A 71,685-nucleotide genomic window follows, 5' to 3' on the forward strand; every position below is an offset into this window, starting at 1 on the left:
GTTTTTACTGCTCTACTTTTCCCACAGCAGCCACTTCTAATGTTTCAACACTTCCATATTTTATGGTGACATCCACCGTGGATGCCTGGTTCTCTTTCACAAAAACCAGGTCCATTTTGTAAAAATATTTTATACAAATATAATAATTCATTGTTTTGATCTTCTGTGTTTGGTTCCTGGAACACTATCCAGTCTTTCTTTGTGGCATCATTTGGCCATATTGAACACAATCGGTTCTGCGTTTTGATTCTTGTGCCTTGCACAGCAGAACACCACCCGGATGATAAGGGGATTATTTATTTAAATAAAAAGTGTTATGTGTAGTAGATATAATTCGTGCCGTTTCTAGTATGATATATGTGATATTTAATATTTGGAGTATACGCGTTTGTATTAGAAGTCCCCCTCCCACCCTCGCAGGCAAAACTTGGTGTATGTTGAAACCCGATTTTTAAATAAAAGGATGTGGCTCGGCCAAGAGATGGGCCATGTCTGGAGGGATACGGGGACATCATCGCGTGAACGACCCGAGATGGATATCACGGAAATCCTCGGGCAGATATGTGTGAATGCAGTGTTCAGTAAATTTCATCAAGGGATTCAACATCTCCGGACACTGAATTGTTCTTTCTCGTAACCAAAAAAGAAAATCTTATTAACCTATGGACTCTGAATGGAAGAAAAGACTGAATGCTGAAATCTTGGCCTCAGGCGGAATTTTCCCTATAAAAACTGCTTGTGCCAGGATGGAGGTGTGTGGGCATAGAGAAAAACCTCTGCTGAGGCTGATCTCTTTGTTGCACACCCAGGGCCGACCCCGGGCTCGGTGCTGCTCTAGACAGAATTTGATTGCAAAATAAATATTTTATTTTTTCATTTTAATTCGGCTGGACAAATTTTCATTTATAACAAACGCGCGGTTAAACTGCGACGGCAGGCGCACGGCAGGGAGCTGCAGGCAAAGCCGGCCCGGCAGCATCCCCCCGCCGCGGCCCGGGCCCGGTGCCGCCGCCGCGTCCGCCCGGTGCCGCGGCTCGCTGCCGCCGGTCCCGAGCCCGCCCGCCATCCCCGGCGTGAGGCGGGCCCGTGCGGCGAGGAGGCGGCGCCGCGGGCCCGGCAGACGAGGAGGAAGCGAGCGCGGAGGCGGCGGGGGGTGGCCGGGGCTGCCTCGCCGGAAAGCTCCGGAGCAGCTCGGGAGCCGCGGGCAGGGGGCACGGAGTGAGCCCGTCCCGGGAGCATGCGGCGGCAGGAGGAGGAGTGAGGAGCCGCGGCAGCGCCTCCGCGGAGAGCTGCGGGAGGAAGATGGAGCCCTTTCCCAGCGGTGAGTGCCAGCGGTGCGGGACGGGGCCGCGGGGCCTCGCGGCGGAGGAGCTGCGTGCCCACAGGAAAGCGAGAGCCTTCGTCGTCTTGCTGCCCCCGCAGTCCGCGGCTTGAAAATTGTCTGAGGTTAATTAGGGCTAGCTGGCTGGCAGGCAGAGGTGAGAGGAGCTCCCTCGCTTTCTCGGCGCTGTTGCGCTTCTCGCTGCCCGGCTCGCCGAGGCCCGTGTACGCCAGGTGTAAAGTCGCCCTGCGTGGCCCCGCTGCAGGAGCCTTGTAGGTGTCTGCAGTTCCAAAGCCGTCATAATTCTGATGGGAAGTAGGAACCAGACCCGCTGCTCGTGGCGTTTTCCTGACCGGGGCATTATACCCCCCGCCTCCCCACCCCACCCCGAGCGAAAGGAGAAATAAAATACAGAAGTGTCAGCGGTGTACGAAATAAGTGTTTTCAGGGTGTTCATGAAAGCCAGAAAGCTTTCAGAGCTGCCCGTGCATTGACAGAAGTGCTTGAAATACCGAGGTGGTTGCATATGCTTAGAGATAAGCTGGCATCGTGATACAGCCGTGTGTGTGTGTGCATCCTTGGCTTGTGCCTGAAATAAGCCATGAAAAGTCTGTGTTGCTTCTGCCTCTACTAATAGAATTCTGCAGAGAAGGAAATGAAGTTCTCAGATCAAAGTGAAACTGAAGCGTGTTTGGTTAGATTCACGACCATGGCCAAATATGGAATTAGACAGTGGGTAAAACAACAGCCTTCCGGCTGAAAACGCAGCACTTTTGTTACAGGTGGGATTTGGTCTGTTGAATGACAAGCATGTTGGATAGCCATTGCTAAAATACCAGGTAGAGTTTGCTGTGTCGTATTTTGACTACACACAGTGACCTGCCAAGTCAGAGGCAGGTTTTTTTCTGTATTTAGGTCTTTTCTGTATTTATGTCAATTTTTTAAAATGTCAAATCCATTAAAAAAACCCCCCATACACTAAAAAATAAATTTTCTGTCTCATGGCAAGGGGATTGCCACTGGATGATCTTTAAGGTTCCATCTAATCCATTCTATAGTTCTATAAACCATGTTATGAATCTATAAATATATCCTCATTGCCATGCATTTCCCTGTTCTCAAGCACATGAAATATCTCCTATGATTTGATGCTGCTGTTTAGAATCTTAAAGAAACTTAAGGTCATGAGCTCTGGGCATATTTTGGTGGCATAGCTAGCAGGAGAGACTTTTTCCCTCTTTTTTTTTTCCCCCTCTTTGTATTGTCATGCTAAAATTACAGTTTGTACAAGCAGTTGATGTTTTGGCTCTCTAGATAATCCTGGCCTGAGTAAAAGGTCTTTCAGCTACAGCCTATTTCAGTCACAGGGTTGTATTCTGCATTCGTGTATGCATTGTAAAAAGAGCTTGTGTTTAAGAGTAATGCAGTTTGGGGGAGAATTTTATTTTGAAGTCATCTTGCTAAGGCCATTCCTTTTGAAAGAGATGAAATGTTTTAAAGGCCTGTTTGACATAATGCTATTGCTGCACTGCGTAACAAAACATTTCAAAAATGCTGCTCCATGCAACTGGAAGAAATGGACCTGTGTGCCTTAGCGTGTAGCTTAAGGTACCAAGAAGCAATATTCATGCACTAAGCTTCCTGATTTTGTTTCCTGAAATGAAAACCCTGCAGATGGTGGTAAGACTGGAAGAAAATTTGGAGCTGAAATTGGTAAGTTTCCTCCTGAAAGCTGGCTCTGCTGGAATGGACACCACAGAGAATCTGCGAATATTAGAGCAAAAATGTTGCTCCTTAATTCTGATGCTCTCGAGGCATGTTTGGTGCTCAATGGCAGCTGCAAAAATCTGAAGTGAAGAGGGTGCTTACATTATTGGCTTTTTGAATAGAATTTTCATTTTCATGCCTGGTGGTCTGGAACCTGTGGGCATAATATTTTTTCAGATAAACTGTGTTTTTGTTTTGTCTTACACAATACTTATGAGTTCTGTTTGTGAGTCTATGTTGACTTCCTGTGCAAAGTGCTGTTTAAATTCAGAAGAAAGCATGCCTATCACAGGAAGTGTACAATATTTTACTTGTAGATCACTCAGTTCTTTGGGGTTTTTACCCTTGTAAAACATGGGGAGGAGGGAGCAGACTGGATCTGAAGATTTTGCAAAAAAGCATTTTAGTTGGATTCAATACTCTGATGCCCACTGGGCAAACTATCAGTGAGGCAATTTCTTTTTTTTCTTTATGGAAGTTGAGCTGTGTCAGAATGGGTGTGTATCTTAAAATAGACTTTAAGGCAGCAAATGCACTAAAGTGGATATAAATTCCAGCATTTCTTGTTCAGTATTTGGTTGGAATTTTTTTTCTTAAATAAAGGGAAAAAACACAGCCCTAATGCATTTGAAAAGTGAAAGAAATCCTTATTATCCTTTCTTTAAAATCCTAGTGGGTATGCTGAACTCATTACTGTTTGAAGAGCTTCTCCAGTGAAAATGCTCTAATAAATTTAATTTTTTTTAAATTTCTTCTCTCATCCCTGTACTGTAAATTTAGTTTTGAAGCTCTTTGACAAGATCTAGGCTGTGTCTTCCTCCTTGCCTAGGAATTTAGGTGGAGATGATGTATGAGGTCTGTAGCTCTGGAAGAACAGTTAATTGCATATTTATTTTTAGCGCCTGGAATAGTTGAGTTAATCATAGAATATCTCAAGTTGAAAGGGAACTATAAGGATTGTTAAGTCCAACTCCCTGATGCTCTCAGGACTACCTAAAACTAAACCATATAACTAAGAGGGGCATATAGAAATTCTGTGATCTCTGGCAGGCTTGATGCCATAACCACATCTCTGTTTCAGTGACCAACCACCTTCTCATTGAAGAATATTTTCCTGATGTCCCATCTGCAGTTCTTGAAAGTTATGAGTGCTACAAAGTAGTAAATGTTCTAGAAATGGTTATTGGTAGGATTTTTTTTTTTTAGATTGATTCCTCTATTTTGCTTGACTGTTCTTAATTTGAGATTTTTCCCTGAGAATGAATAATCAAAGTTTGATTAAAAGTTCATGGAAGTCTTCCTTATAATTGTTGCACATAATCTTTTCCCCCTAAATTGTATGGTCTCCCATTCCTTTGAATTCTGCTCTGAATCAATGGGCAGAATTTATTTATTTTGACTAGTCATTTGTTACCTAAACAGTTTCAATAAAATTGAAAGAAAGAAAACAAACAAACAAAAAAACCCCAAAGAACAACAACAAACAAACAACAAAAAAAAACAACAACCAAAAAACCTGAAAGAAGTGAAATACAGATTAAAGGGAATACGTAATGTAATGTTGGACATCAGTACAAATTATTTTGCTAGTATTTAGCTTATTTTTAGATTGTATGTGTTTCTGAAAGGTCATTTAATAATTTCCTATTTAATACATTAAATATGTCACTTCTCTACTTGACACAGAAAAAAGAGGTAGAAGTGAGCTATTACAGAGATTTTCATTTAAGACAGGTGACATGCATGAACTTGAAACTGTAGATGGGATAACTTGAAAGGATCTGAAGTGCAAATAACACTCACTTTCACTAACATTCCTGAGTTATTTTTATCCTTTTCATACACAACACATATAATCTTTGATATTAATTACATGACTAAATTGATGAACAAAATAAAGACTGTCATGGATAGAAGTGAGGGGTTTTTGGAAAGTACAAATAAACCAAGTTAGGTAATGTTCTTGACAAAATTAAAATGTCATTTGCAAAGTATAGTTATTTCAGGTAGTTCCTGTCAATTCTAAAATGTTTTTGTTCTTCGTGTTAATTTTGTTCAGTACAGAAGTATATTGGAGATTGCAGGAGCATGTTCTTGTGTGCATAGCTTTAATTCTATTTGGGACAGCAGGCAATGCCTTGACTGCCAATGTTTTACAATGTTGTGCTATGGAGCAGAAGGGTTCCTTAAACTGTTACTCAGTCCTAAACAACAGACTGAGTGGTTTTTCTTTTTTTTTTTTCTTTTTTTTTTTTTTTGTATAGTGGTAGATGGAAAACATCAAAGAGGTCTGTTTTTAATGTCTTTTTTTTCTGCCCTGTGTTTTGCCTCTTCCATCAGTTATTACTGGAAAAAAATACTTACTTGATCTGTTCCCGAGTGTGAGTTCTATGTTGTCCAAGCACATTGTGCTGGGTCATAGTTTTCAACAAGGCCATGTTGTAGTATCTGTGCTTGTGTTCCTGTGTCAGCTCAGCTGAACAGGAACCTTTTTTTCAATGTATTGGGTATGTGTTTGATTTTACTGCTTTGCTGTGAACTCCCTGCCATGCAATGGATGTTCAGAAGGGGAATTCAGTAACTTAAAGAATGTCTGAAGATGAGAGTGTAGGTGCTCACTATTGATCATTTGTTAGTGTTTTTCCACTAAGCAGTTGGTCTTCACTTGCAGAATGAAACTGTGGAGTATCTGCGTGTTTACTTCATAAGTAAAAAATGATGAAAGCTAACCTCAGTATCTGCCTGTAAAAGTGTTCCATGATTGTCTTCTCATCTTTTTTGGGAAGATGATGTAAAGTTGAGCAAACATGTTTCACATTGCCAGGGCTGTGTGAATGTGTGCTACACAAAGCCCTGGAACGACTGCCATAGAAAAATAGTAGAAACAAATAAAAGCAAGGATAAAACCACCTCTGTTTGTTTCACTAGTCAGAATACTTTTTTCATATTAGACAGGCATTGGTGTAACAATTACATACAAAGAAGCTGAATTTATCTTTATTTAATGCATCCTCTGATTAAAGCAGTGCTGAAACTCAAGTTTCTCATATTTTACTCAGTGATGTAAGAAAGTTCAGTGAATTTACAGTTCTCCTGCACAATTTTTTTTTCATTAAGGATGAAAGGAAGGATTGTGTAGCAGAGCAGAAACATTAAGTTTTCTTTATGATTGGGAGCAGTGTTATTCTTTTGTCTGCCAGAGAAATATATGCATGGCAACTGCTGCTTAGACTTCTGTCCAGGAGTATCTTAAAATAAGATCATATTAACTTCTAAAATAAACCAGAATCTTGTGTGGTCTGGGTTTTAATTGCCTCAAAGTATTTTAAAGAGTACATATAATACCTTCTGAAGTTGTGTTTTGATTACTTGTGATACTGCTTGAAATAGTGGAAGTACATTAACCTTTAATAATCACAAAAAGATTGTGTGCCTTCTTGCCCATAGAAAGGTGGATACTCCTGAAGGATATTTGGAGTAAGGAGGGGAGGGAAGATGCCTGGAAAACTCATCTGGCTGATCATAGAGACGGGAATTTCAGGGTAATACGGCGTGTTGGGTTCTGCGCAGTTTGTGTCCCTAGGGCACAGCTGACACTTCAGTGCTTCATGAGTGTTGTCTTAAAATAGATGTTCAAGGAAGACCTCAGAGCCCAGCTCTTCTCCTGGATTATTCAGGGCGTGCAGTAGTCTATTGAAGCAGAGGTCTTCTTTACTACATCAGGTGGAGAGTGAAGAAGTGGAATCCTGATTCCACTGAACCACGAGATGCTTTTAATCAGCTGTTTGTTCATGTGGAAATAAGGTGAGTTTTGATTTTGGGATTTGTTTTTTTATTGCAATCAAAACTCTCACTAAGATGTTTGGAGGAGTGTTTCGTAACTAAGCATAACTGTGTGCAGAGAGCTTCCCCTTGGTTGTAATTGCTCTGACATTGAAGGAATATATTTTGTTAAGTGGAGTTCTTGTGTAAAAATACTTCTACCACAGTGCCATTGGCTTTTATGGAGAATTGATTGTGTTCAAAACTAAGAATGTGCCTAATTCACCCTAATTCACCTACTATTTTAGGGCCTAATAGTGATTTTTATTTAAGCCTTTCTTTTGTATAGAAACTGACATTAGTAGAACCACATTTACTGGTTTTCATGCATGAAAAACAAAAGTTCTGGACTTCAGCAAGACTTGTGTTAGTGGGAGACCAAAATGCTTTGGTATGCTTTAGAGGCCTCATACTTCTGACTTGTAAACCATTATAAGAGAACAACAAGCAGTAGGTTTTTAGAAAGTGGGCCTGTGAAAACAACATGTATAAACTGTCAGTTGCTGTCAAAACCTGTGCTTTTTATCATTGATGGAGATATTAATGATGCTTTAGTGTCTCTTTTGGAACAAATGAATAATCAAAAATGTCTTGTTATATTATGAGACTGAAAAAAATGCAGATAGATGTATTTTTGCTCTGTTAAGATGATATAAAACTTACCCTGTCAGGAGTCATAGGCAGTAACCTCTAGACATTGTTGTGCCTTGCTTTCTGTGAACTGAGCTACCAGTTAGGGAGCAGTGAACACGTAATGTGTGCTTGCGACCTGTTTGGTATGGTTTGAGTTGTCATGTGGGTATTCAGTAACTGTAGTAAGCCAGAAGGCATATTGGGTTGCCTCTGTGGGGAGTGAGTGTTCAAGACAGGAGGATATGATTCCATTAATTTATTGCTAAAAGCAAACATGAGAATGAAAAGATTCAGCAAGCATCAGTTTGTATATAGTACGTCAGGTTCTATACCTGTTAGATGTTTCAGAAAACTCTCAAAAAAAATTTTTTTTTCAGAACAACTGGAACCAGCAGAGAGATGTTTTGTATCCTCAGCTATGATGAACCTAGTGTTTATCAGACATGAAATTAATGGACAGGTGTTGTGAAGAGGATAGTCAGCAGTTCTGAATGTGGGAGTTGAGTAACTCAAGCAATCTGACACACAACTTCCTGTGTGTCTCTTCAGATTCAGGACCTTTTCGTTAGAACCCCTGTGGTTAAACATTTTATGTGATTTTAATTGCAAAACATGCCTTTGGTAAGACCAGAAGCAGGAAACTAAAACAACCATATTTTATAATTAAAGCCAGAAGCTTCTTTCCTGTACGTTTTTTGTTCAGCCAGTGGCTGTGGGTTGAACACTGCCTCAACCTTGTGGAAGGTTTTCCTTCTCAGTAGTAGCCAAAGAGGAAAGTGTCATTTAAAACTATTTCCTCTTTCCTTCCCTCCATTTCCCCTGCATTTTCTTATAGCAAACCTAACTGGTACCAGATGTAAACATGAAAATATATGGTTAAATGTGAACAGATGTGATATATATCTGTTGGATATCAAAATCCAGACTAACCTTGGTTTGGCTAGCTTTAAATTCTCCTCTTATTTCCTCTTAGGTCCCAATAAAAAATTATGACAAAAATAAGTTACAATTTTTTGCCAGTTGTATAGGTGGAGTATTCAGTAAATGATATACTCACTTTTTACCCTTCTATGATATTTTCTTTTTGTTGATAACAAAGAAGTGAAGATTTGAAAAGAAGTCTCCATAGTAGCCTGACTGTTTACAGTTAAATCTAACTGGTAAACGGTGAAACGTAATTGATCCATGTAGTTATTCAACCTGGGGTTCTGACAAAGAAAATGCAATGGTACTTTGGTTAAAAATCAGGAAGAGACTTTCAGAGAACCTTTTAGAAGCACCCAAGACTAATAAACACTGACTTCCTTGAAATTACACTCCATGCTCATGTTTCTTATGGCAACTTCAGATAAGAGGTGGTCTTAAAATACATAATCACATTGTTTTAATTTCCATTATACAGTAAATTAGCAGGGTTTTGTTCCAGTCTATGTGCAGAAGCTTGTCATTACAGTATTTATTTCACACACTCTTTCCAGTGGTTTGCTTTGTTTTTGTTAGCTGAGTAAAGGTTAAAACTGTTTCCATGCTGCAGATAGATGCAGGTTTGAAATTACACAAATGACATTGTGTACTGTCCTGCTTTAGTAAGAGTAAATAATTTTCCATGTAGAATTGAATTGTTTTCTTGCTCAGAAGGAAGTTAAAATGTATGGAATGATTAAGGAGACATGGTAGAGAAGAGGAATGATTAGGGAGACACGGTAGAGAAGAAGGAAATCTTTAGTAAGAGTCTTAGCTTAACTAATGTGTTTGTGGACATGGGCATTGTTTGCTGAACAAGCTTGTTGGAAAAGACAAGATAAGCTTTTCTTCATTCCCTCCAAACACAGAATTTTAATGGATGAGTTGGAGAAAGCCCAGGACATAACAGTGCAGGAAGTAATTCGCATTATAGAAGGAAGAGCTAAATTAATATGACAAGGAATAAAAACCATAAACAAACAAGTTCTTGATGCATGCTGAAAAGACTGTAAAATTAAAAGGCAGCCTTGTTAAAATAACTGCTTTCTTCAATTCAATAATTTTTAATGTCTGATGTGATGTATCTGTTGATACTTACCCACAAGAAGAAATAGTGTAATTCAATATTTAAGTGTTAATATAGGGATGTTAATCACTGCTTCTGCTAGAGACAATTTTGCAGAAAGTTTTGAAAATATGAAGATTTTTACTTGTTTTACTCTTTACTTATGCTTTACGTATACATTGTTCCAATAACAAAGTACAGTATCTTTCAGAAATTAGATTCCATAACTAAATCTTCAGGGTGTTTTTTTCTTTGCCTGTAAATTTGTGAACTCAAATTTGAGCATGTCTTTAATTGAAGGAGTTGTGCTTTTCTCCTGTAAGATCCATGCAGCCAATCTTCAGAGTTTTTGTGTCGAGTTCTGGGTCCAGAAGGGCCATGAGTAATTTGCTTTCATGAAGATTGTGAATAAATACAACTTTTTGCTTGACGATCCTCCTCACACTTGCTTTCGTCCACAGGAAGGAGGATAGAACTAGAAACATCACTGCTTGCCTGACCCATAAAAGCTTGAGGTTTTAGTTAGGATTTTGGATGGGTTTCCTGATGAACTCAGACATTTGGCATGTGACCATCAACAGCCTGTGCCAGTACATGCTTTCTGCAAGTGAATTTCTTTGTCCCAATGAGCAAGCAGGTGGCAGCAGGGGTTATTTACTGACCATGCTGTAAATCAGTTGTCTGTGAGGAAAAACAAAACTGTTATTCAACAAAACTTCTGTGGAGTGATATTTTAGAAGAACAGAAGAGCAATTTTAAAAATTAGTATTTGTTAGTTAAGTATTTTTTCTGCTTCAAAGGTTTGTTTTTTTTTTTAATTGCTTCCTCCCAAAATTTTGAGGCATTTCTTTACAAGCTGTGACCAGACAAGACGTATACAGTGACAGAGCAGGGAGAGCTGGCAATTAGAAAAGCTAAGTGAGTCTTCTATCATTGCATGGAAACCAAGGTAAGCAAGGAGGTAGTTAAGAGTTTGTGACTTTTGTAAGCTTTCAGAATAAGGAACTACACTAATTCCTGTGTTAATTGCTTCTGGAAATAGGCAAACATTCCTACTGTGAATCAGTGAACATAGTGTTCAGAGAAGTAGGAAGATCTTGCTCACATTTTAAATTATTTAATCTTCTGCTGTGTAGCAGCAGTTGGATGTCCAAAACTGTTATGAAAGGAGAAAAAGAACAAAGAGGAAGATGGAAATCAAAACAGTGTCTGTATTATCCTGAACACCGGTGTCTGGGAAAGGATGGTGGGATGTGCTGAGGGGGTGATGTACCTTCTGTTAGGGGAAGTGGTGGGTGGGGGAATAGGCCCAATAATGTTTAGAGGGATGTTTTGTCAGTTTTAACAGCTAGAAATACAGTATGGCATCAGCAAATAAATTGAGACGGCCAACAGATTGTGCAATTTTCTTAATTAGATCAGATTTATAGAATTTATAGCTAATATTAGAAGTCCTCATGCTAAGCATTTATCAAATCATAGACTCATTTAATTTGGAAAAGACCTTTAGGATCATGGATTACAACCATTAACCTAACACTGGCAAGTCCACCACTAAACCATGTTCCTTAGTGCCACATCCATGTGTCCTTACATACCTCCAAGGATGATGGCTCCATCACTTCTCTGGCCAGGCTCTTCCAAAGTTTGATAACCCTTTTGGTGAAGAAATTTTTCCTAACAGCCAATCTAAACCACACTTGGTGAACTTGAGGCCATTTCCCCTTGTCCTGTCATTTACTACCTGAGAGAATAGACCAACACCCACCTCACTAACCACCTTTGGAGAGAAACTAAGTAACTTTGAAAATTCCTATCCTGCTTAACTGTGGTTTGTGTTTTGATGTGTTTTTGGTTTTCTCCAGAATGTGTAATTCAAATGTAGTGTAAAAATGGGAATTTTCTATATTGTATGAGAACTGGCATGAAGTTAAGTTATTTAACTCAGCATTTTGGCTCTACATTTTTCCTTATTATCTGAAGTCACTTAGATTTAGAGTAATTTACCCATTGATAAAGTAAACCAAAAAGAAATATCCCAAACCAGATTTAACCAAATAAGAATTAAATTTCTGGATAGAAGACATTAAATCTATATACTGACCTCAGTTCCTTCATCATGAACATTCAGCAGTAACTTTAACCAAAGTTCTGCTTTGTTTTTATCCCTATGAAGAGAAACTGCTTACTGATCATAATTTTTTTTTCCAGAAGTAACAGCAACTGAGTGTTTAAGTTAACTTCTTTAGGTGTTTTGACCCTAAGCCCATACAGTAACTCACACTCTCTGAGAACTGGGTATAGAAATGCATAGATGAGGAAGTTGCATCTGAATTGTGGCTTTTGCTTTTCAACAAGAAATTAATTTTAGACTCCTGTTTGCTTGTTTCTTATTTCTTTTAAACAACCTACACTTTACCTATATTTGATGTATTTGAACTGCAGAAATCTTTATGAACACAGCCTGGGTATTTTCACACAAGTTTTAAATTGAACAGCTACAAAAGCAGAACAGCTGAAAAGTGGAAATCTTAGTGACAAATAATTTTCTGAGTATTTTTGTTGGTCTTCACTGGAGTTTACATATAATGAAATTGGGAAAATGGCTTTATGGGCCAGGAAAAAAGGATCCAGGAACACAAGACACTGCATGACTGTTTTGGGAGAAATTTGAGGACATCAAAACATCTGCTGCATAGAGGAGAGTGCAGATGAGATGCTGTTTTCACTTGGACTGCTGAAATTCAAAGTAATTAATCCCAGAAAAGGTCATTGGTGAACTATCAAGTGACACCTTTATCTCTTTTTTAAACCTCTGTTTTATAAAAAAGAAGAGTGGCCTATGTCTTTAAGAGCTGGTATCATTAGACAGCTATTGTTAAGCACAGGCTTTGATTTTATTTTTCTGTTGTCTGCATCAGTGATTTCAGAAATCAGACTGTCCATGCCTGTGTGAAAATAAGTTTATGGTACTTATTCTACAACTTCAAGACCTGTTGAGCCATTAGAAGCCTTTCGTGTTCAGTTAACTTTTGCTCAAACCTCTAAGTGCTGCTTCTGACTACCTACCACTGAAAGCATCTACTCTCACTGCAGCCTAACCTACAGGCCATACTAAATCTTTATGCCAAGGGTTGCCTTGGAGCAACTTACTCTAAATGCAGCTAAAATAAGAGCAAATATCTTTAGAGGAATTACCTCAATCCTAAAATAGATTAGATGGTTTGTAAACTAGGGAAAGCAATTTGGATGTTCTTTTTTATAGAATGCTGCTTGCTCAGACTGTCCAGAAGAGCATATCAACAAGCAATGAATGAAAAATTCTAAACTAAGTTAGTTCAAAAATAAATACCTCTTGGACAAAATCATATAGCAGTTCTCCTAACTGTTTATAAGCACAGGTCTGATCAACTGTTACTACCATTTCCTGCTAAATGTATAAAATGTCTGCTTTTTTTTTTTTTCCTCTATTTCAACACTTTTGTTCCTTTTTCTGTTTTTCTGTTTTAATCAATCTACAGCAACCACTGTGTGCTGATTTTGACTATGCTAATGTACACAATTCATCAAGGAAAAATAAGACACTAGATCACAGCAATTAACAGTTCATACAAAAGGCAAATTTAATCCTTAAAAAATGGTTGCTAGGTAGTAGCAGGAAACCTGCGGTGTTGGGAATAATTGCATGCTGGGCATGGAATATTGCTAGCAGATAAACTACAGAGACTTTCAAAGACTATCTGTAGCATTACCAATACTACTGAGTGTTTATTTTTCAGTGCATCTTTTTTTGTACATTGAAGACTTTTTCTTTGAGGTAGTTGAGTAATCAGTGAAATAGACAGAAGGTAGTGCTAAGGCATTGTAAAGGGTTGTGAGATGTGGCTTCATATTCATATTTTTTTGCTTTTTGTGGGGAATGGAATTGCATGTAAAGTCTGTCTGATCATCGGTGTTTTGCATGTCTGTGGCAACAATTGTATTGCACAACTCCAGTCTGGGTCCAGTCAGTACTGTATTCCTCCTGTTAAATTCTCTGATTGAGCAGAGATGGGAGGCAGTTCTGCTTCAGAAGTAACTCTGGAGGTGGTCTCCTTTCAGATGTCAAAAGGTAATGCAGCTTCTATGTACTCATACTAAGTGTTCAGGTGGATTGAGGGGCTTCAACCCGTAGTTCTGGAATGACCACGAACATTAAGATGACAATCACTTCTGCATATGAGTGCGTCTGTTTATCTGATTGCTTAATTGTCTTTAAAAACTTAGACTTCATATTTATACTCAATGGTAAGAAAGCCTGGCTTTCCTTTGCTAGCTGCTGCTGCTTCATCAGCACTGAATTACAGTTTAAAGGTTAAATACTAGTATGGTTTATTTTAGTCAGTTGATTTGAATGTCTCTTGTATAACTGTTGTTCAGATTTTGAAATGCTTGCCTGAGCAAGCAATCTGTCATAAGCCCTGTTGCAGAGCTGAGCTGAGGTTATTTCTGATTTGACCAGTAGGTTTTGAAATTGCAGTAACACAGAAAGCGGCTCTGAATCTGCATCCAAACATAATAGAAGGCTTTGATAGCAGGAGGTTTTTCTGTCTTAAGTGCTTATTTGTAGACTGAGCATTTACTGGCACATATTTGTATTCTTTGAGAATTTTGTGGTAAAAAATTAGATGTCACCTAATGATGAAATAATGTCATCTATGTGGTCAAATACTGTGCCAAATGCCTTATATAACAGCATATAGATAGGACATAATAGATATATACGGATCTGAATGATGCCTAAATAAATAGGGAAGTGGGACTGTGAAAAACAAAAACCCGTATTGCTTTAGTAATCTGTTCAGGGGTTTTTTCTTAAAATATTTTTCTTCTACAAAACTGTTGATAAAAAATACTGTCAATTTTCTGAGGTGCCACTTCTGTTTCTTGATCTTTGTTTTTTTTTCTCATTTTATTTGCTGAAGTAGTTGAGTAGAGTGTTGCTTCCTTCTCTGCTGGATTTTTGAAACTAATTTCTGTCTTAATAGGATATACAATTCATAAACAACATTAGCTAAAGTTTCCAACCTAATTTCATCTTTTGGTTTAGAAATGTGAAGTTTATATCTAAGAAAATGTTAACAATTTATGTCTTAAATGTGCATTTCCAAAGTCTACCAATTCATATGGGTTTTGCTGTCAATTAAACTTCTTCTTTGCTGGCCATTTTATTCCTCATCTGTTGAAAAAAAAATCTGATCTACAAATCATATTTTAACTATTCTTCTGGCTGTTCTTATTTCTGTTTACTTAAACTCTAATGCTGATGTGCAGTAATAAAAGCCCTTAACTAGTGATGTTTGGAACAAGTGATTTTTGATCTCCATTTTCAGAAAGTAATTTCACTTTCTGAAATATTTCCCACCTTTTGGATTTACAGTAGTATTTGGAATCAAAATTTTCTTCTGAATGCCTCTGTATTCCAGTTTGAGTATCTGTGACAATTAATCTGTTTTAGCACTCCCCTTCGGGCTGCCCATCTCTCTCCCCTCAGACAACATAGAAACAATCACCAGGGCAATTGTTTTGGGTGAGAATAGGTTGTAAGATTTGGAACAAGTCTCAAGCAATGATTCCAGCATGAGGTGCATAAATAAGAGTGAATTTTCCCTTCTGTCTTCTATAAAAACATTAATATTTGGCAGTTCAGAACTGGGGGAATTGATCTGCTGCTTCCTGTAAAGTAGAATTGGTGAACTGCCATTAGTAAGAGCAGAGCCCAGGTATATAGTTTTAGTTTTTACAATTCTGTTAAAATTATATTTTTACTAAGTAACTTGGCTTAAATAAATAGATTTATGGCTTTTGTTAGTTGTATGTAAAAGTTGGGCGTATGCTGAATTTTATTTAAAAATTCCTCAAACTTAAAAAAGGTGAATGAATACTATATGCTACATTGCTTTTCCATACTGGAGACATTTGGTGTATTAAACATTTCTCTGTCTCTATCTGCCTTCTGTGTGAAGTTGAAGATGCAGATTTGCATCAGACAGTTCAGGAAGAAAAGTGTAAACCTTTAATGGTGTTTCCAAATCCTTAGTGCCTCAGATGTTGTTAAACACATTTTAGATGAGTCTTTAATGTGAAAAATCACGGTTTTATTTCTACAGTCAAGTCTAGTCTTTCTAGAAAAGAAAGGAGCATTAAGATTTATTTTTTATGGTGACAACCTTAGTGGTTTGTGCATTTAAAATGTTGAGATATTTTAAACTTAAACTAATAGAAACATGTAATGCTTCTGAAAGTTTGTTGAATATTTGTTATATACTGTTCTCCTGTAGCTTGTTTTGTTCCCTCTTGCATGCAAACTTTACAATGCAAGTACATCTGGTTTTAATTGAGTCTAATATTTCATCTTGTTCTGGTCACTAGCTTGACATGACTGCAGACATAAGATATGTGTGAGAAATTTCACTAAGTAGGTATATTTTTGGTTTCCTCTCTTATAAATATAGATGAGTACTGCACTGTGTGTAATGTCTTAATCTTTTCCCTAAAAAAACGGATTATGTAGCAGTTACACCTGTTATTTTTAAACTTTCTAGAATCATGTCTGCACAAATCATATGACCTCTTAAAGACAGTGCAGTTGTAGCAGAAAACTTAAATACATTTGTCATGGCTAATAGGTTCTTTTTAATTTGTGGCGTTTCTAATTTTTTTTTCAGATACAATGAGAACTTACTATTTCACTAAGCAAAATGTAAATTTTAAGTTACAGTGAAAACATTTTTTTTATATCTGATTTTCAACCTTTATTTTTTCTTTCTTTTTCTGGGTAATAGTTTTACTAAATTTACTGCTTTTGATACGAAAGAGGGCAGTTATTCTATATGTGTAATTATTTTTGCAGAATTCCTTCATTGGCTTTTCCATTTGACATAATGTTAGTTACTGACAAAGACTAAACAACTTAAAGAGCAGTAGCATTTGTACAGTTTTGTATCCGTGGCTATGTATGAGTGACCTGCTTCAGTCATAACTACATTCCTTTCTGCTTGTCCCAACTAACATTCCTTTCTGCTTGTCCCAAAGACCAAGTAAAAGAGAGAAGGTCAGGTTCCATGTACTCTAACCAGTCTTACTATTTTTACTGATGAGTTAAATATACATACAAGCATGCATTTCTCTGTTTGGAGCGTGCTTACATGCCATACACAAAGTATTTGCAAGTGCTCATAAATGCTTCAAATAGTTCCTCAGTCCTGGAAATAAGGAATTTTATGTTGTTTGCTAAACCTTAACAGTATAGAACTAATTCTGCAACTCTCAAGCATTAGTGTAGCCTTTGTTTTTTTTGTTTTAAACTGTGTGACACAGTATTTGGCCCAATAGCATCTTCTCCTCCAACTCACTTTACCTACCTGGTGGCAAGCCCATTCACATATTAGGAATAGCATACTCTGATCTTAGTACCTGTGCTGAAATCTTCAAAAGTGTTTCAACACTACTTCTAGCTGAAGTGGTATTTGGACAGGTACATGAAGACAAAAAATATCTTTAAAGGGAAAAAATCCAAAGGCAAAGAGTTCAGAGTTTATCTGAGTGTTAAAGTTTTAAACAAATTTTCTGTGGTTCATCTCCTAAAAATGTGTTCTGTGAATAAAGAAAATAATAAAAATACTTTTGTGTCAGGATAAATAGCTCTAGTAACCTTTTGATATTTGGTCTGTGTTCTTTCCAGTGGAGAGTAGTAGTCTGGTAATACATTTGATATGCACTAAAGTTTTGATCTAACAGATTTTGATTACTTCCAATTTGTGCAAATATTTCTGTAGAAATTGCCTATAACTGTTGTTTGCATAGAAATGAATGTCTCTAGATATTAAAACTGTTGAATTGTCTTGAAGCTAACTTCAAGTTTAACTTTTCTATCTTAGTTTCAATTTGAGATTTTTAGTGTAATTCTTTTTAACTGAAAAAGTTGTTAGTACCTGCATGCGACTTTGAAAATACTGTCTTTAGAAGGAACTAATTAGAGAATAAGCGCCTCAAAAAGCAAACTGTTGTCTAAGCCTCAGAGCTGATGAAACCTTATTTCTGCTAGATTTATGCACTTTATCTTTCTCCTCCTTCCCTCTGCAGTGCCTCCCCTGTCTTCTACCTCTTTTGCTGGCCATGCAGCTGCACATGCCATGGCTGGGGTTGGAGCTGTGTTCTGATTGACTGCTACCTTTTGGAGTGGTTAAGATGTGAGTTTTAATACCTGCCTTTTCTACAAAGCAGATACGGATTTGGATGTCTTCTATCAGCAGCCGGTTGTTTTGGGGTGGGATTACATTAGGACTTGAGGAAACTTGGTATTGGGTCTGTTTTCAGATTTGATTGAAGCTAGTCAGCCGATTTCAAAATCAACCAGGTGAAGGGAGGAATAAAGAAATTGTGTTAAAAGTTGTAGTGAATTCTTGATAAACTGTTCTTGAGGAGAGGAATTGTAGAGTTTCAGCTGCACAATACTTTCTTTCCACATTTTTCCCCTCTACTAGTTTGCCTATTGTTTTCACTTCTAGTTCAACTTAGCTTTCTGTCCTCTCAGTTCTGTGTGGCCCCCAATGTGACATGCAAGTGCACATGCTCCCTTGTGAGATCATGGTGCCAGACCACTGAATGCAGCTGCAGCCTGAAGGCTGGCATGTGAGCACTGTACATGTGAGCAGTGCCATAAGAATAGAAAATTATGGAAGCTTTTGCCTAGAGGCTGGAGCAGATGACTTCCTGAACTCCCTTCCAGCCTCAGGTATCTTGTGACCCTCTGATCCTATTCCTTCTTAGAGCAGGTAAATCCAAGTTTCACCAAACTCCCTGTTTTTATACATCACTGTATCTCCTGTTCAGGTTGACCTAGTGCACCTTTCTCTTACTGAATTTTCTGGGGAAGGATTTTTTACTTTCTTTTTACCTTATTTTAAGGCCCTTTTAATTGCTACAGTTACTGACGCTCCAGTTTTTCTGAGTTTGTGGCGTTGAAGCAGGAATTCTTGATAAGTTTAGAGTGAATGTTGAAGAACTTAGTATATCTAGTTTGAAAATACTCTTTCCATATTTTCTTTAAAATGTTTTATTTTCACTTTTGAGATTTTCAGCCATATAGAAATTTGACTTTAATAAAATGAAAAATAAAATAAATAATCCATTGGAGGAGCATTATATTCTAGGTTGTTTATAGATTGGCAAAATGTACATTCTTGTCGGAAATTAATAAAAGTTAGCCTACTTTATAGTAAGTTTAGATCCCAAGCAAAAATCAGCTTTCTTCTTCTGGAAGCAAATAATGTGGAATACAGAGGTGTGATGTGAATGTTGCTCAGCTGACAGTAGACAGGCATGTCTTAAAGAGATTAGGTTCATTTCTGAACCCTTGTAGTTGGGCAAAACTATTGTCCAGTCCATTGCATAGAAGCTGTGACTGGAGACTAAATTAGCTAAAAGATAACTTTTTACATAAACAGTGGAAGATAAGATCAGAAGTTTGATCAAAACGTAACTGCATGCTATAAAAATGTTATTTTAAAATTTGGTATGACTCTCAATTCCTCATTTAGAGTCACTGATCCATTATGTATTAAGGACAAATTTTATGGAGGCAAACACTGATTTGTCTTCTTAGATGCGTGGATTCTTTCAAGGATTGTAGCTAGATCATAAATGAAGATGTCAATTGGAACTATAATTTTTATACTGCTATTTTTGTATGAGAAATATTTTTATATTTTTTGCAATGTTTCTGAAAAATCAAGTCTAAAAATGTCTAATAGATGTTTTACTTTTTGTCTGCCCTTGCCTTGGCAGATTTTCTCCTCTGCTAAAGAACTCAAAAAGTAACATATTTGAAACACTTCTAGAACTGTATTGGCTGCTGTGCTTTACTGTGCAACATAAGAAATAATCCAACTTAAAGAATTTAGTTATTTTACTCAAAGTTGAGTACAAATACAGTTTACTGGAGTAGAGGAAATGCAGCCAGGCCAATGGCATCAGTGGGCTGGTAGAGCAATACAGTGGTCTAGCTGACCTCCAGTTATGGTGTAAGATGCTTTTGATTATGTCCAAGGAAAGCATCCTTTTGAAGATACTGAATGCAAAATTAGGGTAGGCAGAAAAGCATAGAAATATTTCCAGGAAACAAACTTAGGAGAGAAAATGGAAGAGATCTTGACGGTGTATACTGTAAAGATGTTTCCTGTTCTTTAATTCACTGAAATAGCTTTGAGGTGTTAGACTCAAGCCTGTTGTTCGTGGTGTAATATATGGTAATTTCTCTTTCAGATCGAATCCAGCTACCCAGGAATATGATTGAAAACAGTATGTTTGAAGAGGAGCCCGATGTGGTTGACCTGGCAAAAGAGCCTTGTTTACATCCACTGGAGCCTGATGAAGTGGAATATGAACCAAGAAGCTCCCGTCTCTTGGTGCATGGCCTTGGAGAGCATGAAATGGATGATGATGAAGAGGATTATGAGTCATCAGCAAAATTGTTGGGGATGTCCTTCATGAACAGAACCTCGAGTCTGCAGAACAACATGTCTGCATATAGACAAAATCCAAATGGATCATGCTCAGTGCCCTCTACGAGGACCATGGTGGTTTGCACAGTTGTTTTTGTGATTGCATTGTCATTAATTATAGTGATTTATCTTCTTCCCAAGTGTACATTTACCAAAGAAGGCTGCCAGAAAAAAAATCATACAATGGAACTAATATATCCTTTGGCAACGAATGGAAAACTATTTCCATGGGCAAAAACTAGACTTCCTTCTGATGTTGTACCACTGCACTATGATCTTGTCTTACAGCCAAATTTAACTACTCTGAAATTCGCAGGCTCTGTAAAAATAGTGGTCAACGTCCTCCATGTAACTCGGAAGATTGTACTTCACAGCTCAGGACTTAATATCACCAAGGCAACAATTACTTCTGCACAGGGACAGCAAGCAAAGCCAGTTGAATTCCTGGAATATCCACTGCATGACCAGATTGCACTCATGGCTCCGGAGGCTCTCATTGCAGGGCAGAATTATACTGTCAACATGGAATATTCATCTAATTTATCAGACACCTACTATGGCTTCTACAAAATTTCTTACAAGGATGAGAACTCTAAGCAAAGGTATGCCCTCTCTGTTCTGTCACTTCTAGATTGTGCTTTGATAATAGAGGTAGAAAGGTTGCTTTTTTTATTGGACATTTTATGCAACTTGTTCCTGTTGAGAAAAATCAGTCTTTTATCTCTTGATTAATCTACTTGAAAAATGTCTTTCATGGATGAGTTCCTTAAGTCAGGGCAGCCTCTCCTACAGTGAAGTGTACTTCAGTATGGAGGCTGTAGTTAGTTGTAGTGTGGCTTTTTTGGTTTGTTGATTTTTTTGTTTCTTTCTTTGGAAATTCTTAGCACATTTCTTGAGCCCTTGAGTCTCAAGGCAGGGACTGAGGAAACAAAGTCCTGTCCTCATAGAAAGAAGCCAGGTTCAGGAGCACCAGAGGAATCCAGCAGGGCCCAAGGAGATGCATCACACAGTCCTGAGGGAACTGAGAATTGTTGTTGCCAAGATGTTCTCAGTCTTATGAAAATGTCACAGCAGTCAGGCAAATTCTCACGTGACTGGAGAAAAGAGAAACATCACACTTAATTTTTGCAAAGAGCAAATTAGTGCTTTTTATCAAGAAGATTATTAAAAATTGGCCCTCCCTCCCCACTTCAAATGGGCCTTATGTTGGTCACATACTTAAGAGTGTTCATGCCTTTGTGGGCAAGTAACTATCCATGCAGGTCTTCTAGAAATAGTGTGGTGCAACAAAAAAAAGACAGGAAAAGCAGTGTGGGTTAGCTAAGCAACTTATTGCAAGCATTGAAAACATGCATTCCCATGAAGTAAGCAGATGTAAGAGTGCAGTGGCAAGTGCACAAGGCAAAAATTACCTATATGATTGAAACTCGGTGGATTCTTTTCCTATTCTGATGTAGCTGCAGCTTTATTTTCTGTTTGTATTTACCATAGTAGAAAGAAAATGATTAATTGTTCACAGAGGAAAAATATGACCTGTCAGTAATTTTTTGAGATTTTGTCCCACTCAGTCCAGTGCTACCTGCTTTTGTTCAGGATCAGGATGTTTATGTTGAACATGTTTTAGCCTGTATGTTTTTCAGTAAATCCTTTTCAGATAACTCTTTAGTGATCTCATCATTTCCATTGCTTTGCTTGCATCATCTTTTTGCAGGGGCATTGTCTCTGTTCATCTGTTTTCTGTAGTTTTACAAATACAGACTACTCTGATAACCTTTGTCGTTACTATACTTTCTATATAAAACTTAATCAATTGATTTTGGAAGAAAATATATTTAGTTTAGTTTTACTTTCTTTTGGATATTTTTATACCATTTTTTATACCATCTTTATATCATTTGGATATATTTTATACCAAAATAGAAAATTACAAAACGACTTGTTGAACTCTGTGTTGTCTTGCAGGTGCAGAAGTCAAAGATGCTCTCCATCAAAAGCCATAATTTCTATGGCTAGTTAGTATAAAAATAGTGGAGAAGGAAGGTAGACTCCTGAGAAGTTTTCTTGTGATATTAATAGCTGTTGGATTAGAGACAAGACAACTTGGACTTGGACAGAATCCATCCACTAGCCAGCACAGGGAGCAGGCATACAGTTAGATGAACTTTGGGAACATCTGCAGGAAATGGCCAGGCAATTAGATGAAAAAGCTTCCTTGCAGTCATATCTATTGCAGAGGTTTCCAAACTCTTATTTCCAAACTCTTATTTGCTAATTTAATTTTTCAATCTTCTTTTTGGTCCCTCTCTTTGGAAACTGGCTGGCTTATATTTTGGCAATTGTTTTGTAAGTGAGTTATTCCGGGTGCATTCTTCTTTGTTCAGAAAGCAAAAAAAGCCAAGTAGATTACTCCTGAAATAAGTATGTTATTCGTTTTTAAAGCAAAAATTGGAATTAAACATTTACTCTGACTGGCCCAGCCTTATCATTTACTGTTCAAAAAGCTAATCCTATAACAAGCTCTTAGAATGTTTGGGAGGGAAATCACCGTTCTATCCTAATTAAACTGATATTTATGTCTTTAATAATTTTTGTTTTGCTGTTCTCCACTCTTCCCATTAGGTGGTTTGCAGCAACTCAGTTTGAACCTCTGGCAGCAAGGTCTGCTTTTCCATGCTTTGATGAACCAGCATTTAAAGCTACTTTTTTAATCAAGATCAAAAGGGATGAGAAACTTTCCACTCTGTCAAATATGCCAAAGGTACTTGTTTTTGAAGGGCAGTTTTAGTAGAGCTGCTGCCTAGGTAATTAATTTCAGTGTTTCTGATTGTGGTTTTATTACATCAGTGTCCAGGTAAGCTATAAACTAACTATATGACTCTATCAGCTCTTTTGTTCTCAAAGACTTGAACTTCATAGAGAAAACAACTGTTCAATGCATTGCATGGTGTATGATGTTACTGACAGACAGTTGAATGACTGAAGGAGTCTTGTTGAAATTAAATGAACTATTATTTTGCAAAGGTTATGTTGTTGGTGACATTGGTCTCAGCAGCCCTTAAGGTTTGCTTTCTAGTTTTCTGTGTTTGCTGCTGCTGCATGTGTGCAGAGTATTGAAGTGCCTTCAGCAGTAGTTTGTGTAAGTAGCGCCCGTCTTTGTGAAATACATGCCTGATCTTGAAGGATGTGCTTCTGTGGCTGAATGAGGGGAGGTGTGGTATGAACACAGACGGGGTCAGCTCCAGAATGTGAGTGAGGAATCTGACATTCCTTCACCTAGAATTTTTCAGACAAAATCTTGTAAGGGCTTATCTGAATTTTATGGTGATGTTTTAATCCCTTACGCCTTTGACAGACCTTTATGGGAGCCTAATTCATTTAGACAGACAAGAAAGACTAACATTACCTAGTCTGTGTCTGAACTAGGTATTCTCTCATCAAAACACCACCATTTTTCACCCAGCAGAAACTCAATACTGACATTGATCTAATCAGTAATGAGAAAATTGCGCCTTTGATGTTTCTGATATATTTATGTACACTGTGCAGCTTGGGTTCCAGGAAGCTGTCAAGTGCTCATGCAGATGCCTTGTTTTTGAAAACCAAGCTAATAATGTACGAAACAGTGACAACCTTATGAAACAGTATCTTTTCACATTGTACGAACATTTACTTGGATTTGTAGTGATTCTTAGCAATACAAGAAGAAATGAACTCTGGTGGATCACTCTTCTGTTTTATGTAAACAAGAAAGGGTGCTCACTCACTCTTCTCTGCTAGGAGCTGGGCAAGTGGCTAAGGAATCTTTCAACAGCCTCCCAAATTCTTCATGTAGAGAAAGTAAATGATGGTTTAGCCCTGCTGCATACACCCACAGATAGTTCCACTGGTCAGAGCAGGGTGCTAATAATGCCAAGGTTGTGGTTTAGAGCCCCATATGGGGCATTCACTTGGACTTGGATTCCTTGGTCCTTGTAGGTTCCTTCCAACTCAGAATATTTTATAATGTGTGCAGCAGACATTGATGAAATAATCATCTATACCTACATGACCAAGAGATCTCAGAAGTGGGCCTTGTCAGCTAGTGAGTACATCAATAACTTAGCAACATATAGTGTTTGACATGGATTAAGGCTAGAAATAAACTGCATATTTTGGGCCTAGAAAGATACTTTTTGTGGTTTTGTTTGTCCTGTTTTTGGTTTGAGTGTGTTGGGTTTTTTTAAATAAGGATAACTAATTTTTAAACCAGTTTAAAAATTAAACTGCAGCAGATTTTTTTAAATAAACTGTCACCTCCTTATGAAACAAAAGCTGTAATAAAGGCAGAAATTTATGAATTCACTAAAGAAATTCAAAGATGGCATTCTGCTCATACAAAACAGTCAGATTAAATTATTATAGTGGTTATATTTTTGGGTTTAAAAATCCATTTCTCTTTAAGGCTGACAGTTAAATTTTCAGTGACAGTTAAATGTCAAAACATTGTTTGGTTTCAAATGGTCTTGTCTAAAACTAAAGATATTGTTGTTGTTTTTTAAATGTTTATGAGTTCTGAAAACAAAATCATATATGAAGTTTGAGAATTTATAAACTGCCATCTCTGTTTCCAGACCTTTAGTATTCTGCACTATTGCAGTTTTTAAAAATTTGCTTTGTTCTTTTTGTATTTCATGTTTGTGAGGGAATACATAGGAAAGTACTTAAAGGTGTGTAGCATGCTTTTATAGGACTAGTATTAAAAAAACTGCGCAAAAAGTAAGCTGAGGTACAGTGCAGTATATTACTTCTGTATGGTATCTTACTGTGTGCTCTGAAAAGTCACTTTTGTCAGTGCATGTTTGAGCTGGACATCTTGTTGCTTTAAACTAACTGAAGTGTTAGGTTTTCCTCAGTTTTTAAAATGCATTCTTTTTTGGTTTTTAAAAGTGCATCTGAGGAATATTTTGTTTGATTTTAAAATAGTAACTATGTCCTGTTACCTAGTTTTGCTGAGACTTACAGAATGAGACAAACACTTATTTCAGGTATTTTTAGTAGGCTGTGCTGAACTGTGTCTCTGGTCTAGCCTAGCACTTCCTTGAATTAATGCTGATCTATATGTTGACTTCGGATTACACTGGGACTTTAAATGCAATCTAAATTAGATTAGTTTCTCCAAAAGAGTAGTTGTTTGGTAAAACTCTGTAATAAAACTTGATAAATAATTTTTGTATTTATAAGCTTAAATGTTTCATGTCTTCTTAAGCTTGTTACATTGTTGTCTCATCAATCCTTCTGAAATATAACAAAAATATAAAGATATTAGGTAAGCTTGCCTATAAACTGCATGTAGCATTAAATAATTATTTAACATTGATTTGTTTTATGTCTTAGTTTCCTTTTGTCTGCATTAATAATAGTTCATTTCCCCTGCAGAAAGCCACAACACCTGTGACAAATGGAATTGTTCAGGATGAGTTTTTTGTGAGTTTGAAGATGAGCACGTACCTAGTAGCTTTTGTTGTTGCAGACTTGAAAAACGTCAGCAAGGAAACTAATGGGACTCTGGTATGTATTTGTTTCACTTTAAGTTCTGCTTCACTTTTCTCAAGCTGACCAGGCTACTAAACAAAACTAAAAGCTCCCAAACCAACAAGCAAACTGTCTGTTTTAAATTTATCTTCTTGGTTTCATTATACTCATCATAGGTAGGGGACAAGAGCCATATGCTATAAAGTGAGCTGAGGTGATACCAGACTGAATATACTTTTACAACAAGAGAGTCTGCATCAGATCTTGTTAAAAGTGGAAATTTACAAAATGTAAAATTCCTAAGAGCTTTCAGAGCTGGCAGCTTTAAATTCTTCTTTTCAATGTTTTGTCTGTGAGCAGTAATGTCACACAAATGAGGAGTTGCTCTGAGGATGTAAAGAAATGTGACAAGTTTCTAGGAACACTTACACATGGTTTCAAGCAGTGCTACAAAAACTTTCTGTACCTGCCAAGATAACATATCTGAAAAACTCGTGCTGTACAGTAAAGCAAATTTAGGCTGACTTTAAATCTGCATTTAGTCACTTAAATACAATTATTTAATTTTAATTTACAAAGGTTCTAAACATCAGAGAGTGGGTCCTGCTTGAGCTTTGTTCTTTGCAAGGGTATGGCCTGTTTCTGTAATGTGTGCAGTTAGAGAAACTAAAGAATAAATGTGGTAATATTAATAGATGCTCCTTAATCTTATTTTAGGAAGTGCAGAAGTTTCATGTACGCAACGACTTTCATGACTCTAGCAGAAACTGCCCCTTTGTGGTGAAATGTCAGAAGTGCCTGTGTACCTAGAAAAAGCCAGAGAGAATAGTGCTAGTAGCATTGTAGAAGGAGAAGCTCTCTTTAATCAAATAAAAAAAACACAAGTAAAGATGCAAGACAAGCTTTGATTCTGATCTAGACAAGTATTTCTAATGAAAGATGACTAGAACAGATTGTTACACTTCTTTTTTTTTTTTTTCCTTTTTTTTTTTGCCTTATGGCTTTTATTCAGTTCTGTATTTGAACTGTACACTGGTAAAACCGCACAGTTCTTTGAGTCAGATAACTTTTTTACTTAATAAGAATACTTCTTACTTATCTTTAATGTATTATTTTTAATTTCTTCTTTAAAAAAATGATCAGTATTTTAATCTTACTAAGAGTAGCAAGTACTCTTAGTAAGATTAAAATACTAACCATTTTTTTTAAAGATAAAATAAATAATCATAAGGGAGAAAGCATAAGAATACCAAGTAAGGCCAGAGTTTTAGTAGGTCAAAAGCAGGTCTCATCAGTGTCCAGCAGGCCAAGGAAGTCAGTAAAAAGGAAGCATATATTGTACAGACTCAGAATGCTCCAGAAATGTGTGACTGGTAGATCCAAAGAATTTGAGCTTCACACAGAAGAAGTTTATTGTCATGAAAGCTTTAAGATAATGTAGAGTTGAAGTAAAATTGCTTCATGCTTATAATGCAATAAGATTTTTCTCAACTCCAGAAGGTCCAAGGAGGCTCTTACGTTTTGGTTTTGAGCTTAAAATTTGCAGCCAATAATACTTCTGTACTTCAGGAACATTAGACTGGGTTCTTATTTATATGTGCTTCATTCAAACTTGAATGTTGAACTGATTTATAGCACAGGAAGAGTGATTTATTTTTTATACAACTGGAATATGGTTGTCCACGTATTTCTTAGTTTGTGTAGGAAAGGGTGTCCTAAACGTGAATCTAACTGTAACCTAATCAAAGACATTTTCTTGATACAGGCAATTCAACATAAAGAGGGGGAGATTGTAGCCTCTCAATTTTTATATAAATGCTTCTTACATCATGTCTTATGCAGCCATACCTTAGATAGGGATGAGCTTTATGCCAGTTTTTTCAAAAATGACTTCTTGCAGATTATACTACTGCTATCATAGTATAAATTCTACCATAGACTAAAGATTGGTTGAGGTATACAGGGAGGGTCACTTTAATCATGAAGGATTTTAAAATCTGTGTCATATAGACCCTTCTTGGACACATTCCTTAAAGTTGTCATTCTTTAATTGTTCTTGCATACACACAGGGTAGTGTCCCTGTATTTTGACCTGTTAATAAGCTCTAGTAAGAAAAATCAGTTTTTTATGAGCAGCTTCGTAACTACTGTATGTAATAATTTGTGTATGTACTTGCAAAAATGTGTCTTACCTGTTGCAGGAACTCCTACTAGCTCCTCCTTCAATTCTGAATCTTTTGTAGCTATCAGTTTCAAAATATTTTCTCTTCTCTGTTTGGACTAGGTATCTGTTTATGCCATACCACAGCATCTAAACCAAGCTGGGTATGCCCTAGACACAGCAGTGAAGCTTCTGGAATTTTACCAAAAATACTTTTTTATGAAGTACCCTCTTGAAAAATTAGGTAAGTTCTTTAGGACTTCTTTTTTTTTTTTAATTAAAAAAAAAAAACAGAATAAGCTCTGATCTGGAAAATGCATGGGAATTTTCATTTTTAAAAAAGTATTACAATTACTAAATTATTAAATAAATTCAAAAACTAATTACATGTTTGTCTGACACAAGTATGAAGCGAGTTCTAAGTTGGAAAGCTTTTGTGAGTGTTTGGAGACAGATTGCTTATATTTTTACATAAATCTACACAGAACAGTTTCCTTGGTGTTACTCAACTTAGTAGTGAGGAAATTCTCAGTCTGTGAACCATGTTCACAACTGCAGGATCTGCAGCATGTCTCCTCTACATGCATTGGTTTGACTGGAAAGGTAGTGAAATGCAGTCTTCTAAGACACTGCTTTTCAGTAGTGTACTTTTCAGGCCATCTCATTTCCACACTGGTTTTGCTCATGCAAAAGCATGGATCCATAGGCAGAGTCTTGTTAAGTTGTTTGTGTCAAGAGTACTGCTAAAGAAACATAATTATAAAACTGTGGGTCTTCTGTACTTGAGATTTGAGTGTATGCCCACACCACAGGGTTTAAATAATTAATTTTTTTATGATTATATAATACAATAGGTAGGCTTGAAAGATAGGATTGGTTTAACTAGCAATTTTCAAAATTTTCTTTCAAATCTTTTCCAGATCTGGTAGCACTTCCTGATTTTCAGTCTGGTGCAATGGAAAACTGGGGCTTGATCACCTTCCGGGAGACAACACTCTTATTTGACAATAATACTTCTTCAGCGAGGGATAAAAAGCTAATAACTGCAGTGATAGCACATGAGCTTGCCCATCAGGTACTAGTCTGGGAAGATTTTTTTTTTTTTTTAATTTCTTTGTTTTTTAAGTGCAATTCTCTCCTTAAATTCACCCCTCTGCTCACTGTGACTGCGTAGTGCATCTGTTTAGAAAGCCTGCAGGTGTATTTTCTACAGCACAACAGGCAGAGTACAACTCTCATGCCATGCCTAAGGAGTTGTTGCTGCCAAGGCTTTTCTGTGGTTTTGACTGACCTTCATTTTACCTTACCTTAATTCTAAATAAAGCAGAGGATGGATGGAGCACTTCTCATTTGATTGCTTTCTAAGAAAATAATTATGTTTTCGGTCTTTCTTAGTGGTTTGGCAATCTAGTAACTATGGAATGGTGGAATGATCTCTGGCTGAATGAGGGATTTGCCACGTTCATGGAATACTTTGCCATGGAAGAGGTTTTTCCAGAATTACATTCAGTAAGTAATTTCTGTAGTTACATTCACTTTCCCTTCACTATTATCTGGTTTTTTGTGCTGCCTATAAATGCTTGATACTTACAAACTGATACTAAAATTAATTTTGGCACCACTGAGATCATGCTACATCTCTGCTATTATACTGGAAGTGGCTTTGAGAAAGGTACATTGTTCCTGTGGGTTTAAATTATTTTTGCTTTTTTTTTGGTAATAATCTACAGGCAGTGTACTGTGTTTTGTGAAGGTTAAAGTATTCTGTGCAAAATAGCAGGTCTATAAATCAAATTTTTTCTTAAAATCTTTCTAGAAAAAGTCCAGATATGATGTTGAACAAGTTTGTCTACTTAGGCTATTCCTAATAGACCCAGGAAGCTTTAGGTTATTAAATATACCCGAGGTTGCAAGCCCACAAAAGAAACACAGCCCCCAGCTGTGGTATAACCACACATGTCTATTAAATATGTACTTAGCTTTTATAATATTTAAACCATTGGGTTAGAATAGCATGATCCTGGAAAGCCAATAGTATAATTGTTAATAAAATTGCTAACCAATAATATTTGTGATCAATTCCCTAACAGCAATATCAGACTTTTCTCTCAAAGATAAATGCTTATATAATAGTTCTTTCTGCAAACTGCTGCACACCTGTAATATTTTTTAAAACTTTGTTATATCTCTGGTGACTGAATAGTCTTTCTAACTAAATGCTCTTTGTTCTCTCAATTACAAGTTTTCTTTGTTTTCTTTCCCTGTATCTGCCCCTTTCTTTTTTACTAAGTATTGCAAAGTACAGTAGGTGTCTGCAGAGCATTACATGATTTATATTCTGATGGATAAGCCACTGAACATAAGAAAATATGCATGGTAAACATAGCATAATCATCAAAAGTGCTATGAGTCCTATTGCAATGAAACCAACAACATGTTTGACCCATGTTTGGTCCAAAATTAAATCTTCCCAACCAGGAGAATAGGCAAAAGGATCCCATTCCTGGTCTTGCTGCAGCTCTCCAGATAGCTCCTTCATTTCCTGGATGTTTTCTAAATGGATTTGCAGTGGTCATACAGCAGCACATTCTCTGGAAGTCTTCATATCTGTGTCCTTGGTCTGACATTAAAACTTCTCTTGCTGCTCTATTTTGCAGTGTTGCATGACGTTCTCAGTTGACATCTGTTAACAATCCTGTTGAAGCATTACTGGTAGTGTTAGTTTCTTTTGCAAGCCAACAACCTAGTTTATTAATTGTGTTGATGGCATGTGCAGTATCAATAGAGGCAACTAAGGAACTAAAAAATCTCTTTGCACTATTCCAGAATTCAACCTCAGAGTTACAGTCAGGGTCAAATGACTGAGCATCATGTTTGTTTCACCTATGTTTTAGTGTCTGATTAGTTAGAGTTTTGAGACTGGGATGAAACACAGTCAAATGACCAAAAGTACATGGACCTCCCACTGCATTACTTGGAATGCCTTTCCATGCTCTGTTGCCACATATTGAAAATGCTTTATCATGCAGGCTTATTGCACAGGTCTGTGTTGTGATTGGTGAGAAAGTAGTAAAATTACACCAGGCAGAAGCATTACAATAAATGCCAGTTCCACTTACGTCAACCCCTGTGTTTTCTCCTTTTGAATCATTAGCATAATTGAGATAAAAACATACAGGAGCATTTATAGAGCCTGGTACATCTAGCTCTTGAGGCTGCAGTGAGAGAGCAGGGAAGTTACTTTTCTCATGCCTCTATCAGTATTTCCAGGTACCATCCCACAGACTGGCCAGCATTAGACTGCCCTGATCCCAAACACCACGATGATCTACCCTTACCTGGAGTACAATCACTGGAACTGTATAATTTGTTCTGTTTGTCCTCCAACAAAGGAATGCCAGCCAGACATGATTGAAATGGATCACTAGGACTGGTCATGGATATACAAAGGGTAGATTGGTTAATTGCTTTGGGTAATGTGAGAGAAACATTGATGTTTGGTTGTGGGACCCATGCTTTGTTCACATTAAATGAGAATACACTGAGGGTGATAAAAAGGGTTTATGTATATTGTGCCCAAACCCATTGCAATTGATTACCAAACCAAAATTGTGATGCCTTAAAGTCTACATTCCCTCTGCAGGTTTGATGTTCTTTGCAGGTAGCCAATGAGCTCCTGTGGATAGAGAAACACAACCAAAACCTCACCCCCTTGTTAGCAAAAGCACAGGGCCTAGCCATTGTCTGCTCTGCAAGTCTTTAGCATCATGGGAACACCTTTTTTCACTTGCTGTTTTGTTATCAAATCTGGAAATATTTAAGGAATTTAAAACAAATGTTTCTTTGTCCAATTGTTTCTGAGATGTTAGACTAAGGGGATCCCTCCTTTTGTCTTTAAGAAGTGTGTTCTTTAAAATGGCATGTGTTCATTCCACAGCAGCTTGACCTGCTGAGGAATGAGGTACACCAGGTAAGTGATGTTACCCCAACAATGAAAAAGGTTTTCATTGATTGTGAAACATATGCTGCACCATTATCAGTTTTCACTACTTTAAGGACTTTTAAAGTAGCAATAGTTTGCAACATGTGCATAATGACATCTCTTGCCTTTTCCCCTTTATGAGTGGAGCAGCAAAAAATTTGGAATATGTGTCAACTGATACATGCACATAGTTTAGGGTGCCAAAAGAGAAAACGTGTAACATCCATTGACACCCAAACCTCTAGGATTTGTACCTACTGTGGTAGGTAAAGGTATTAAACAAGCACAATCAGAGCAAGAATTAGGAATTTATCTGGCTTGAGAAATGATAAGATCAAATTGTTTATTAAAAACTTTTGCATTCTGGTGATAAAAGTCGCGTGACAACTTTGCTTGTGTAATTTGATTCAGAACTGTTGCTGTCATAGTCAGAACATCAGGAGCTAGCTGCATTGCCTTCCACCAGAGGTCCAGACAATGATGAGTGAGACCTGAGGTGTGTAACATAACAGCAGTGAAATGGCACTAGACATAATCATACACAGTAGATAACAGGATAAAAATCCTTATTGAGTACTTGCTTTAAAAAGTAATGTCCAGTACAGTTTAAATACCTACTACATACAAGGAATCTGATACTAAGTTGAAAGGTTCATTTTGAAACAATCAAAGCTTCTGCAGTGGCTGCTAACCTACTAGTTGTGTTGACCTTGGCTGAAAAATCAGTTTTCTCAATCGCCTGTGGAGTTTTTCCAAACAACTGGTTTCTGATTTTTCCCAGAGTCATTGATGAAAACTCTCTTTGCTCCAGACAGGGGCTGTGACAATTTTAGAAAATGTGGCTGTGAAGAAAGATCTTTTAAAGATTGCAAAAGTTTCTTTTTCGGCAAAGAATTAACAGTGTTTCCCAAAAAGTCTGTCAGGGCAGCCTGTAAAGATATTGATTCTTGGAATATCTCCTGAAAAGCATTTGCACGTGAAGGAATGTGGTTGTGAGAAGGATCATCCCCACTTAGGGTCTGGCATAGTTTTTGTCCTGTGGAAACAAGTCTAATAATCATGTCAAGCGATGTAGTTACTATTTTTGAAAATCTGTGAGGTAAAAATATCCACTCTATCATCCACAATTGTTGTGTGTACACCACTGTGCTGTTAGTGCATATGGTTGGAATTCAGCCAGCATAAGAAAAAGCCTGAGTGGTAACTCTGCTTGTTGTCTGGATACAAAAGAAGTCAGAATTTCATTCAGAGTTGCAATGCTTCACAGGCTTCTGCATCCAGCTTGTGAGGAGAGGAGATATTAAATCTGTGCCTCCCTTAAGTAAATTAAACAAGGGTGACAGTTCCTCAGTGTCACCAGATACTAAGGGTAGGAGTGAGCCAATTAATAATTCCTACTAATTTTTGCAAGTAATTTAGTGTTATAATAGAGGTCAAAAGGACAATGGGCTGAGGAACAATTTTCTGTTGAAATAATAGAAACCCTAGGTATTTCCATGGTGGGACAGTTTGAACCTTGTCTGCCACAATACAAAGACCAAATTTATCAAGAGTAAAACTCAATTCTGCAGTACTACAGAGTCATCTGCTCCTAGCAGTATATCATCTATACCATGATACAGCAAAATCTTTGAAAAGTGCTGTTGCACCTGTTCTGAAGCACTTGCTACTGCAAACTGACATACTGTAGGACTGTTTTTCATTCTTGGGCTAACACAACCCACTGATACCTTTGCACAGGTTCACTGTTGTTCAAGGATGGTAATGAAAAAGCAAAACGAGGTGCAGCATCAGGATGTAATGCAATTGTGAAAAAAACCCAATCTTTTAAGTCAATGATTAACAATTCCCAATTTTCAGGGATCATTGCTGGATTAGGAATTCCAGGTTGCTGAGCACCCATCAGGATTATCACTGATAACCCTCACACCCTGTAAGAGTCTCCATTTGCCAGTCTTTTTTGAAATCACAAATATTGGGGTGTTCCACAAGCTTGTAGAAGGAACTATATTTGCCAGATCCAGTTGTTTTGACCAGCTTTTGTGCTTGTTTCAGTTGTTCTCCTCTGAGGGGCCACTGACCCCACAGAGGGATGTTAATGTTTCACATGACTTTAAGTCTTGGCTGCACATCAGAGGCTCCTTTTAAAAATTTGTTTTCAGTGTTAGTCCCCACTGGGGTAATAAATCTCTTCCCCACAGTGTGCAGTAGTAGAAAGTACATGTGGTGTGAGCTGTGCTTGTTTCCCTTCTTGCCCATATACCATGAGTTCCTTGGCTGACTGCTGTGACATCTGCTGACCTCCAGTGCCCGTGACCATCGCTGATGGTGTTGACAAGGGCCAGGTCGGTGGCCATTCACATTCACTGATGATGGTTTTGTCAGCCCTGGTATCTGTTAATCCTGTAGAAGACTGGCCATCTACAAGACAGGCTAGAAAAGGTTGCTGCACTGAAGTAGATTTAGACCAGTAAACATAAGGAGCACCTGTGCTCCCAAAACCTCCGGTGTCCCTGTCAGCATTGACAGATGGTACCTATTCTGTGTCTGGCCATATAGGAGTGGGATGAATTGAGCAATGCATGATCTTGCTGGCATAGTACAAGGTGGGTTAGGAGTCCAAGCCATGATTTTTATTTCACCCCTAGAATCAGAGTTGATGATTCCTGGTAAAATAGAAAGTCCCCTTTTAGATGATGATGATCTCCTGAGTAAAAATACATGACATTTAAATGGAAGGGGTCAACTTGAACCTGTAGGTATAAGATGAACCAATGTGTCATTTATTGTGGTTTTGGTGGAAACTGTCAAGTCCATCCCAGCACTGCCTGGAGTCCCCCTGATGTCCCTTGAGCTGCAGCTGGATCCTGTTCTATTGGGAAGCACAGGATTCTGAGCTCATCTTCAAGTTTCCCTGCTGTAGCAGAGGTTTGCCATTTTGTTATACTTAGAATGGCATTCATTGCTCCAATGGTAACCTTGCTTGCATCTAGGGAATGGTTTATTAGGTTTTTTTGATCCCTTTGTTGTTCTTTGAGCACTGCTTTTTCACATGAACTTCCTCTCCACAGTCAAAACATTTGACTGTTGCCCTAGCAACCTGTAGCTGTTGTGCTAAGGCTGTTGCTGGTAAATCTGCTTTGTATTTTTCTATACCAAAATGTGCACAAGCTATGATAAAGTCATGTAAGGAAACATCAGGTTTGTGTTGAACTAGGTCAAGTGCCCCGCAACAGTCAGGATTAGTATTTTCATAAGCTAAGGATTTGAGTAAAACTTCAGCTGCATCTGGTGAGTCAATTTGCCTTGTCACAGCCGTTTGCAAATGATCAACAAAAGTAACGTGGGGCTCTTGGTGTCCTTGCCTTATAGTAGAGAAGCGAGGTTCAGTCTTATTAACATCTGTCACTCCTTTCAAAGCTCTTACAGCCATCTCCCTTGCTTGGTTATGTATTTCTGGGGGCATCCCTAACTGTTCTTTTATCATGGTCTGATGTCCAGTCCCTGTCAAATGATCCCTTGTTATCGCAGCATTATCAGTGTCTATGTTAGCCCGCACTTGATCTTGACAAAGCCCATTGTACTCTGTCCACCATATAGAATATTGTGCTGCTGTCATAATTGATTTAAATAAAGCTTTCCAATCAGCAGGTAACATAACACAGCTCTCTGCAATAGTTTCTGTAAGTCTCAAGGTATAGAAAGATTGCAACCATACTCTTTCATAGATTTTCTTAATTCTTTAACCATTTCATAGGAATGTTGCTTATGTCAAGGCTGATTGCCTTGATAAACTACAGGCAAAGGATGAAGCGATAAAACATCCCCTTGAAGCAAAGGCGTTTTTCTACAGATATTTAAAAAGTCTTGGCTCAGGAAGCAGAGAAAATTCATAATCACTCATGAAGGGCTGTTTTGGTATTTTTGTGTCTAGATGGTGCTGCAGCCATATTTTTCAGCTGTTGCAATGATATTTTAGAATAGGAATTGCAGATTTTTTCTACAAGTTCACTTTCTTTTTCCTCCCTAGTGGTCCCCTCCACACGCAAAACAAGTGAATTGGAACATGAAAGCATTGCTGTGGGTGCGGGGAAAGCATCTGCAGGAGGATTTACAGCTGGGAGTACTATGTCTTTGGAATTATGAAAAGTTTGCAATGCAGAATATATAATTTTCCATGCTATTCATCGTAGTTAATCTCTGGCAGATGTGTCTGACATGCTTTTAAAGTATCTTCCACTCACTTCTAGTGACTGAGGTCATAGGAGCCTTTACGGGGGTACCAGCAACAGTTAGTTTTCTCCCATATAAGGAGTTGTATTAGTTTATTTTCCTGAATTTTAAGAATTTGCTCCTTTGCTATACGTAATAAGCAGTCTTTATGGAAGGCTTCTAGTTTGGAGATACTGTTGCCCATTTTAATAGGGAATTACTTGACTACACTGCTAACCTGTTTATTTGCTAACAATGAAGGGATGTCCTCAGTGATCCTTGAAGCTCAAATTGGTACAATTGGGATGTACTTCTGGTCCAGGATTGCCTTAGGAGATTGTATGTATGTTCAAGGAGCCATTTACGAGCATGTGAAAGAAACACAGTCCTCCAGTTGCAGTATAACCGTAGACACCTATTGAAAGTGTACATAGCTTTTATAATATTTCCACCATTGGGTTCGAATAGCATGAGCCTGGAAAGCCAATAGTGTAATTGCTAATAGGCTTGCTAACCAATAATATTAATTATCAATTTGCTAATAGCAACAATAGACTTTTCTCTCGAAGATAAATGCTTATATAATAGTTCTTTCTACAAACTGCTGCACACCTCCTACTTGTTAAGTTTTTTAAAACTGTTATATCTCTTCTGCCCTGACTGAGGAGTCTTTTCTTTCTAACTAAATGCTCTTTGTTATAAATTCACTTTGTTTTCTTTCCCTACATGAAGTAACTCCTGTCTTCCCATCATTGTACTTGCTTGTGTCTGAATCAGTTTGAATTTCACAAATGAGCAGACATGGCATAAAAATATAAATTGGTCCACCACAAAGGATTCTGATAGCATTGAGTTACACTTAATACAAAACACTGCTCCCACAGGCACATCTGTTTACATACATGGCTGAAGGATAAAATCTTTCTGATATAATAATGTAGTGATTATTAACTCACTCAGGTACTAAGTGACCTAGCTTTTCAGACACTGGAAGATATGATGGATTCAAATTTTGTCTCTCTTTTCCAATGAAAGGATATCAGCTACTGCTATAAAACTTGATTGTCACTGAGAATGACAGGCAGATAAACAAAGGTTAGTGGAATTAAATGTAGAGTGTATTGGAGAGAATAATTTTGCATTCTGGATAGAGATATCTCCAAGGAGAGGACATACCTGAGCCCTTAAATCAACTCCTAGGAGTGTTTATGTGATTTGCTTTAGTCATGGGATTAAGCACCTGATTTGTACTGTTTCCTGCCTGATAGATAGTGTTCTTTTCAGCATTCTGGAGAACTGTGAGTTTGAGTTCTTAAATCACTCTTATTAGTATTAAGAAACTTGAGTTGCTAACCTGGTCCAGTAGAATTCTTTTACAGCACTGGATGTTTCAAAACGTCTTCATTTGGCCTAGTTTGGTTGTTCAGTTGGATTGTCACCTAAAGTATGTAGCCATTCTGCCTGTTGGGTGCATATGTGCTGAGGGTGGGACACAAAAGTAGTGTCCTTATTTAACAAGGACACATCTAACATCTGTGTACTTCATTCTAAAAGCTGTCTGACAAGCTGCCTTGACAAATATCTCATTCATTGTTTGATAATCCCAGAATGTGTTTTGACATCATTCAGAACTTCTCCATTCAAGAAGAATAGCCTTAACATTTTAAAATTTAACAGTTATTTTCATTGTATTTCACAGAGGGGATTTGTGGGTTTGTTTTGTTGTTATTGTTGGGGGTTTCTGGGTTTAACTCTCTACTGTATAGAGAATTGTTTGCTTGCCTTGATGAAGTGAAATGGACAAATACTGATATGATCAGCTTCTTTTCAGTGTTTGGTGTTTCCTTGTTCTGGTACCAACGTATTAGATTCAAATATTCTCATTCTATAAGAAAAGAAGTAAAAGATTTTGGTAATCACTAGATAAGGTGCTGTTTACATTCTCCCAAACATTTCTGTAATGAATAATTTCTCTAGACTTCATGCTTAAAGCACATGAAAGTCATATTTTTATATTCCCTGCCTCCTATAAATGAAAACAGCGGTGAAATTGAATATGAAATTTGACACACACTTATTTAGAAGGTGCATTTTTGTCTAGTGCCATTGACACACTTGCCTGAGACAGGGGCTTAAGGGTCTGTATAATGATGCAAACTCAAAAGTGAGATTCCACTGCTAAAATGTAGCAGGGAAATAGTAGCTTTTATAAATAATATCCTGACAGTTCTTTTGCTGCCTAGAGCAATGGAAGAGCAAAGCAGAGACCACTTTTACTTTTCTGCTTAACATGTACATTTCAGCTTCCTAAACAGTTAAAAATATTTCTCTTCTAGGATGAAGATTTCCTTACTTTAATTTTCAAGGCTATGATGAAAGATGCCTTGAATTCTTCACATCCAGTCTCTTCTGCTGTTCAGTCTTCAGAGCAAATTGAAGAAATGTTTGATTCGCTTTCTTATATCAAGGTAACTGTAAAAATATTCCAAAATTTTGGAGAGTGATACATCAGCTACTGAAAATATGAATGTGGAATCACAAGTGAATAGGCATGTACTAACATTTTTGGAGGTATTTACAACCAACTCAAAAAATGCAGGGTTTCTCAATAATGTTTTTGAGCATATATGTAGCATTTAATTAGGCAAATATTATGTATATGTATTTGTTGCCTTACTTACCATCTTGTAGAGCACTTGGCACAAAATATTATTGTAGGAGGGGAACCAATAGATGAAGCAACATAACCAGTTAGGCATAAATTCTTCTAGTAGCAGACTGTAACAAGTGATTATAAAAAGAGTAAAAACAAAACACCAAAGTAATCGTTTAGTCATACACTCTCCCTGGTTTTAAAAGAAACCCATATTTTAGAGATATCCTGAACTGTAAGCTTGCCTCTGAATGCAAAATATTTTACTGCTTATCCTGGTTGTCTTGAAATGTGATTATTTCTAATGTCTAGTGAGAGTTGTGTGGGAGGCTTATATTATTAAAGCATCTCACTGCCTTCTTTAAAAATGCATGAGAGAAGAAATACCTGTATGTGCAAAATTTTTTTCACATTTTCTCAGATTGTAGATACTGGATTTTGGTAATGTTGGAGGAAAGCCTTTTGTTTGTTTATTTTGGATTGGCTGGCATTTTTCCATCACTGTCTTGTACTTTTGTCTAATTAGAAATCATGGGGACAGCTATTTTCTGCTAGAAAATAGTCAGATACTACATCTTCCTCTGCTCAGTGGAATGCAGTTCCCATTACAGTCTTGGTTTGTTTTCTCTGACTTCTTTTTGCAAGTCTCAACTGGTCAGCACATCTTGTCTGGCATCCCTGAATAGTCTGGGATGCCAGATAGACTTACGGTAGTGATGTGCTTCCATTTATTTTGGATTCTGCTTTCTCAACTGCAAGAACAGATATGTGTGATTTTCAGGTTACTTTGGTTGCCAAATGAATTTGGATTCTCTCCTTTTATCAAAAGGCATGGCTGTTGTTTAATGCTTCAGAGGTGCTGTCTCAAGTAATTCCCTTTTTGGTGAGCTTCTGGAAGCTATGTATTTTATGCACAATCATGTCTGTAGCCAGCTAACTTTAGAGCCAACTAACTATATAGAGAAGTTTCAATCAGTCAAAAACTATTGACAGTATTTGATTGAAAATTCTCTGTATAATTCTAATGGAAAAGTTTGTTTCCTAAGTGATTGGATTGGAGTTTCAGTTAATTAGTGTCACATTATATTTGGAGAATTATTTTATTACTTCATTGCTACTAATAAGTATGTGCACGTTTTGAATACAATTGTACTAACCTACACCTTCAAGAGCTGGCCAAAAGAGGTTTTGCATGTTGTCAGAAATAGTTTTCACGGCTGTTTTCTGTGTTTCAGAGGATTTTATTACATAGCTTTTCATTTATGCATAAAGTTCTTGTATTCTGCTACTCTATAGCTAGGTACTCTATAACTAGGTACAGTTCTTTGGAATTCACATGAGAAGACACTACAAGGTAGTCCCAGATAAGCAAAGGATTGTCTGCTACTGAATTGTACAACATAATTTATTTTATTGAACTACGAACTGACACAGATTAGTAGGTGACCTCTGCATTATACTGTCTTGGAAAGCAATAATTGTACTATTATTATTATTATTATTATTATTATTATTATTATTATTGTATTATTTTTAGTCTGATTTGCAGACTGTCGGTAAGCCTAACACCCGTAGGTGGGACAAGATTCACCTGGAAGGGTATGACAGGTGGAAAAACAAAGGAGCAGAGCTGTAGGTCAAGTATGGGTGCATACAAGAGAGGAGATTGTGGCCATATTATTAAAAACTGTAGTAAGGGCTATTTCTGACATTTGGTGACTAGTGGATAACCAGGCAGCCTTCAGTTTCAGATAAGATGTTAGTCAAATTCCAGAACTTGAGATTGGAATGTATGAGAACAATGCATTATCTCTCTAAAATCTTCTTCTTGTTTCTTTCCTAGAAACAGTACCAAAAATATAAAGTGCACCTTTAAGCTATTGTTGATCTATGGCTGCTCCTCTGCATTCAGTTCTACAGTATGCAAGTCTTCAGGCAATTTACTTATTGGTGGCTTTCACATAGAAACATTCACAACTTTTTTGATACTTAAACTACTCAGTTACTGCTGTTTTTTCTTTACAAGATATGACTGTATTTAAACTCAAGAAAACATACTTGTTCTTCTGCAGTCAATTCCAGCCTACTTTTTCCCTATGTTTTTAGGTTTTTGATATAAGTGCACATCATATGATTGTTAAACACTGGCTCACAAGTGCAGTTCTGTACCATAAAGATGAGTATTCATAATGAAAAATGGCAGCCAGCAGAGTAAGAAGGCAATATTTTTCAGATTACGTTGATTGGAAAAAATGTCAAATTCTACTAATCCATTTTGTAATTGTAGTTTGAGCCTTTAATATTTTTTTTTCCAAAGCAGCTGGGAAAAATTTTCAGACTACATTAGCCTTTTCTGTAACTGTATTTGGAGTTTATGAAATAGTAAAAGAATTATTTTTCCAAGGAAACTGAGTGTAAAGGTAATTACTTGAAGGATATTATTTGGAATAAATTCTGCTGGCTTCTGACTTACTCTTGTACTGTGAAAGAGCTATAATACACATATGCTTAAAAAAGTTCTGTAACTTCAATTTATTGATTAATTTTCTTTTTTTTTTTTTTCTTCTTAAAGGGGGCTTCACTTCTTTTGATGCTGAAGCATTATCTCACTAAGGATGTTTTCCAAGCTGGCATTGAGGTATACTTGCATAATCACAACTATGGAACCGCCCAGAGTGATGACCTGTGGGACAGCATGAATGAGGTACCCATCTTCGACACACTGTTCTTATTTTCTTTTTTTTTTTAACTCCACTTCTCTAAGAGTATCATAGGTTCTACTTATTTGCTTGTTTATTAAAAAAATAGGATAATGGCCTGCAGGTAAATACTCCAGTTTTTTGCTCATCCTATTCTTTCATATAGATAGGGAGATTACTGAAGCTTCTTGGGCTACATTGCATATCATCCCAAAAAAGCACTGTGAGTGAGTATGTACTGCTCTGCATGTCCATCCAGAATGGACATATCCTCTCTAGAATTACATGGCTAGTGTGTTAACACCAGAATGAAAGTAATAAAATGCAGGATAAAAAATACTTTCGAGGAATAGCTATATCCAACCTCACAGAGGTCTTGGGTTACTCTCTACTTTGTGATAACTTCGGTTTCAACAAGTGTGATTAAATTTTAGGAAAACAGACTGTACAGGCAGTTCTCGGATTATAAGGTAGGCATAAGGCTGTGTTTAGTTTCAAAATGAGTGTGAAGCACTCAATAAAACAAGGCCTTGGATAGAAGAGATTGAGGGCAAGTGGTGTCAGCAAGGCTGTGGGAGTCAGAGAAGCCAGGGAAAGGAGGGTGGAGAGACAGCAGGAAGGAGAGGGGAAGGACTGAAGGTCCAGAGAACTACAGACCTATTGGCCTGAACTGAGTGCCAAGGAAGGTCATGGAGCAGATCATCTTTAGTACCATTCCAGGGCACATACAGGACAACCAGGGAATCAGACCCAGCCAGCGTGGATTTAGCAGGAATAGGTCCAACCTAGTCTCCTTTTATGAGCAGGTGACCCACCTGGTGGATGAAGGGAAAGCTGTGGATGTTGTCTCCCTGACCTTCAGTGAAACCTTTGATACTGTCTCCCAAGGCATTTTCCTGGAAAAGGTGGCAGCTCATGGCATGGGCAGGTGTACTCTTTGTTGTGTTAAGAACTGGCTGGATGGCCAGAGAGTGGAGAGAAATTTACAAGTTCACTGTCAAAGTGATTGTTCACAGATGTAAAATCACGCAACGACTTATTTAGTAACTTAAGAAAGTGTTCTCCATTTACTTTTTGTATTATGATTGTTTTTACAGATTACCAATGGAACGCTAGATGTAAAAAAAATGATGAAGACTTGGATTGTGCATAAAGGATTTCCTTTAGTCACTGTCGTCCGAAAGGGAAAGATCATTTCAGTACAACAAGAGAAATTTTTGTATCGTGTGGAACCAGAAAATTGGACATCCGATGGAAGGTTATTACCTTCTTAATACCTTTTATCCATTAAAAGCAAGCTGCTGTCTTAAAGCTTTTAGTATTCAGACCTTTTAGTGTTTTCCTTTGAAGGCAGGTAGTAACAGAGAATTCGGCACAGAAATTCACACATCTAGGGTCTGCCTAAAGGTCCATGTCTATTTCCACTGAAGTAAGTGGTAAAAAATCAGTGACACCCTTTGTAATCTGAATTTATTACATGCATCCTTTTCCTGAAGCTTTTAAGCTTGACATCATCAGTTGGTTTTCAATACCAAAAGGCAGATCTCATAAGTAAAGGTTTCTTTACATTTGAGAAAGTTTTGTGTGTTTAACAAGACTCTGAAGAAAGGCAGGCTGCAGAAGTTTCACAGAAGTTTCAGATACATGTATTCTGTTTTAAAGCCCCTGCTTCTTACTTCCAAAATTCAGTTGTATACCTTGGGCTTTACTACAAGAAGGTAGAGAAGCTAGTGTCAATGCTTTCTTGGCTTCAGAATTTTAAGATGACACTACTACATGACAACAAATGACTGAATGTTCAACAGAGGCAATAGCCATTATACCAAACCTAAAAGGAAATACATACACAAATACTGAAGAAGCAAAGATGTGGCAGTTGGTGGTTTTAAATTTTTGTTTACTGCACGTGTAACTTACCTTATGACCCTCAACAGTGTCTTCTAACAAAAGCATTTAAGTGTGAATTCTTTCGATATTTTGCTGGTTTTATTCAGTTGTTTAAAGTTTTAACAGGAGCTAAGTCCATTGCATCACCTTGCAGAAAATTAGGTCTGTGAAAGAAATTTGTCTCTTGAAATGTAGGACTTTAGAGGGCTGTGTTTTACTTTTGTTATGCGGAGAAAGAAAAGCAATGTGGGGTTGAAAGGTAAGGGAAGAAGGGAAGGGTTTTTAAGGTATGTAATTTCTGTTTCTAGTTGATGGAAGTTTGGGGCATGTATGAAAAGGTTTAGAAAAAGAGCACTCTATGTGAGTCATACATAGAGGAGATCCCTGTCAAAATTGGATTAATGTGTGCACCTTCTTTCATCACACTCAGATTTATGTTTTTCTCTAAATAGCCAAGTACTTATCATCATTATGAGCCTCCTTAGCATTTGTTCTTCCAGCTTGCAGTTCACTTAAGAAAGTCTTTGTAGTATGCAATGAATTGTGGTTTCTATACCATGATTTGGAATTTGAGTCTTGTACTTGGATAATTTTTTAATTTTAAAACTTGTAAAAAATCAGATAAACAATGTTGGACTCGGGTAAAAATCATACTGGATGAACTTCTGATGCAGCCAGAGATTACTGTCTGTATGATTTTGGACTAGCTACCTAGCATGCTGGAACTAGGAAAGAAGTACCAGGAAAAGTAGAGTCCCTTAGGGACTAGTGCAGTTTAAGTTCTTCATCAGTGATGTACACAGTGAGATCAAGTGCTCCTGCAGAGAATTTTAAATGACACCAAGCTGAGTGGTGCAGCTGGGGGAAGGGATGCCAGCAGTGGGCCCTTGGTCAGGCCAGCTTCTGGTATCAACACAGGCTGGGGGATGAGCAAATCAAGAGCAGCCTTGCAAAGGAGGACTTGGAGGGAGTCGTGGTACTGGACACAGGCCAGCAGTGTGCATTCACAGCCCAGAATTCCAGCTGTATCCTGGGCTGCATCCAAAGCAGCATGGGCAGCAGGGGAGGGAGGGGATTCTGCCCCTCTGCTCTGCTCTGCTGAGAGCCCACCTGGAACCCTGCATCAGCTCTGGGGTCCCAGCACAGGGAGGACATGGACTGCTGGAGTGAGTCCAGAGCAGGTTCACAAAAACAATCAGATGGACATAACACCTCTCCTATACAAGGACAGACAGTTTGGGCTGTTCACCCTGGAGAACAAAAAGCTCTGGGGAGACATTGCTGCATTCTTTCAAGTACTTAAAGGAAAGATGGGGACAAACTTTTTAGCAGGTCCTGTTGTGATAGGATAAAGAATAATGGTTTTAAAATAAAAAAGTGTAGATTTAGACTAGACACAAGGAATAGTATTTTTACAATAAGGGTAGTAAAACAGTGGCACTGGTGGCTCAGAGAGGTGATCAATGCCCATCCCTGAAAACATTCAGGGCCAGGTTGAATAGGATTCCGAGCAACATGATCTAATTTAAGATGTTCCTGCTCATTGCAGGGGACCTGAACTAGATGACCTTAAAAGGTCTCTCTGAATCCAGTCTGTTCTATAAAATTTACCCATTTCTCAACATGGTGGGATTTTTAAAAATAATTTCTGTGCATGCTGTTCATATTTTCTTTCATCATATTCTGATTATATAAGTGAGATTTAAACTTTATTATTCTATACAGCATTCAGTGATTTTAGTATTATTCGTATACAAAAGTGCTTAAATTAAAACAAACCATTGAAGGGAGATAATATGTGTAGAACATGTTAGTCAACATTTGTTTTCCTTTGCAGTTACCTGTGGCATATTCCTCTCACTTACATAACAAATAGGTGCAACTTCACCCATTGCACTAATGCATATTTACTGGATCAGAAGTCAGGTATGTAACTAAAAGCTTTGGTAGTTAATTTAGGATTACAGATACGTGATTTTTCTGAGAGCACCCTCAAGTAAGATGTGAAGCTGAAGACTTACACAGGTTACAAAGTAATTTCAGAGACCCGGAGCAGAGCACTGCTGGTGTTGTCATCATCAGAGAGCTGGTTCCCTGTAGCATTGTGTGTATAAATACATGACAGCAACTGGAACAGAATCACAGGTTTGAAATTTGTAAAAGCCTTGGAACAGAATCAGGCATTTGAAATTTGTAAAAGCCTGTGCTTTTCATCACAGCGCATGCACACAATCTCTCAAACTGTATGTTCTTTAGAGAGCAAGTTATGTGAAAGTCAATCTGCCAATTTGCTGAAATGGTAGGAAGTAACTTTACTACCATTTATTTAATTGTGTAGGAAAATACTGTATTTGGAACAGTAGATGGGGCTCTTTGAAAGAACAACAGGACAAAAGGAGAAAAACTTACTGATGCAACTTGGGTGGACTGTGATAATGTTCATTCAGTCAGATGTAGGAAGAAGGATGTGGAAGTACAACCTGGAATTTTTGAGCTGTCTTTCAAAACCTTTGTGCTGGCTTTTCCTTTGTCATTTTAGGGGGAAATAGTGGAAAGAATTTATTGTCTCTCTGGTACTAGTCTACTTTGTAGACTTTGGTTTGAGCAAACAGTTGTTAAATGTTTGTTTCGGCTGATCACATATTTTCTGTCCACTAGCTGTCATTGAACTTCCAGAAGAGGTGGAATGGGTAAAATTCAATGTAGACATGAACGGCTATTACATAGTACACTATGCTGAAGACTGGAAAACACTGATTGATCTCTTGAAGAAAAACCACACTGCTCTGAGTCCTAAAGACAGAGCAAATTTGATCAACAATATCTTCAACCTTGCGCGGTAAGACTTCTGTACTGGAAAAGGTATTTAATACGTGTTTCAAGTTTTTTCCAAGTCTGAGAAGATCAGATGTAGTTCCTAGAGAAAATTGCTTTAGTGGAGGTTTAATTCAGCTTTCAATAGCCTTGTTGGAACTGTTCACTGATGCTCAAGATGTTACCTCCCTCTTCTTTACAGCATCATCTCTTTGTTTGGATCATGGAGAGAAACATGATAGTTTCCATTTCTGGAAGACCCTGTTTTCTTTAGTGGCCAATAATCTGCCTGCTAACTGCTTTCCTGTACTCTAGTGCTCCACTGTAGAAAAGTAAACTATTTCCTTCTTAAAGTTTTGCTGGTGCCCTCTCATGTGTTTCACCACCACTATGAGAAGCAGGCGAGGTGGAACATTTTAGATTGTGTCTTTGGAAACTGCTGTTCTATCCAAGTATCCTTATTCATGATAAATATTTTCAGACATCCTTGCCACACTTCCTTACTCATTTTCAATTTTTATTAACCGGAGGCATGTTAGTGGCCATTGTTGCTTTGTTGTAGTCTTGATGAAGTTAAAATATGAAAATTTCTATATGTAAATTGTTTCTTATGTCACCCCCTCTATTCACTTATCTCTCTGTTAGTGTAATGGAAAGCATCACTTTTGATTTGTTTCAGAGAGTGCTTTTGTTTCTTTGTCCATTTTAATGTTTGTATTTATTGACCCATAGTCTAGGAAAAGAGTCTCTGGAAAAGGCCTTTGAGTTGATTGATTACCTCAACAAAGAGAACAGCACTGCACCACTTACTCAAGCTTTGTTTCAGCTGAGTCTTATATACAACCTTTTAGACAAAAAGGGTGAACACCAGCTGGCAGCACGAGTCATGGTATGTCTCAGTTTTCATAAATGATAATTTTAAATTATTAGCTATAATGTTCTTTATAGTTACATTATCTTTTTACATGATGACTGTTGAACATACTCATTAATTCCACTAAGTTTGATGGGGACTCTAGAAGAGTTGCCAGTCTTGTCAGGCTTTTCTAATGGTCTCTTACCAAAATACTACACTTTTTGAACCAGCTTCTTCCCCTCTCCTTCCTCTGTTTCCATACCATACCCATATGCCCCAGAATGTTCTGTAGGGAGTGTGCTGCAGTGGTGTCTGGGGCTATCTTAAAGTGCCCATAAAAGTCAGTAGAAATATGTAATTAAACAGATTCCATGTACTTTTCTTGTACAGGAAAGTAATTTCCAAAAGTTAGAGTGGCTAGAGATTGTAGATCTAATTGCTTTATAGAGAGACAAGAGAAAAAAACAGAACTATTTTCTGTAGAAATAGACATGCAAGGATAGTTGTCATTCCCTGTTCCAGTTGTGTAATAGAGTGATACTAGTAATACAAAGACTTGACAGTGAAATCAATATTGTAGGTTCTTGATAAGCATATGTCTTTCATTTCTGTGTTTACCTTCTTATTATGGAGTTTCTTCTCCATAATCATCTGCTGGTTTAAAATGATCTTTGCTGCTTCACAGTGTAAAACATCAATAAAGGGATTTAGTCTATAAGAAAATTATTAAATTATTAGATAAAATAGCAGGCATTTTTCTTTATGCTAGGAAGGGCTAATTATTGAGTGCTTAAGGAAACATAAGAAAAAAAACCCAGTATTTTAATTTACCCAAAGTTGTTATGTATTTGCTATAAACAGCCCAAGCTCTGGTTTGCAATGCAGTGTCCATGCAGTTTTATTTAAAATCAAAGTTTTCTGCTGAGATATGATAGCTGATCAGGCATCCTGCTGTGGTTCTGGCAAGCTACAGAAGTACAAAACTGAAGGGTGTTCAGCCTGTAGACATAGAAATGTGATATCTTTGTGCTAAATGAATTTACTGTGACTTGGTGAAGTTAAAAGCAGTTAAACATACAGATGTTGTAGTACTTCGTGATTGTAGGCTGATTACAAGCAGGTTTGAGGCATGGCTCAAAGAGGGGTCTTCAGTTTCTATATGCAGTTTAAGATGTAACCTGGCCCATCTTTCAGATTTATGTGGTTTCTGATACTTATTCCTACAGTTATGAAATAGGATGTGTAAGTTGGAATAAATATATTAAAAACTACTATGCTTAGCTTCTATGGTTTGAAAGCTCAACCTTTTAATTTTTTTTTCCTTGCTTTAAACTAATTTTATGTATAGAAAATCCTCTTGGAAGGATTACTAGCTATTGCTAGTAACTTTTTCCTCCTTTAGCTTAGGATAGAGCACTTGCTTGGAGATAAAATAGATCAACAGCAGTGGACAGACGATGGGAGCCTGTCTGAACGAGAGCTCCGGTCAACACTGCTGACTTTTGCCTGCACCCATGATATAAGAAACTGTAGAAAAACTGCTGCTAAGATGTTTGAGACATGGATGAAGTCTAATGGAACAATAAGGTACCTCAAAAATGGAGCTTCCACTTCTTATACCCAGCTGCTTTCCTGTTACATTGCCACCATTGTACGTGGGAAAGACACCCCAACAGCAAACAGAACAATAAAAAAAAACCCCCACCACACCACCACCACCAACTTAGTATTGATAAAGAATGTGATGCTGTCTTTAACCGTTCTGTGTGTAGAGGTAATTGCTATTTCACAATGAGAGGATGACTGTGCTAGGCTTTGTCTCCAGTCTCATTTAGTTTAACTGCAAAACCAGCCATAAGTTCTTTTTCATCTGCATTTCCTGAGGTGCATGCTGAAAGAAGATTACTTAGGGGCAAAGCCAAAGCACATGTTTTTATCATGCAGAACTCATTCTGCTGTGGAGTCATGTACATTTTGAGCCATAGAAAACTATCAATTCTGCATACCGTGTACTTTGTTTTGATGTGGCTAAATGATTTGCTTTTTCCTAGTGACTGAAAGTATTAGATTGGCATGAGTTCAGTAATGTCAAATCTTAACAATTGCTACAGAATCAAAGTGCTGCAAAGAGGAGCATCTCCTTCAAGTTAATATTTTAATTTTTTTTTCTTATTTCCTGAGGTCAGTATTTTGGTACCCCCTATATTCATTTATTTTGTTGCTTTTCTTTTTCCCTGTAGTCTGTCTAGTGATGTTATGAAAGCCATATTTGCAGTTGGAGCCAAGTCTGATGATGGCTGGGAATTCCTCCTGAATATGTACTTCTCTTCAGTTTCTGAAGCAGAGAAAAGCAAAATGATTGAAGCCTTGGCCAGCACAGAAGATGCCAGAAAGCTGATCTGGTATGAAAGAGCCAAGAAGTTGTATGCTGTGTAAATTACAAGTGATAAAATCTTCTTGGAATAGCACATTTCCTTTTTTCTATTGCTGAAAAAAAATCTGATTGCTAAAGAAAATCCATCCAAGTGTTTTGCACAGGCTTCCATACACACAAAGAACCTGATATTTTTCACTTAAAAATAACTCATGTAACAAAGGCGCACAAAAAACCAACTTCTGAATATGCATAAAGAGAAAAGAATTGAACATACAGGCTTTGCACTACTGGTAACACAAAAATTTCAGATTTTGCAGTGCGGATAGCAAAATTGCAAGCTGCTCTATAGAACGTTAAAGATTGATATATGCTTATAATCAAAATAATAACTAGTTATTACAATTTTTGTTAGGGTTTTCTTCCTCTTCTTTTTTCCATTTCTTTCTTTGGATGAAAATTTGACTTTATGTTATGTTCCTCTCTGTAGACTAAATCTTAATGCTGCATGGAGAACACAAACTTGTTCTGCTAATTTAGTCTTCAGCTTCCGTCTCTTATGCCTTCAATCTGTTGTTTTTCTTCTACAAGTTATTAGAATTTACTACATCTTTTCCAATGCCAGTGAAAATGGAGGTACTTGGATTAGATCTAAGGTCATTCTGACTTCCGGAAATTAAAGCTAAGTAAATAGTTATTGTAATAAAATGTAACATTGATTTTTTCCAGGTGCCAGAATTTGCTTACTTGATATATTATGTCATCTTTTCCATCTAATTGAGGACTGTCAGGAAACCCATGTGAACACATGAATGGTGTTTTTTTTCCTGTTTCTTTGCATATGCTTTGTCTCCTAGGCTAATGCAGAACAGTCTTGAAGGAGAAATCATCAGGTCACAGGAGCTTTCACATATCATAGCAACAGTTAGCCAGAGTTTGCCTGGATATTTGCTGGCCTGGGACTTCGTCAAAGAGAACTGGGAAAAGCTTACACGAAAGTAAGGCTTCTGATGCAGCTGAAACTTTCAAACTCGCAGTGGCAAAAGCACCTGTTTCTTTGTTTCAAACAAAACAATAAATAGGAGTGTTCATATAAGATTCATATTAAAATTCTAAATCATGTTTTAAAATCAGAGTTTACAAATATTACTTACTACATAAAATATGAACTCTCAACAATCATCCTAGAGCCTCAGAGTAATTCTAAACAATCTCGATTTTAATTTCTCTTTAGAGGTTACTGTCTCTAAGATGATTGGTTCAGTTGCATGATATTTATGTGACTGAAATTGGATTCAAAAGGACTTCTAGGGAAATAATTCAGCATTTATATTTTCTGAATTGTAACAGCACTCGTAAAACCAAGTAACCAAAATATTCCACTTGCTTCAGGAATCTGTTGTCTTTCACTGTCCTTGAAGTGTACCCAGCAGGAAAGCTGCCCCCCCAGGTCTTCAGAAAGCCAACAGTACTAGAAATCTCTGTTTTTAAATCCCAGTTTTGATTCTAAATAGTTTCATGCTGCTTAAAAAGTTTCTCCTCTATGAAAACGTTTGCTCTAGCAAGCTCTTCATTACCAATATTACAGAGTTGCCTTACTTGAAAGAAAACCTGGTTGCAAATTCAGTTCTGGTAGAGTTTTAGAGCACATATGTACCACAAATACAGATCTTGATATTCACTGTGTGGTGTCTTCAGTTCTTTACTATTTGATCTGTGATAGAAGTTTGAAATTTTCCATGACTTTTCGCTCTGATGTTACATTTTAGAGGGAATAGGGAGCTAGAGGCTTGGATTTCTAAGAATATATATTTCTTTTGAAAAATAAGGTATGTAATTTTAACGTAAGGTATTGCATTTAAGTGCTTTTAATCTTTTCGAACTACTAAACAAAAAAGTAGAAATAGTAGAAAAGAATGCATACATAGACCAAAACTGCATCTCAAAGTGTCTCCTAGATGAAAATATTTGTTTGTCTTACAGGTTTCACCTAGGCTCATATACTATTCAGAATATCATTACCTGGTCAACTTCTCAGTTTGCAACGAAGGCACATCTGCTTGAGGTTGGTGGCACAATCTGCCAGAAAGGGATATTTTCTAGTGCCAATATTGTTTTCATTTAGTTCAAGGATGAGGAAAATACATGCTCACGTGTTATTTATATCCTTGACACCCTGTTGAGACTACATGTATCAGTTGCTTTCCATATTTCACACATGGCAAATATTTGCACAGACACTGGGAGATTATATACCGAGTCTGTGACAGAGTTGCATTGCAGAGTTGAACCCAGTTATTGGTTTATACTTTTGTGTTTTCCTGTACACTCGGTCTCACAAAATAATGACTTGATCTATATGTAATTTTGGTCTAGATTTTGTAATCTGTATCTCTGAAGTGTGATACTGTGCCATAAAAATTGCTTTTTGCTGTTTTTTTTTTTCTGTTATTAATCCCAAAGAGTTATTGTGGAAGCTGAGTATCAGCCAAGAGTTGTTTAATAGTTTTTAGAAAGCTCTGTTGTCTTCCCTAAAAAGGCCTTGAAGTCAATGTATCAAGAATCGTTCACAGTTCAGTCTTATGCTTTCATTCAGATAATTTGGTAGAGATAGGTGTTAATGGCTTAATTTATAATATTTTAAGTGTTACCATTGACATTTATAAAGATGATTGGGTGTGGGAGCTGTTCCAGTATGCTGAAGAGGATTGCTTGCAGCAACCAATTCTTTGTCACAGAATAGGACTCCTTTTCCAGAGCTCTGCATCCTCTGTTGGCTTTGTGATATAGTAAATGAATGTCTCATTATTGGTGAAATGAGATATTGAAACCGAATGAGTTATTGCCGCTGTATCCGTGAAAATGCATTTCTTGCATTTTGGGAACTCCTTTGAGGGGTTTGTTTACTGCATAGGTACAAACAATTCTCAAAAATGGATTTCCTGAAACATGTGTATAGCCTTTGCTGCGGAACTTATTTGTCTGGCTAATGTTGACTTTAATTAAGATTTTCTTTTTCTTTCTTTATTCTTGCTATGCAGGTCAAGTCATTTTTTGAGTCAAAATCAGAGGAGAGTTCTCAACTGCATAGTGTAAAAGAGGCAATTGACACAATTCAGCTCAATATCCAGTGGATGGAGAGAAACTTGGCAAAGCTACAAGAACTGCTGTAGTGCATATAATACTGTGCTGTGTCAGCCATTTAGGAGCTCTGTGAGCAGTTACTGTGTTTAATTTGCAAAAGCCAGGGTGAAACCAGGCATCACTGCAACATTGCACTATTAAGGAATATAGATAGCTCAGGGCATGTCTCAGATAAATTTTTATTTTCCTTAAAGCATTTTGAGCAATATGTAAGTATTTACCCTGAAACTGTTTTCATCTATAGACCAAACATCTGCACAAATGATTAAATATAATTTTATATTTGAAAGTTACACCCTTTCCTTTGAAGTTGTGTTATAGTTTCTTGGCAGTGGGTTAATACTGACAGTCAGGTAAGAAAAAAATAATTACCATGAACTGTTACTTCTTTGCAGACTGCTCACTGAGCAGTAGATTTTTTTCTTAATGCAAAACTGTATGTGGTTTCCACATTTATAGATATAGAAGCTGTTGTGAAACATAATTATATTTGAGATATGTAAGTAGTAGCGAATGTTATAAAGTTCAAGATGCAAAATAAATACAATTCCAATTTGATTTAAGTTTGGATTTTTTTATTTTCATGGTGTTCTTTAGAAATTACACATTAAAAAAAACTTATGCTAATAGTATACAATTTGATATATAAAAGTGGTTGGATGGTAATACAGAAAAGAAGAAACAGATAGCAAAACCAAGTGTCAGAAAAGAAGAAACAGATAGCAAAACCAAGTGTTTTAAAGATGGGATTTCCAGAAACAGTGGTTTGACTTTGGAACTTGTACTCTGAATTTATCACATAGTTTTGAGAATCTCATTATTAATTGCCAAACTTTAACTGATTTTGTGGTATTGGTCTCTACCAGCTGCACAGAACTGTATTTTTGTCAGGTTAGTTCATCTGTTAGGCTGATACTGATTTGTGCCATTTTGACTACTGACTTTCAATTTCACCACTTGTTGTAGAGGATTTGCAGTTGATAGATTAATCAGTCACTTCATTTTTTGTAAGCTTCTGGTCTTTCAGTGCCTGATAACTTGCAAATCACAGTGTAATCTGTCATCACTGCTCACTTTCTAAGGCATTAGTTTTAGGAAAGCTTCTAATTTACATTTTAATGATTTGTTTTTCTTCTATGGTAAAATACCTTTTGAGACAGATCCTCAAAATCTTCTGAAGAAGGATAGGAGCTAAAACACTAATGTGCAACACTATAAAGATGCAATACCTGCAGTGCAATCTGTGTCTTTCAGAAGTGGTGAAAAAAGCCATTTTGAAATTCTAGTATATATATATATATATATATATATAAGACATGCAACAAGACATGCAAGAGTAAACATACTTTTATCTTTTCATTTCACTACCAATGTATCTTCTGTGGATTCATACAATCAGATTTAGAACTGTTAAATTATGGAATGAGAATTAAGTATATTCTTGGAGTTTTTATACTGTCATGTGTTATTACTTTGATTCCTCCTTTATTTTAAATCTTTCAAATTCTACAGAAATGCTATTTCCATCTTTGAATATTTTTGTGTATATATATATATGTGTGTGTGTGTGTGTGTGTGTGTGTGTGTGTGTGTTATGCATGTGTGGTGTGTGTATGTGTGTATATATATCTGCCATCTTTTTCTTCCTAGTCACTTCTTAAATTAAATTAGAAGTCAATATAGTAAACTTCCACTTTTCTATCTCTGCTGTCCCCTCACATGTGTTTTATTTCATTCCTGATTAAGTCTTTGAAACTTGAAAATCAAAACTGTGGAAGAGGATCCCATCTTCCTTTTCATTTCCGCTCTGGAATTTAAAAAATTTTCACTATTTTATTAAAATGTTTTAATGACAACTATGAAGCAGTAACATGATGCTGAATTTTAGACAGGAAAGTGTACCAAGAAAATCTGGAAAGTTGGGAAGGTTTTTTTCATTTTACCATTTGTTGCATATGCATACTTTTGTTAAGTCAGTGTAGATGTTTTAAAACCCTATTAATACATTGTACTAGAGTCAATTCCTCCTTCCATGAGAAATGCTTAAATACAATTCTCCTTTTTTTGAGTGTATTGGGAATAGATAAAGACTGAAATGTCTAACACCTGGTGCAAGGCAGTCTGCCTTTGCTGGCTCAGTTCATGTTGGACATGGGCTTAGGGTGAGGGTCAGGAAAAGGGTGAGGTATCAGTGCAAAACAAAAAGCAGGAACACAGTGTTAGGAGGGCTGTGAAGAAGCCTCCAAGGGAAGGCGAGGACTGCGACTCTGGTGAGAGCCAGAGAGAGTTGGATGTCCCATTAGCTGGATTCTGGTTAGAGATAGTGTGAGTATGGCTAGTTAAGCTTAGCCATATGTGCAGGACAAAAACTTGAACTGTTCAAGCTAAGCTAATGCAGGATTATGGAATTCTTAGTATAATTAAGTGGTACTTAATAAGTGAGACTACCACGTGTAGGACACCAAGTATTAGGAGCTGTACAAAAGCAGACTTAAGAGGCTGAAGTGTAGTGAACAGATGTTTCTTTATACATCTTAGGAATTGACTTAATGAGCCAGCCTTAGCAATGGTAGAGGGATGACTACAGAATTTAAAGATACATCAGGACTTCTGAAAAAGGATGCATCACTGGGGCCAGGTTGATTTGGGAGTGAAGAGCCATGGCAAACCAAGCTTGGCCACTCCCAGAGGGATGTGACTCCCTGTCGTGGTTTGACACGGAAAGATAATTTTTTCCGGAAGGAAGGGGTCAATTTAGATATTGACCAATTGAAAGTAGACACGCCTCTGAGAACACAGAGGGGTTGAAAGCAGAATTCCCAGGGGAACTCGCTCTCTTTGGTTCCGGTCAGCGTGCAGTGCAGACCTTCCCCCGCCCAGCCACGAGCTGGGTGGGGGAGGGGAAGCCCATGGCCTGAGAAAGGTAGGCCGAAAGCCCCAAGGGTGGTGAAAGGACTGGAACCGGGCTGGCCCCTGCAGATGGAAGGGTGGAAGAAATCTGGGATGTCTCCATTTCCCCCCCCAGAGTTCCTCTCCCGAGAGGGAGAGAGAAAGCCGCAAGGAAGGAGGAGCGGGGGGAGCTGCTGCAAGGTGCCCAGTTGTGTGGGAGTTGCTGGATGTCCGGGCATCGAGCCATCCTGGGAGTTCGGACTTTTAACCCTTTCTTGAGAAAATGAAAGCTTTGTGAATTTTCCTTTCCCCTCCTCGGTTTGAAAGAGAGGAAGAGGGACACCTTGGACCCTGGGATGGGATGTTGGAAGGAGGAATTCTGGATGGGAGGGGGACAAGGAGTGGCTTTTGGCTGGACTTTTCCGTGTTAGCCACAACCTGAACCAAATCTTCTCCGTCAAGAGGGACTGTGTTTTGGGAGGATGCCAGTGAGTCAAGAGACCTGCTTCAGCTGAGAAAAAGACAAAAGTGGAGTGAACAGAGAAAAGGTTAGGGGGTTTGTGGTGGCGCCCCCTTGCCCTGGAAAGGAAAGAGAAGAGAAGAAGATCTCTGTTCTTGAGCCCTCGGCCCCAGGGGAAAATGGGGGGGACTGTGGTCCCAAACAATGAAAAACTGAACTGTTGTTTTCTCCCCTCTTGGCAGGGCATCCTTGAAAGGAAAAATCCTAAAGGCAGTCTGACCATCCATGCATTGGTGGTGAGAGCACTGTGCATGGAAAGGAGAAGGGTCACCATGGCAAACTTTTTCTCCGGGCGGTGCCATGTGTGACATGGAAACACAGGATGTGGAGCTGTGTTTCTTGGGGGGGTCTGTGGCACAGGAGAGACTCTGTTCCCTCGATGGACTGAGTATCGATTGCTTGGAGGGTGGAAACCTGATTGGGGTCCAGATTGTGTCTCACTGTGGTTTGTTGGAGTTGGGTGGTGGGGGGAGGAATGTTTTGCAAGGTTTTCATTTGATCTTTGTGTGGTTTTTTTCCCCCCTTCTTTAGTTTTCTCTTTTCTTTAGTAGTAGTAGTTTAATAAAGTTTTTTCCTGTTATTAAGCTTGGGCCTGCTTTGCTCTATTCTAGATTCCACTTCACAGCATTCAAGGGAGGGATCACATTTTCATGGGGGCACTGGCATTGTGCCAGTGTCAAACCATGACACTCCCACATTACCTTCAGTTCTTTGATGCTGCTGGTACAATTGTCCAGCAGCATCCTTTCATTGGTGGTGCAGCTCCTCATCCAAGAGGCTGTGCAAGGACAGAGTGGCCACACAGGGCATCATCCTGCACTTGATACTGTCTTTTACCTCCTCTTCAGCTCCTGATCTCCAGCTCCATTGATAAATTTCTGTGGTGGCAAGAGGAGAAGGCTGCTCACATCAGCATCTGCAGCTGCAGAAAGTGTTCCAGAGAGAAGGCAGAGCCCGAGGGTACTGCCAGTGTGGGCACTTCTCTCCCATTACAGCTGGGATTTACCTTGCCATTTCTTTCCACTCAGCATCTTCAGCCTCTCTCATATAGCTCTCATCCAGCTCAGAGAACAAGTCATGAGGGATGTGCTGCTCATCCTGCTTGGTCCTGAGGACGAACTGTACCCACTGGAAAGGAGTGTCTGGGGATGGAAGTAAAAAGTTCCATCCTGTTACTGTGGCTATTGTGCTCACATTCAAAATGGGCATAAGATGTGCACCAGTTCAGCCATAATTATTGGGCAAGGCCCTTGCCCCGAGGTCTGTACAGGCTCCAGAGCCATGGAGGAGAAACATTTGCTTCACCTCTGCAAAATGATAGACTGCTTTCTTTCCCCACAGTTCCATTTTTATAGGCAGGAAGATTTGTTTACTACATTACACACTTAAACTGCCCTAAATTTAAAACAGATGTATGGAAAAAGGTCAGAAGAACAACTAACCGTATGAACCTGCCTGCAGAAGACCTCACATAGTGCCCACATAGGCCCAAGGAGATTGGTGAGGGATGTGGATTGTTGCAGTAGTAGTCCTGCTCTGTCAGAGCAAAGGCCTCCTCTTTGCAATGCTTCCACATATACAGTGGCTGTGCCTGACCAGTGGTATCTGGATTGCACATGATTCAGAGGTCTGTAAAAAAGTGGCATCTGCTTTTGATATTGGGGAGCCAGCTGATGCAGAAACCACAGTTAAATCAGTGCATCCAGCCAAGGAGGAAATACCACCTTTTCTCTATTTAATTTCCACTGTATCCCTTAACGGTGCACTCCTGTCCTTTGTTCAAAGTTCATTTTGCACCAGCTTTGCAACTACTGCTGGCAACAAGTGTTCCTGAAATTATGAAACCTCCTCTCAAATTTCAGCTTTGGCTGAACAACTCAGATTTGTTCATGACTCAGCAGGTTTTTAAAAAACATTTGCATGGCACAAGGTGACAAGATCAAATCAGCCCCATGATAATGAAGAACAAAAAAGGAAAATCACAGACCAATGCCTGCAGCCATCACATCATTCTTCTGACCTCTTCAAGTTAGGAGAGCCTCTGTGAGAAATGAAACTACCCAGCCCTGTGGTGAAGGCTCTCACACCAGAGCTGGGGAGGCTTTTCCCTTGGTTTAAAAGCTGTAATATTTTTAAAAGCCTGTGGAAATAACTGGGTTTGTTCATGTAGTGTCACAGCACATTTTGCTGCACATGCTGTAACACTGTGCAACAGAAAAAGGGATTTTGTGCAATAGACCTTTCTACCAGCATCTCAGGAGACACCCCCCCTTCCAACATCTCATGCTGAATATTGACAGCATTGCTCATCATTCCCCACTTAGTTGCTGCCTCTTCATCCGTACAGCACGGGGAAGGTACAAGCTGGGGCTGGGTGTGTGCAGCTCTCTTATGTCCTCCCAGGCATCACCCCCACCTCTGTGCCCGTGCAAGTCCATAATCTTCAGACCCCAGCATGGCTTCTCCAAAATCACAGACTCACAGTTTCTCCCACACCCATAAAAAACAGCCTAGAGTATCACCTATATTGTATGCAGTAGGGATCTGAAAGTATTTATTACAGAAGGAGCGCCTGAGAGTGTCAGACCAAAAATAAATTCCTGCCCTGTTCCTAAGGGGAAAAAAAAAGGAACAGGGGAGAAGGAGAATTTCCAAACTGGGGGAAATATAAAAACAAAGCAAAACCAAAAAAACAGTTGTTTTGACCACAGCAACTTTTGATGTTCAAAGGGCACACACTTGCAGGCTTTAGATAACACTTGGCCATGGGATGTGGCCATCAACAACAAAGGCCCTCAAGAACCTGCAAGGGTGAAACTTTCGAAATTCTGCTACACCACATTCAGGCTTCCATTGGTGCAAGCACACTTTCCAGGGAAAGCCTTTATCCTCTTTTTTTTTTGTATTTTGTCTTTTTTTCTCCTTTTTTATTTTTTCTCTTTTTCTCTATTTTTTTCCTTTTTTTCTCCTTTTCCTTTTGCAAAAGCCAAAGGCCATGAGCTCATGCCCACTTCACCTGAAAAACCACTGCTGGCATGGCATGAAAAGCATTTCTGCCTTAAAAGCCGAAGAACCACAGCAACAAACTGAAATATTTTTTGTTTCTCTTTTCCCCTGTAACCAAGGCAGGGGAGGGGGATTACCAGATTTACTGAGTCCAAAGAAACAAAAACCCAGCCTCATCTCATGCTCAAGTCAAACTGCAGCTGGAAGACGGGCAGCCTGGAGCCTAGGGCATTCTAGGGAGGGATTGACTGGATGCAGTTCAGGCTGCAGTGGACCACAACCCTTTCCTCCTGATCCAAAGATAGCCTCAGTGCCACAGCCCACTCTGTCCTGCCCACACTCCTCCTCCACATATGCACAATGGCTGATGGTGATTTAGCTGCTATAGAAATAAAGTGGCCTGTTTTCAAAGATTGTAAATGTGTGCGTTCTGCTATGTGAGCCAAGGCCTCCCTGAGCTGGCATTTGCAAAATGCTGCTGTGGGCAGGCAAGTCAAGCCCAAAGGGAAAGGGCACCTCCAAAGGGCTGGAACTGCCCACTCAGAGAGGAGGGCAAGGGTGTAATGGAATAAGGGAACACAGGTCTAGGAGCTTCCAGCTCTTGGGGACAGCGGCTGGAAATGCAGCGTCTTAGACTTTTGACACATGATCCTTCTGTCTATGTGCTGTACAGCACACCAGGGAACTTGAAACTGGACTCTGGATATCTGGGCAGGAACCTTCTATCTCACTGGTCCTCCCTGAACTTCATCAAAAGAAAGCTAAGAAAATGGAATTTGGTAATCAAAGAGAGGACCTTATTGGCAGTAAATTAAAATGGCAGCCCAATGCACAGCCTCTGCTGTACCTCTCGAAATAGGGGTAAGCTGTTCAGCAGTCCAGTGGAAACAACTAAATAAACAGGTTCAACTGGAAAGTGGCTCTGGCTTCTTGAAAGAAATTGACTTTTAATTAGAATTCTTCATAGTTAGTTTCTAAACAACACCAAAAGAGCTTAGGCATTGAGACTTTTTTTTCCCTTAAGGCCTTAAGTTACATTTGTTCAGTTGATTTTTCTGTCTCAGGCAAAGCAAGTGAAAACAATTCCACAAATTATTTTTAAAAATCAGAATGTGTGTTGCTTTTAATGTTGCTGCAAATTGTGTAGGATTTTTGGATGCCAAGTAAAATCTTGTATCATTGTTAAAGTCCTGGCAGAGGTTGCCTGCACAGAGAAGCTGTGGATGCCCCATTGGCCAGCTTGGATGGGACTCTGAGCAACCTTGCAGTGGAAGGCATCCATGTGCATGGCTGGGGTTTGAAACTCAATCCTTAAGGTAGTTTCCAATCCAGACCTTTCTGTGGTTCTACGTTGCCCTTCCCCCCAGCTTCCAGTGGTCAGCACCGTGCCCAGAACATGGAACCATCCCTCTGTGACATCAGCTCCAGGGCCAAGGGCACTGTGGCAGTGCAGATTCTGTGGGCACTGCGTTGGCAGCTGCACTGGAGTGACAAGCTCTCTCTCCTTGCAGCTGACTCGTGTCTCTGACCACAATGATTTTGCTGTGCATCCTCATCCTTCTGGCTCTCTGCAGGCCTGCATATGGCACCTGTGGGTAAGTAGCCACAGGCTTGACCTGAGGGGACCCAGGAAAGGCTTAGGGGGTTCCCTGAGGATGCCCACTTGCCACCTGTGGCCGTACCAGTTTCCAAAACCCTGGGCAGGAGCCTCAGTTTATCAGCAGCACCCAGGTGTCTGGCACCACTTGTCCGCGGGGCTCAAGCAGGCTGACGTGGGCACACCCCGGGCAGTTCCCTGCTGGCTTTGCCGCCGAAGCCTCGTGGGAGCCTTCTCACAGGACAGAAATGACTTTCTGCTTCCAGGCAGACCTGTGGGCTCCGGCCCATGATCGCTCCCCTGGGCTCAACGCGCGTTGTGGGCGGCACAGACGTCATGCCGGGGATGGGGGCCTGGGCGGGCATTGCCAGCGTCCGCTGCTACTGGAACCCGCCGGTGTCTGTGCACGTCTGCGGAGGGACCCTCGTCGGCGCTCAGTGGCTCCTGACGGCTGCACACTGCTTTATCAACCGCACCAAGTAAGGGGCACCTAGGCACAGGGATAGCCCCGTGCCACCAGCGCTTGCAATTCCCATCCCGTTTCCTCGCAGCGTGCCTAGTGCCTTGCCAGCGCAGGGCCTAGCTGAGAGACTCGGGGAGAAGAGTGGGCTCATGCCACTGCTTCCTAGCAGCCTCCAGCTTAACATGAGTCTGCTTTCACTCTCTGTAGTCCTGTGTTCCTCTTGGTCTCAGGAAGCAGAAGGGAAGTGCTGGTGTGTCACAGCACATGATTCTACCCCCTCTCACCCCTCTCTCCACCTTGCAGCCCTCTCAGCGAGTGGGCCATCGTGCTTGGGGCCACCTCCTTGGGCCAGTCAGGCCCTGACGTGGAAGTGCGCCGGATTAAGCGTCTGATCCTTCATGAAAAATACACTCCTGAACTTGAGTATCACGACATCGCCTTGCTGGAATTGGACCGTCCAGTCCAGTGCAGGTCTTCCATCCAGACTGCCTGCCTGCCTGGTCCTTCGGTGACGCTGTCGGACCTGACAAACTGCTACGTTGCTGGCTGGGGTGACAGAATTGTCAAATGTAAGTTCCCATAAAGGACCTGTGCCCTGAGGGCAAGGCTGGCACACAAGGGAGGGAAGGCTGGGGCTCCCTGAGAGCAGAGGCCAAAATGAGAGTTGGTTTGTGGGACAAATGCCTCTGGAGAGATGGGCCTGGGCTGCTGCCCAGTGCAGACAGCAGTGACACAGCAATCCAACAGCTCTCTAAAGACAGAACTAGGCCCTAGGGAAGGACTTCAACACACAGACAGGCACAGAGTTGCTGGGAATTAATTCCTTTTTCCCTGCTCACAGCATCAGGGAGAGATGTCCTGCAGCAGGCCAAGGTCCAAGTCGTGGATAACCAGCTCTGCAACAGCAGCGAGTGGCTGCAGGGATACATCCACGACTTCCAAGTGTGTGCTGGGCAAGGAGGTGTTGGCACCTGCCAGGTAGGAGCGTGCTTTGAGTCCCAGTGTGGGCAGCCCCAGCACACCACCCCAGCACAGCCCAGCGCCTGCTTTCCCTGGTCCATTGCTCTCGAAGCCCCAGCTCTGCACCACCGCTGGAGCTTCCACCCCCTTTCCCATCTGTGGGTCCTTGCTCAGTGAGGTCCAGATGCCAATCCTGAAACATCCACACACAGGGGAGACAGAGAGTCTCACCTTACAGGCACCCAACCTTCTCCCAAGGGTGTCAAGGTTCTGCAGGTCCCAGCACTTGAGCAGAGCCTTGCTCTGCCAGGAATCCCGTTCTGGCAGGGGCTGGGAGAGTAAAGGAGCCAACTAACTGCTGACAGGGGCATGCAAAAGCACCTTAATCCTCTCTGTTCTACTGCAGGGTGACAGCGGGGGACCTCTTGTCTGCCGAGATAGGCGTGGTGGCTTCTTCTGGCAAATTGGCGTGACCAGCTGGGGAGTCGGCTGCGCCAGACCTAAACGGCCTGCAGTCTCCAGCTCCACTCAGTACTACTACAACTGGATCTGGAGCACGATGGGAAGAAAGCCAGCACCAGCAGCTACTCCAGCGCCAGCACCACTGCCAACCTACACCGCAGCCCCCCCGCAGACAGTAACTCCAAGACCAACACAGCCCTGTCCATTTCCACATGAAAAGCTGCAGCAATTCTTTGATCTGCTGAAGGATATCTTGCGGTACCTAAAGGAAAAAATGTTTTGAACTGCAGAATGGACCACCTGCAGTTCACACTATAATGGGCTACAACCCTTTCCTTCTGTGTTACATTAATTTGAATTTCATTAAGCTGAATTAAAGTTTAAATTGCGAGCAAAAAAAAAAAAAAAAAACCAAAATGACCTGTATTTTCTGCTCTGAGAATACTCTCCATCCATATTTTGTAAAATCCTACTGGCTTGATCATTTCCCAAGCAGCCTTTAACTCAGGGAACCCTTCACCCTCATCCAGGAAGAATTTGGCTTCACACTCCCTTCTGTACAGATCAATGCCTTCCTACAGATATTAATATATCTACAGTGGAAAAGTAGCATCTGGCACCTTAAGTCTGCAACAACAACATGTGCAAGAAACACAACACTAGGAAAACAAGAGAAAGGAGAAAAACGGGTGCAGATGTTGCCCTGTCATTAAGAATGTGAAACCCTTTTCTGCCCTAAGGATGATTTTTTTTTCCCTATCAGATGGTAGCTGGGTTTTTTGACCAATGTAGAAACCTAGGCAGTAAAGAGTTAGCACATTGCTATGCCCTAAACACCAACAGCGATCAAGCAGGCAAGTTTTAACAGGATGTGCCTGGAAAGGGGAGCCAGATGAAGGTAAGGCTGCACCATTCTGGAGCTGAATTTCCTGTTCCAGTCCATGGTGACCACACAACATAAAGGACAATTTAAGTGCAGGAGTGGGGTCAAGGACCAAGCAAGACCAATGGAGGGAGAATCAAGACCACCAAAACCCACAAAGCCCCCCAACCCATTTCCAGAAAGATCCAGAATTCTGTGCTGCACATGGTAACTCATTTTATGAAGAGTGAGTAACCTAATCTGAGAATGGGGAAAACTTAACTATAAAAATGTACCAGAGGGACTGGATGGCCTTCTCTCAGGACCCTGGACACCTGTTGGGTGGATCAATGCTGGACCCAGGATCATGAACTTCTTTCCTCTCCTACCTGATTTCTTTTTCCCTTCTTCTTCCCTCTATTCTTTTATTATTTTTTTTCCCTCTTACTATTAGAAGATAGTGGCAAAACACATACCAATTGCCATGCTGAGTGTGTAGTTTGTTAATAAAAATTGGTGAGGTTTTTTTGTACCCTTTTGGTTTTTGCCATTCTTTTTCATCTGTGAACATCTACAGATCTTGTTTGCTCCCTTCCACATAGGGGTGGAATGTAACACCAATGCACAAACACTCCAGGGAAGACAAGTGCCTTCTCCAGTGCCAATCCCTGGGCCAAGGATCAGTCTCACCCTCTCACAGCAGCAGTCTGTAGTGTCAGCACATCTGTTATGATTCAATTACTGACAGACGCCTCTACCTGAATTAGGATGCTGACAATACCATGTGCCAAAGCCAATAGTATGGATTTTATTTAACAGTCAACGTGAAGTAGAGAGATAGACAGAAACAGGAAAGAGAGGAGGGCCAGAATGAGACAAAGAGTGAGATAATTTAAGTAAAAAGCATCACACACTTGGATCCAGAAAGCATCCTGTTGCATTTTTCTTCACCCTGGTCTTCTTGCTGATGTGGTTCCCAAGGTGTTCAAAACTTTTCACTCTTTATACATTTTAGCAAACAAAGGAACTAATGCTCATTGGCTACACTCAAGAGTTGATTTTCAGTAAAATTTCTGGGTTGGCTTTCTGTGTGGATTCTTTCTGTCCAGTATCAGTTCTCTTCCAGTATCTCTTTTCCTACCACTAGTCTGAGATAAAACCCAGACAGTCTTCACTCACACTCCTCTCAAGTGGGTTAACTCTTTCCAAGTTTCACAGAGGCATGTTCAGGGACAGGGAGCTTCAGTCATCACAGATGAGCAGTTGCTTCTTTGGAGAGCTTGCCATGGTGGGCAAAGTCCTTTGGTGAACTTAACACATCTTAGAGGGCCAAGGAGAACCTCCACTCTTTGTTGGACAAGGGGGGAATATAGTTACCAAATATGAGGAAAAGGCTGAGGTACCTAACATCTTCTTTGCTTCAGTTTTCAACAACAAGACAGGATGTCCACAGGACAACTGGCCTCCTGAGCTGGTAGATGGGGACAGGGAGCAGAATAGCCTCCCCTGTCGTCCAGGAGGGAGCAGTTAGTGACCTGCTGAGCCACTTAGATGCTCACAAGTCTATGAGACCACACAGGATCCATCCTAGGTTGATGAGGGAGATGGCAGAAAACCTTGCCAAGATGTTTTCCATTGTTTACCATCAGCCCCGAGTAACCAGGGAGGTGCCAGATGACTGGGTTGGCCAATGTGATGTTCATCCGTAAGAAGGACCATAAGGAGCACACAGGAAACTCCGGGACTGTCAGCCTGACCTTGGTGCATAGTAAGGATATGGCACAGATCATCTTGAGTGTGGTGACACAGCACCTAAAGGACAGTTGAGGGCTCAGACCCAGCCAGCATGGATTTAGGAGGGGCAGGTCCTGCCTGAACAACCTGATCTGCTTTCATAACCAGGTGACCCACCTGATGGATGAGGGGAAGGCTGTGGATGTTGTCTGCCTGACCTTCAGCAATGCCTTTGACACCATCTCCCTGTAGGACACTCCTGGAAAAGCTGCAGCCCACGGCTTGGACAGGAGCACTCTGTGCTGGGTTAGGAACTGGCTGCAGGGCCAGACCCAGAGAGGGGAGGTGAATTGTGTCACATCCACTTGGGGGGCAGTCACCAGTGGTGTCCCTCAGGGGTCTGTGCTGGGACCAGTCCTGTTTAATATCTTCACTGATGATCTGGGGGAGTGGATCAAGCCCACCATCAGTAAATTGCAGATGACACCAAGCTGGGAGCGAGTATTAATCTGTTAGAGGGTAGGGGGGCTCTGCAGAGGGGCCTGGACAGGCTGGATAGGTGGGCTGAATCCAACAATATGAGGTTTAACAAGTCCAAATGCCAGATCCTAGACTTGAGTCACAACAAGCCCCTGCAGCACCACAGGCTGGGGACAGAGTGGCTGGACAGTGGCCAGGCAGAAAGGGACCTGGGGATGCTGGTCAAGAGGTGATTGAACATGAGCCAGCAGTGTGCCCTGGGGGCCAAGAAGGCCAATGGCTCCTGGCCTGGATCAGGGACAGTGTGTCCAGCAGGACCAGGACAGTGATTCCCCCCTGTACCCAGCACTGGTGAGGCCACACCTCGAGTGCTGTGTCCAGTTCTGGGCCCCTCAGTTTGGGAAGGACGTTGAGATGCTGAAACGTGTCCAGAGGAGGGCAACAAGGATGGTGAATTGTCTGGGACACAGGGGCTATGAGGAGTGGCTGAGGGAGCTGGGGTTGTTTAGCCTGGAGAAGTGAAGGCTCAGGGGTGACCTTATCAACCATTCCCTGAAAGGAGGGTGTAGCCAGGTGGGTTTTGGTCTCTTCCCCAGGCAACCAGCAATAGAAGAGGACAAAGTCTTAAGCTGTACTGGGGAGGTTTAGGCTAGACATTAGGAAAAATTCTTCACAGAAAAGGTGATTTTGGGCATTGGAATAGACTTCCCAGGGAGGTGGTGGAGTCACTGTCCCTGGAGGTGTTTAAGGAAAGACTGGCCATGGCTCTTAGTGCTGTGGTCTGGTGGACAAGGTGATCTTTGGTCATAGGTTGGACTCAATGATCTCAGAGGTTTTTTTTTCAACCTAGCTGATTCTGTGATTCTGTGATTGGTGTTTAAGGTGATTGTGCTCTTCAAGTCTCCTACAATATTTTATGCAGCTCTGGTCCTCAAGGGTGCACAGGTTCTCAGAGCCCCTAAGACCTGTCAGCAGGGAGCAAAGCCTTCACCTAGTCTTCACTAGAGATCACCCGCACAAGTGATGCTTGACCAGCACCTGCTAAGGCCATATTGGATTTTGGTCCACAGTGTTTACTTTATAAGAAGAGAACCTCCCCGTTATAAAAACTGCATACAATTAATAATATTTCCTCATTCAAGAGTGAACTTAAAACAAAGAAGACAGAAAGAAAGGAAAAATCCAGCCTCCAGCCCTGAGATTTAATTAAAAATCCAGGACCTCAAAGGTATTGAATCACTTAATTCCCACTATCTGTTTATGACAGACAGATGTCTCAACCCTACACATCTTCAGCTGCCAGAGACCATCTTCCCAGGCTCTCAGAAAAGACACAGCCTGTCAAGCATGCCTGTAAGATCTGGAGGGCTGAGTCTCTCCAGGGTGGTAGTGAGAAGGGCACTAGGGCTTGAGGAGTCAGGAGAGTATCCTTCTCCAGGGGCTTGGGTATTTCTTCATGTCCTCCTCGGGACAGCAAGAGAGCAAGATTTCTCTGCTTTGTTGCAGTGTGTGAGATTCTGTGGTACTGCCAGTGATGGGGAGCAGCCTGTCAGTACTCCCTGAATTGCCACAGAGAACAGACAAAGCCATGGGGACAGCAGAGTGCCCCATTTGTCATGATGAGCAAGAGGGTGTCACTCATGTGATACCCTGTGGCCACGAGTTCTGCATGGGCTGCATCCTGTGCTGGGCAGAGAAGAAACCAGAGTGCCCACTCTGCAGAAGTTTGATGGAGTCTGTCAGGTTTTCTGTGCAGGAACAAAAATACCTAGAGTGTGTCATCACACCCCAGGAAGAACCACCAGAGACCAGCAGTCAGGTTGGATGCAGGGCTGGATCCAGGCAGAAGGAGCTCTTGGCCTCCTGCATAGAAACAGCTGCCAGTGGCTTAGAGCTGTTCCTTAGTCTTCTTTGGGGAGAGGGACATGCTCCCCAGCTAAGCAGTGGTCTGCAGCATCCTCATGGTGGCTGGCAGTGAGAGCAATCTTGTATGCCCTGCCCGCCCTGTCCAGATGGGTGTAGCAGGGCATCTCGCCCCAGAGGAACTTATCTGTTGCTTTTAGCTGGTGGAATAACAGAGCACCTTGCCCCAGAACTTATCTCTTTTGTGTTAATTGATGAAAAAATGCTAATATGACAAGCTGTCTTGTAGTGAATTACTTTCACACCATGAGAGTAGCACTCCCAGCTGATAACAAACATCTTGCCCTGGAAGTGACATCTGGAAAGATAAGCTGAAATTTCTGTCTGATGGACAACCTGCCTTTCACCCCTGTGAAAGCTACACCAAATTTTCACAAAGTAGGAAATCTTCTGCACATTCCCTGGAAATGTATGGAATTTTCCCCCAAAGCAGGGACAGCTGATTTGTGATTACTCCTCTGAGGTTGAGTGAAAGGATTTAGTGTACACTATCATCATTTCAGTGATAAATTATATCTGACTCCTAATCGATACAATTTCTTTTGCTAAGTTTAATATAGGTACAATAATATTGTACACTGTTTTATGTAGTCTACTAGATGTACTTTTTGGTTTATACCATGTAGTAACTCAGATTAAGGCCTTGTTTTGGTTATCTGCTCTCTGTTGAATAAATAACTAATTTTATGAATAGACCTGATCTGCCATGCTTAGAACTTGCAGACTAGATTGATTTTAGGTGTGGGCGACCCAAATTTAAGCTGTTGCCAAAAAAACCTGGGTTTTAGGCAGATTTGCCTGAAGCTCCCACTCGATCCATGACAATGGGGAGGTGATGCTCCAGATGCTGCAGCCTCTCCTGGAGGAATACACAGAACAGCTGGTTGATGGCACTGCCAATTTCATTGTGGGCCAATGCAGTGAGGAAGCCCAGAGGCTGCTGCGCTCCCATGCTGCTGGAAAGGAGGACCCAGCCCTGAGGCCAGCTCCTGCTCCACCAGCTCCCAGGGAGGGACTCCCACTGGCATCCTATCGCCGGCCGGGGGACAATGTACAAATCACGGACGGGATGGGACTGCTGGGAAACGTGGCTTGAGCTGTTTATTTTCCAGTACCAGTCTCATTCCATGGTTATGACAATGGGAAGAGGCCAGCAGCTCACATCCCAGCAGCTGACCAAGAACTTTATGTTACAACTTCCCTTAAAAACTTAAACTCTTAAAATAGTCAAAAACCTGTAAGTCTTCACTGGGAGCTTGCAGGTCCTCCCATGGTCATGGGCACACTTGGCACTGTATTTCTACAATTTTTGTAAGTTTAGCAAGTTAGCATATTTAACAAATATTGTCCAATTAGAAGAGCAGTTGGTTAGGTATTTTTCCCTGGGTTCTGACCACTGGAGTTGTTTAAGGGGCTTTCTGGTTATGTCTTCTAAGTTCTAGTGTCCTTGAAACACAGTGAAAACACAGTGTCCTTGCTAGCCTAAAAAAGCAAGACTAAAACAGTATTTCAGGAATGTGTTAGAAGGTTACCTTTCTGTTCTGAAATGTAGGGGTAAAGGGTAGGAAAAGTAGAACCATGTATTAGTAGTCTACTAATCGACAAATACATGAAAAACATAGAGAAAGCAGAAATCTCTAAACATCAAGAGCAGCAGCCACCGTCCGACTGTTCCTTGTCAGGGCTAGGGACACTTTCACAGTGACATCCCTAACAGAAGAGGGCTGCTGGCCCCAGTCTTGCAAGCAAACCATTTTGCTGGCAGAACTAGCAGGGGTCCAGCAAATTTATAGACTGGAAAAAGGAAATACATTATTTCTCTCACACAGTCTCTGGCTGCTGCTTTCTCCCCTTTCTGCTGCCTTTCCCCTTCCCCTTGTGCCCCACTGTGGTTGGCGCTTGCCTGTTAGGGAGGCAGGATATTGAGGAAGTTGCAGTTGCAATGGGAGCTGCAGGCTGAGTCTGGATGGGAGCCAGAGGCCATGAACTGCCAGCCTGGCTGGAAGATGCCCAAGCCTTACACCCTTACATTTGGAAATGCCAGCAAGCCCATAACTCAGATTTCTGATCTTCCCTCAGACCCTCACTGCACAGCAGTGGTTGCAGAGTTGGTGAAGTCCAGCAGCACCTGGGAAAAGAGAAACTGCCGAAAACCCCTGGAAACAAACACCTGCTCCAGCAGGAGCAGTGAGTGTCCAGTGGGAAGGCAAGTTCTGCCACGGGAACCAAGGCCAACATGAGGGAGTGAAAACTTGTGCAGTTTGGATCTGCGTGAGCCACTTTGGAGTCCTGTGGGCCTGCTGGAGGATTTCTTGGGGCTGTGCCCTGGAAGAATGTCCATTAGATTTTAACCTTTCCATTATTGTGTGTCCTAGACTTTAAACTTTCCCATGGACTCTGTTTTTTTGTTGCAATGTACGTTTGATATATTATTAGTCTATAATATAGGTATAGATATAATATAGATACCTATATATATAGCTATATAGTGATCATATTGTGACATATGCCATCTGCCCTCCTTTTCTGTGCCCTTGATTACATATATATATATATATATATATATATATATATATATGTGTGTGTGTATATATATGTATATATATGTGTGTATATATATGTATATATATATATCTGTATATATATGTGTATATATATATATATATATGAGATCAGCAGTGGCTGGACGTGCAAGACACAACAAGCCATGGCATCTCTCAGCTCATTTCTGTGAGATGTAGCTCACTTTTTGATAGAATTAAGAGGGGACAAAATCTTTGAAGCAAAAAGTATTTATTGACACCAACAAATCAGCTGAATCAGGTGTGTGTCTCTCCTCCAAGAAATGCACACACACACACTTCGTTGAAATGGAAACCTTTTTATACCCTTTGTAGCCAGGGGGGTCCCTGTTGCCTTTCCCATTTGTTGGGTACTCAGAAAGTTAAAATCTCTCCCCACCACTTACCCTTCCCCCAGAACCTCCTTTCCCCTCCCTTCTCCTCCTTCTTTTGGCTGCATCTTCAACCCTGCTTTTGTTTTGGTTCTGGACAATACTTAACAGGTGCCAGGAACAGATCAAACAAACTCATCTCAACCATAGAAAACAGAATAGAAAACACAACTTTTCCTTTGCTTACTCCATATTCCTACTTGACTGAAGCAAAATGATTTTTTTTTTTTTTTTTTTTTTTTTTTTTTTTGTTGCCATGTCTGATGGCACCCACCACAACTGAAGGAGGTGCCCAGACAGAGCTCCTCTGGGGTCACACTGGATGAGAACCTGGAAGGAGGCACAGCCAGAGCAGGTGACCCAAAGAGGCCAAAGAGATATTCCAGACCATCGGACATCCTTGTCAGTATTCCAAGCTGCGTGCAAGAAGACGGAAGGAGGGGACATTTGGAGTGATGGCATTTGTCCTCCCAAGTCACTGTGAGGTGTGAGGGCCCTGCTGTCCTGGAGATGCGAAACTCCTGCCTACCCATGGGAAATGGTGAATGAGTTCTTTGGGGTTTTTGCTTGTGTGTGCAGCTTCTGCATTCCCTATGCAACTGAATTATTCTCCCCCTGTGAGTTTGCCAGCTTCTACCCTTCTGATTCTCTGCCCAGTCCATCCTGCTGGTGGGTCATTGAGCGAGAATGACTGTGTGTGGTGCTTGGTTGCTGTCTGGGGTTAAACCACAACATGAGAAATAGACAAGAAGTGGTTTAAATGCTAGAGGAGGGAGAATGAAGCTTCCAAATTTTGGAATGGTGGTGTTTTTTCTGTCTTCCTAAGCCTGCCTTCCTCTGGCCTGTCTAGCACCTGGTGTGTGGTCTCTCTTTCACAGCTTCCAGTTTTGCTGGGACTGGCCCATTTGGGCCCACTGCTTTCCTCCTGCCAGTACTTCGTGAGTTGTCCCACAGTGTGTTGGAACTTCTCTTTATTTCTTTACATGCATAGCAGGCAGTTCCCTCTCATGCATGGCTGTGCCCAGGGAAGTTCCCAGATGGGCAAGGCTCCTTGGAAATGCCACAGCAGTGCAGTAGCAGGATGATGTGTTTGCAGTGGATATTTTGCTTGGCATTCCATGCTTTCATTCATCCTACCCTTTGCAGGTCTGTGTCCCACCTTGTTCTGTGTTGAGCATTTGAGAAGTTCTATGAATGTGTTTCCTGAGACTTGGGATGCAGCAAGGTTGACATGTTTTTTTCAGTCCTCAGCTATATTACTTGCTTGCTGATGTTAGCTCTGAAGTAAATAGAGAAAATGACAGACTTTCAAGTCTAGGCAATTACACTGGATATTGAAAACAATTATTCTTCAACAGGATTTCAATATAGTACTGCAGCTTCTCAGTGTTTGGATCAATTTTCCAATTCTACTCTCACTCATAGTT

General features: G+C 39.7%; 2 protein-coding genes and 1 pseudogene across 5 annotated transcripts; 2 read left to right on the forward strand and 1 right to left on the reverse strand.

The window, feature by feature from the left end:
• Window positions 1-1,118: 1,118 nt before the first annotated feature.
• LNPEP (leucyl and cystinyl aminopeptidase) lies at window positions 1,119-52,967 on the forward strand. 4 transcript variants are annotated; one of them, XM_021535523.4, is made up of 19 exons: window positions 1,119-1,321; window positions 17,697-17,803; window positions 19,878-20,718; window positions 22,736-22,874; window positions 25,532-25,663; window positions 27,912-28,032; window positions 28,709-28,863; window positions 29,184-29,297; window positions 38,319-38,450; window positions 41,208-41,339; window positions 42,432-42,592; window positions 45,059-45,147; window positions 45,880-46,060; window positions 46,768-46,924; window positions 48,294-48,478; window positions 49,132-49,293; window positions 50,123-50,263; window positions 51,249-51,330; window positions 52,307-52,967. In XM_021535523.4, the coding sequence occupies exons 3-19, from the start codon at window positions 19,901-19,903 to the stop codon at window positions 52,436-52,438; spliced, it is 3,033 nt and encodes a 1,010-aa protein (XP_021391198.3). In that variant the 5' UTR covers window positions 1,119-1,321; window positions 17,697-17,803; window positions 19,878-19,900; the 3' UTR covers window positions 52,439-52,967. The 4 variants fall into 4 exon arrangements, with proteins under 4 accessions (XP_021391198.3, XP_021391197.3, XP_085423756.1 ...); XM_021535524.4 differs by lacking the exon at window positions 1,119-1,321 and adding an exon at window positions 6,863-6,892; XM_021535522.4 differs by lacking the exon at window positions 17,697-17,803.
• Window positions 52,968-60,210: 7,243 nt separating this feature from the next.
• On the forward strand, window positions 60,211-62,736 carry LOC110473210 (acrosin). Its single transcript, XM_085567631.1, has 5 exons — window positions 60,211-60,419; window positions 60,688-60,900; window positions 61,188-61,453; window positions 61,726-61,862; window positions 62,251-62,736. Exons 1-5 carry the CDS (start codon window positions 60,358-60,360, stop codon window positions 62,587-62,589), a joined length of 1,017 nt encoding a protein of 338 aa, XP_085423757.1. The 5' UTR covers window positions 60,211-60,357; the 3' UTR covers window positions 62,590-62,736.
• A 7,245-nt stretch (window positions 62,737-69,981) lies between these two features.
• LOC146763915 (uncharacterized) overlaps window positions 69,982-71,685 on the reverse strand; it is an 8,088-nt pseudogene continuing 6,384 nt past the window's right edge.

The sequence above is a fragment of the Lonchura striata genome, chromosome Z (assembly GCF_050655825.1).
Source record: "Lonchura striata isolate lonStrDom1 chromosome Z, ASM5065582v1, whole genome shotgun sequence".
In the NCBI taxonomy this organism is placed as follows: domain Eukaryota; kingdom Metazoa; phylum Chordata; class Aves; order Passeriformes; family Estrildidae; genus Lonchura; species Lonchura striata.

Coding starts and splice junctions, on each gene's coding strand:
- LOC110473210 (XM_085567631.1), top strand. CDS start 60,358: ATGATTTTGCTGTGCATCCTCATCCTTCTGGCTCTCTGCAGGCCTGCA. Junction 60,901..61,187: donor TGCTTTATCAACCGCACCAA/GTAAGGGGCACC, acceptor TCCACCTTGCAG/CCCTCTCAGCGAGTGGGCCA. Junction 61,454..61,725: donor GGGTGACAGAATTGTCAAAT/GTAAGTTCCCAT, acceptor CCCTGCTCACAG/CATCAGGGAGAGATGTCCTG.
- LNPEP (XM_021535522.4), top strand. Junction 42,593..45,058: donor AATTGGACATCCGATGGAAG/GTTATTACCTTC, acceptor TTTCCTTTGCAG/TTACCTGTGGCATATTCCTC. Junction 49,294..50,122: donor GATGCCAGAAAGCTGATCTG/GTATGAAAGAGC, acceptor TTTGTCTCCTAG/GCTAATGCAGAACAGTCTTG.